General features: G+C 38.3%; 1 protein-coding gene across 3 annotated transcripts; it reads right to left on the reverse strand.

Annotated features, from left to right (window-relative positions):
* Positions 1-12,774: 12,774 nt before the first annotated feature.
* On the reverse strand, positions 12,775-58,145 carry MTCL3 (MTCL family member 3). Of its 3 annotated transcripts, none has more exons than XM_072643269.1 (7): positions 57,981-58,145; positions 53,249-54,530; positions 52,533-52,757; positions 51,090-51,248; positions 25,089-25,160; positions 14,530-15,705; positions 12,775-13,039 (listed from the first exon to the last, which is right to left on the reverse strand). In XM_072643269.1, exons 2-7 carry the CDS (start codon positions 54,413-54,415, stop codon positions 12,929-12,931), a joined length of 2,910 nt encoding a protein of 969 aa, XP_072499370.1. In that variant the 5' UTR covers positions 54,416-54,530; positions 57,981-58,145; the 3' UTR covers positions 12,775-12,928. The 3 variants fall into 3 exon arrangements, with proteins under 3 accessions (XP_072499370.1, XP_072499371.1, XP_072499372.1); XM_072643270.1 differs by having other exon boundaries at positions 12,826-13,039; positions 14,530-15,702; XM_072643271.1 differs by lacking the exon at positions 12,775-13,039 and having other exon boundaries at positions 14,233-15,702.
* Between the last annotated feature and the right edge of the window lie 13,944 nt (positions 58,146-72,089).

Below are 72,089 nucleotides of genomic sequence, written 5' to 3' on the forward strand. Positions count from 1 at the left end.
TCTGGATTCCTTTCCCAATACAGAGAGCTGTTTCTTCTGCTTTGGGATTTTAAGAGCAGTTATAGCACTTTGTACAATGCCTCATATAAAGCAAGCATTCAAAATTATTTGCTGATTGATCTTTTAAAACTTTTAAGACAAATGAATTTCCTGTTGGAATATATAAATACTTCTAAATCTGCTGGTCTGTTACAGTCAGATCTTCCATCTGCAAGTTGGAGAACTGGCCTGAATATTGTGTAGCATTTTTTACACCGTTTTTTCCACACTGCTATAACTTTGAACATAAATTACTTTCAGGAACTGACTCTGGCAATTCACTATGAGTTATACTTATATTTATCACAATAGTGACATACAAGGATCCAGTTCCATTTCTGAGAATTGGAGCAATCAATTCTATATGAACCCAAGGGATGTAAGCGGTAGTATCATTTAAATGACTCTATCTTTTCTCTCTAGGATTCAGTGCCCAAAGAGGCAACTAAATTTGTCTGTGAAGGCGTGTACATACTCTATAATCTAAACAAAGGAGAGCTACTCTAGTAAAAAAAAAATTTGAAAAAAAGGATGTGCACTTATGCTATGACCTCCAAAATGGTTAGCTTTGCTTGAAATTGGTAAGCTTCAGAATATCACGGAATTATTGACCTTTAGAGCTGAGAGGGAACTTAGAGTTCACTTAGTACAACTGTCTCACTTATTAAAATAGTATTATTAATGTCTTTCTTGAAATACCTGTCTTTAACTTCAAATGAACCCTCTCTTGAACACAGCAAAGGAACTAATAAAAAATCACATGCAACATTTTCCACCTGTAGGTCCTCCTTATCTCTACCCAAAGGATGGAAGTTTGTTTCATCTGTTCTTCCTTCCCACTTTATAGGTGAGGAAACTTTGACTTGTCCAAGGTCACACAACTAGCTGGTGGTAGAGTTGGGATAAAAACCCAGGTTTCCCTGATTCCCATTCCAATGTGCTTTTTAGGACACTCTACTGCTTCTCCCTAGAGGCCTAAATAAATAATTCTTTGTCATAATCAAAAAGCTCATTTTTTTCTGAACAATTTTCCATCAAATTAGTTTGTACAGATATCTTCTGATCTCTCTTTAAAAAGTATAAATAGTGGCAGGTAGATAAACTATTCTTCTTTATTAAGTCCTCCCTTAACAGTAGTATGAATTATTGTTAGAATATAGGAAATGGTTTAAAACTCAGAAATCTTTTAAAGAGCTAGTATTAGGGAGAAATGAGCATTACATGTGCTTTCTAACTGCCCCTACGCTATTGATTGGACAATTCAGTTGTTTCTTTCTTTCTTTCATCCATTTTTTAATGTTAGAATATACTATCTTTTAGGTTTCTCCCTAATGAAATATGATGAGAGAAACTGATAAAATGTTCACAAAATCATCCCAAATTATGAAAAATTTGGGAAAGCGTCCTAATTAAAACCAGAGCAAGGAGAAGCCTGAGTTGAATGCCAATACTTTAAATATGTGAAGGCCTGTGACTGAAAACATGCTGCTTATAATTGTTTTCAATGGAAAAAAAAAGAATATAATTAGATAAAAGGAAAGGGGACTCACTAATTTAAACTTTCTGACTATAACTGCTGTGAGACTGCACAATTCATTATAGATTATATGGTCTTCTCTGAAAAGTTCTGAAGAAAAGGTACAGCTGCTAACTCACTGGGATAGTTTGGGTTCAAGCATGGTGGATGGATTCCTCAAGATCCCTCACTTCTATTGTTCTATAATAACAAGACAGGCACATTTCACCATTAATTCAAAAGCCTATAACAACCCTATAAGGCAAATTTTTTGACTATGAAAGGAATGGTAGTTGGAGACAGTCAAGTGGTACATTGGATAGAGTGTTAAATTTGGAGGCTGGAAAACTTGAGTTTGAATATTGTCTCAGACACTTTACTAGTTGTGTGACTCTGGGCAAGTCACATTGCCCAGCCTCATCTGTAAATTGGGGATATGAATAGCACTTATCTCACAGGTTTGTCATGAAGATGAAAAAAACTTTATATATATGTATATACATACATATGTATATGCTTAACAAATGGCCTCTGCTCTCAGAGAACTCGTATTCTAATAGAGAAGTTCTAGTAATTTGCATGATATTGCATGCAGAGAATTCTATGGTCTCTTGCCCACCTTCAAGAAGAATAATTCTTTTACCCTTTAAGTCACTCCTACCCACACCCCAAGTTATCTGGAGAAGGCAATTCCACGGTTTCCTTAAGTCATCCAGCATTTAAGCTGTTTGTCAAGGAGAACATCCTTATCCAGAAATGATATGTCTTTCTGTATTCATACATCTTTCATTTTTGTGAGCCAAAGGACCCCAACTGATAAAAAAAAATCTATGAATATATTTTAGAGCTATAGAGCATTGCCACATTTATTACTATTGCTCAGGCATACAAACAGACCCAGGAAATGGGTTTATTTGCATACCATAAAGCCCTCTTCCAACAGAGACTTCTATTGGATACTTCGATCATACTTCTCCTCATGGGGCAGGGCCCATTTCTGTACCTATCATGGTACATGTCACTGAAGATGCTACTTAGGAAAAAGTGACTCAGATAGGGAATGCTAGTTTCATCATTTAGCCTCAATATGGATTTTTTTCTGAACTTATGTAACCCACCTTCCATTCTTCCTTCCTTCTCATAGAATTACAGATGGAAGAGATCACTTAGTCCAAACCCTTCAATCTCTTCTTCTTACAGATAGGGGAACTGAGGTACAATTAAACAATATGATAGAATCTGATCACTGGTCCTGTGGTTCAAAACCAAGTACTCTTTTCTATAACCTTATCCTGTTTTCTCCCTTCTTTCCCTCCCTCAAACACGTATTTACTACTTAAAAATTTATAATCTACTATATACATGACATTATTATGTATGATCAGAAGGGCATACAAAGATGAATAAGCAGTAATCCCTAAAATATTTTCCAGTAGAACCAGTAAGCTTATTGAGCCTTGAGTATTGGCAGCTATATTTATACAAAATCTGCCTTTTGTATTATTAACCTTTCAAAATGTCATTAGTATTCAAATTTTTTGATCTTTCCACCCAACTCCACTATTCCTTGTGCTTCTCCACCCAAAAACAAATACTAAAAGTTTTATGCCATATAATGAGGATATATAGTTGAAAGATTGAATCCAGAGTCTAAAGTGAGAAGTAATTTTGGGATCACATAGTTATAAACATTTTTTAAAATGTAGAGTTAAAGCTAAGCCCTATGCTGGCATGCCATTGTTTTCTGGCAGCTGCTTAAACAACCCCATCCCACTCCGCTCCTTGAATAAAAGTGAGGGCTAGGGACTGCCCGCCAACTCACATTCCAACTCCTGCTCTGAAGTTTTCTTTGTTTTATGAGTTTGAGTCAGTTAGGCTTAAAAATAACCAGCTGAATTCCTTTTATCTAAGCCAGATCACCAATCACCTGCATTCTGTACCAAAGTCCATGAGCGTATGATATGCTTCAGACAGGGGGATTTTCTCATTGGGATGCTATTTTTAAATGGCACAGTTTAAAGGGTGCTATATGATGGTTTTCTCCAGAAAGAGAAATGTTTTCAGGAATATTATTCTCCTAGTAGGAGGAAGCCTGGAAATTTTTCATATATGATTTTTTTGTAACATTATTTTCCAGATTCATGCATTTATCCAATAAGGACTGGGGGAGGTGTTTAGAAAGAATTTCCATATTATGGAGAGTCTTTTTCTTGGAAGGAAGAAAAGTATTGCTTTCCCTAAATCTGTTATGCGAGCTGAGGAAGAGATACATTCTAGAATGGTCACATGGGAGGAGCATGTAATTAAGTAGGAGGTAAAAACAGACGTTGAAAGGAAAGGGGGTGGTTAGAGAGGCAACTTCCTCCTCCCTGGCATGCTGTTGTCACCACCAGCAGCAAGTGGGAAGAGTTTGATGGGAACAGGTTTCTCTGGGTGATAGAGTCATGTGCTATCCACACGTGCTGTCACTGGAGATTCTGAGGAGTTGTGTTGGAAAAGTCATCTCTGAAAAAGAGTGAAGGAATAAATTCCCCACTGCTCTGAAGAATATCTCCAGAGACTCTTGACTACTTTGAAGCAGTTCCTTCCATGTCTCCAGTCAGTTAACAAACATTCATTAAGTGCCTACTATATGCCAGGCACTGTTCTAAAGACTGGGGATACAAAGAAAAGCAAAAGACCGTTTCAACATGCAAGGAGTTCACAGTTTAATGGGGTAAACCACTTGCAAATAACTATGGACAAAAAACTGAATACAGGAAAAATTGGGAGGGTGGGCATCAGACGTAAAAAGAATTGGTAAAGGTTTCCTGGGAAATGTGGTATTTTAGCCAGGACTTGAAGGAAGCCTAGGGATAGAGGTGAGGAAAGAGAACATTCTGGATATGAGAGATAGCCTGTGAAAATGTCTGAAGTAGAGATGGAGTGTTTTTTGTTCAAGGAATAGAAAGAAGACTAGTGTCACTCAATCACAGAGAATATGGAGGAATGCAATGTGTAAGAAGACTGGAAAGGTGGAGTGGGAGAGAGATTATGAAGTGCATTGAATGGCAAACAGTGGATTTTATATTTGGTTGTGGAAGTAATAGGGAGTCAGAGTGGGGTGGGTGGGGAGGGAAGGGAAATGGAAGATGTTCACACTTGTGCCTCTGAATACTGAGTGGAGAATGAACTTGAGTAAGGAGAGACTTGTGGCAACAAGATCAATTAGAAGGCTATTGGATAGTTGGTGAGTCAGTTCAGTTAGCATTCATTAAGTGCCTACTATTTGCCAGGCACTGTGCTAGGCACTGGGGATACAAAGAAAGGCACAAGACAGTCCCTACCTTCAAGGAACTCATAATCTAATGAGACTGGCAACAAAACACAAATTTATACAAATAAGCTATGTACAGGATAAATTAAAAATGATCAGTGGAGGGATCGTACTAAAATTAAGAGGGACTGGGAAAGCCTTCCTGTAGAAGATGGAACTTTAGATGAGATCTGAAGGAAGCCAGGGAAACCAGAAGATGTAGAAGATGGAATTTTAGATGAGATCTCAAGGAAGCCAGGGAAACCAGACGGCAGAAATGAGGAGGGAGAGCATTCCAGGCAGCGAGGACAGCCAGAAAATTCTCAAAGTTAAAAGATAGAATGTCTTATTCAAATAGCAAGCCTGGATCAAAGTGAGTGTGTGCATGTGTGCATGTGTATGGGTGTGTGTGCGCATGTGTGTGTGTGTGTGTGTGTGTGTGTGTGTGTGTGTGTGTGATGGTGGTATTGGTATAACAAGTAAGAAGACTGGAAAGATGGAGAAGAGGGGCTAGGATATAAAAGGCTCTGAACTCTACACCAAGGTGATTGTATTTGATTATAGAGGTGATAGGGAGCTGCCAGAGTTTACTGAATGTGGCGTGGAGGTAAAGTGATGTGGTCAGAACTATGTGTTAGGAAAATTATTTTGGTTGCTAAATGGAAAATAAACTGGAGTGGGGAGAGACTGTTGGCAAGCAGACCAACCAATAGACCATTTCAATAGTTTAGACCTGAGGTAATGAGGGCCCTTGGAGTAATATCAGTATGAAAGGAGAGAAGGGGGAGTATTCAAGAGATGTTGTAAAGATGAAATCAATCAAAGGTGAAACCAATCAATCAAATAGCAACAGGTTGGATATGGGAGGGGGGGGGGGTGAATCCAGGATGGTAATGAGGTTGTGAACTTAGAGGACCAGAAGGATGTTAGTGACTTGACATTAACAGAGAAATTTGGAATAGGCTAGGGTTTAGGGGGAAAGATAATGAGTTCAATTTTGGGCATGTTGAGTTTAAGATGTCTACTGGACATCCAGGTTGAGATGTGTAAAAGACAATTGGAGATGTGAGACTCCAAGAGCAACAAAGACATTAATGCTGAATATGTGGATTTGAGAATTATCAGCATTGAAGTGACGATGAAATTCACGGGAGCTGATGAGATCATCAAGTGAAGGAGGTTGGAGAAAAAGAAGAAAAACCAGGACAGCAATGAGAGACAGTCAGAGTTAGTGTATGTGACCTGAATGAAGATGCAGCACAAGACTCTGAGAAGGAATGGTCAAATAGGTAAGGAAGAGACCAGGAGACGGGAGTATTCTGAAAGTCTAGAGACAAGAGGGTATCAAGGAGAAGATGATCAACAATGTCTGAGGCTGCTGCAAGGTCAAGTATGAGGAGTGAGAAAAGGTCACTGGATTTGGAAATTAGGAGATCACTGGTAACTGAAGAGAGCAGTTTTGGTGGAATGATGAGTTTAGAAGCTGGATTGTAGGAGGTTAAGAAGAGAGTGAGGAGAGGAAGTAGAGGTATCCACTGTAAATGACCTTATCAAGAAATTTTGCCACAAAGGACAAAAAGATTCAGGGTGAAGGTAGGAATGGAAGAATTGAGGGATTTCTTTTGAGGATGGGGGAGATAGGGACATGTTTTTAAACAGTAGAAGAGCCATGAAATGGTAAAATGATTTCTTTTCCCCAGTGAGTATTGGCTATGGAGCCAGGAAGACGTAATACCATCCTGCCTTACATATTTATTAGCTTTGTGACTCTGGGCAAGTCATTTAACCACACTCCCTCAGTTTCCTCATCTGTAAAATGGAGATGATTGATTCAATAAGATAAGTGAGAAAGTGGGGATGCAGAGGGGGCAGTTTGTTAGAGGAGACAAGATAGAAGGGGATCACTTGTGCAAGTAGAGGGGTGTGACAAGGAGCAGGGCAGTCTCTTTTTATTAGATGGGATGAAGGAGGAGATAATGGCAGAAGGCATCTGAGAAATGGGAGATGAGGAAGAGAGGAGAAGAGGGAGTTCATAGCATGGAGCCTCTATTTTTTCTTTAAAATGTGAGGAAAAGCTTTCAGCTAAAAAGGTGGGGGAGACAGAGCCTTGTCTGGGAGGTTTGAGGATAGATGAAAAGGTTTGGAAGAGCTGCTGTGAAGAGTGGGGTAGAAAATTGAAAAGTTAGTTGTAGAATGATTGCCTAGCAGTAGTGAGGGCTCAGTTGAGGTTGTGTAATATGTATCTGTACAGGATGCAGCCAGAACAATGGCATGGTTTTCTCCACTTTCATCCAGCTGCAGGTGAGTAGGAGCAAAAACAGCAGATGGTGGGGGTGATCCAAGGCTGAGATTTGGTAGGGCACAGCAATATGTTAAGGGCATCAGGGATGCAAGGGGACAGTGTGGAACTGTTGAACTAGTTCATCAAAGGGTCACGATTAGGAGAAGAGGAGACAGTTGCTAGTGCAGGGATGATAGCCTCAGGGGGAACTCATCCAGGTGTAAAGCAATGCAAGCCTATACCATGGTGGTGGCAGGGTCAGAGGAAGTGGGGGTTTATTTAAGAGATGTCACCAAGGTAAAATCAACAAGCCTTGGCTTGGGATGGGAAGAGGGATGAGTGTGAGGTGTCAAGGAGGTCACCTCAATTAAGAACATGGGTGCCTGGGAAGACTATGGTAGCCTCAGTAGTCATAGAGAACTTATAAAGAGGGGATGGTTCTTTAGGGGGGAGGGAGATAATGATTTCCATTTTGAACATGCTAAGTTTAAGATGTCTACAGGACATCTTCTTGGAAATGTCCAACAGGCAGCTGAAAATGCAAAACTAGAGGTCAGAAAAGAGGTTAGAGCTAGATAAGCAGATCTGAGAATCATCAACACAGAACTGACCATTGCATCCATGGGAGCTAATGAGATCACTAAATGAAATACTATACAGGGAGAAAAGAAGAGGGCCCAAGGCGGAGTCCTGTGGGATAGCCACAGTTAACAGGCATGACTAATATGAATTTCCAGGAAAGAAGACTGAGAAGGAATGTTCAGATAGGTAGGAAGAGAACCAGGAAAGAGTGGTGTCCTGAAAAACCTAGGGAGAAGAGAATACCAAGAGAGGAGGGATTAATAGTGTGAAAGGCTGTAGACAGGTCAAGAAGGAGGAGGTTTGAGCCATTCGATTTGTCAATTCAGAGATACATAGTGACTTCAGAGACAGCAGCTTTGGTTGAATGGTGATGATGAAAGCCAGACTACAGAGAGTTAAGAAGAGGGTGTGAGGAAGGAAGTACAAGCATTTATTGTCCACAGCCTTCTCAATGATCTCAGCCACAAAAGGGAGATGATGGCTAGTACAGGATGAAGTGAGGGTTTTTTTGAAGACAGGAGAGACATGGGCATGTTCATAGGTAGCAGGGAAAGAATAGTAGATTCTACTGTATTAGCTCCACTGGTAGCAAGTAGGGAGAGGGAAGAAAGACGGATATAGGAACAGTTGAAAGCTTCTTGAAATATACTGAAGTTCTGGATTGAGGTCAAGATGCTAGCATGATTTAGTTAAATGAGAAAAGACTTGAAGTAGACAGTCAGCATAGTTCAATGTATTTTGTGTTGGAGGACCCTGGTTCAACTTCCACTCTGCCACTAGGTGGCCTGTGGCCTTGAGTAAACCCTTTAAATTCACTGAACCCTAGTTTGTTGGTCTATAAAATTATAGGGTTGGATTGTGTGACCTCTAAGGTCCCTTCCAATTCTAATCCCATGACTGTACGATCTCCAAAGTCTCTTCTAGGGCACTTAGGTGTTGCAGTGGATAGAGTGCTAGGCCTGAAGTCAAGAAGTCTCATCTTTTTGAGTTTAAATCTGGCCTCAGACAGTTACTAGCTGTGTGACCCTGTACAAATCACTTAACTCTTTGCCTCAGTTTTTTCATCTTAAGAAGGAGATGGCAAACCATTCCAGTATCTTTGCCAAAAACAGACAAAAAAAAAAAGCCCAAATAAGGTCATGAAGAGTCAGACACAACTGAATATGACTGAATAGCAAAGTCCCTCCTAGCTATAAATGTACGCTCCTATGAGCCTAATACATGTTTCCTTCTAGTGATCTCTAACATAAAGAGTGCTAGATTTATAATCAGAGTACCTGGATTCAAATGATGACTTTTCTCATTAATAGCACTCGTACTTACCTTTAACAAATCTATGCCAGCGGCTCTGTGTCTGCCTAGTCTGTGAATTTATGTTTAGATGGATATTTGCATTTGTATGACTATGTTCAAATTCCCTGTATATGATTAGATCCCAAGGGGAATGTCATTTTCCTTTTCTTCCTAGAGAATTATTTTGGTTTGCCATGTTTTGGTTATGACCTGTGATTTCATCATTGTGGGGAGTTGCTTATGTATAAATTCCTTCCACCAATGCCCACCTACTCACTGCCAGTGCATTAGTAATTTATAGTCTTCAGTAGGTACCCAAGACACTGACAAGCTAACTAAAACCCTGCAGCCAGTATGTGTCAGGAGAAGACCTTGAACTGCACCTTCCCAATTCTGTAAAAGCCAACCCTCTGTCTACTATGTAATGAGGTCTTTTGGGTTGAGCATTTATGTATTCTTTTACCATTTTCAAAAGATTCATCACCTCTTATTGCACAGTCATCTGGTGATGAAGCTCTTCATATGTTGCTAAGTTCATCTTCAGGCGTGCAGATTATTACTGGGCCTGGACTGAAAGCCCCTCCAGCCTTTTCTCACCATAATGAGTCAGTAGAGAAGGATTCTTTGTGGAGCCAATGATAATAACAGCTAACATCTATATAGTACTTTAAGACTAGCAAAGAACTTTGCACACAGATTATCTTACTTTGATCCTCACAGGAATCCTCGGAGGTAGGTACTATTATTATCCTCATTTTACATATAAAGAAACTGAGGCTGAGTTTTAGACACTTGCCCAGTATCATACAGCCAATGTCTGCAGCAGGCCTGAAACTCGCCCTCCTTTACTCCAATACTCTATCCACTACGCCATCTAGTTGCCTCTATCAGTCTTCATGATCCAAAAAAAATTTAAATAATTAAAAGGAAGAATGTGGCCAATTTCTGATTCCAAAAGATTCACGTGCAGTTGTAAGTGAACACCACATCCTCCAAGCCAAGCATTTCAGCATACACATGACAAAATTGCCTCTGAAATTCGCAACAGCATTCCATCAGCAGGTATGTACAAAAATGGGAAGAGTCAGATCTAATGATGTTTTTGAATTTTAAGCCAATTTTTGTCCTCATGAATTCTCTTTTTGAATCAAGGCCAAATGCTACTCTTGGAGAGATGATATTCTGAGGATATATCCAAGAATCCCCAAGCTAAAATTTGTTTTGGAGAGTAGATTATGACCTTGGTTTGGGATCAAGGAAAATGGAAAAAGAAATCTGAGTGATTCCATTTGAGTTATTATAGAAAGAGCTAGTCTCAGTTCAGCTGTACATTTTATAATCTCAGTTTGTGACCTTTGGTTCTCTGACTGAACGCACAGTCAAGACAAAGTGATGCTACCTTCTGACAACTTACAACTGCAACTAAGAACACCAAAAGTTCACACTGTTTGCAAGTTTGTAAACAGTTTCGGTTCGAGTAATGAAATGGGTATATATGTATACACATGCACACACAAGTCTTTGACAAAAAAATAAAATTCATGGAGAATATGCTTATAAATACCAGTGGTGCATACTTTTTGGGGACTGAAAATAGAAACTTCTGCATCTTTTAAGAGCAGGTGAGTCTGTTAAGACTCACAGTTAAGTGCTATTTGCTCTGGGGCCCAATACTTCCCTATACTTCACTAAGATTTTCCAGCCCCTACAAATCACCACTAGTTCTAATGAATTCATAACTTATATATCTGGAAACATTCCTGCAGATTACTGGATCTGCAAGTGCTGAAAATCAAATCACTAGACAGACACTAGCTCACTTGGTCCACAGAAGTTTATCCATATTGGTTAGAGCATGAGGAAATGTCAGAAAATGACTTCTATTTTTATGAAATAATGGAAATGCAAATACGCATTTAAAGACTTTTATTACTGAAACTATGCAATATTATATAGCATAGTCATTATATTATTGAAATATTATAAAGTTGTGACAGGACACCAGAAAGTGCCCACTTTGTTTGAGGAGATAAGTAGGATAATGAGTCAAAAACATGAGAATTTAGAGAAGTGTGTGGAGCTGATGGATGTATTGTTAACTGGACCAAGCTGAAAGCTAAGCTCCTGTAAATGGAAGTGGAAATGGTGGACAATTTAAGAAGAGATTTGAAACTGGAAAACAAAAATAATCCAATCTAATGACCACAACACAGAATTCTGAGTAAGGAAGATAACACTCCCCCTTACTTAACAGTCATGACCTCTTCCAGTTCTAACAATCTATGACTGGAAATAAACACCAGTGAAAGGTAGAGTCAGTTGAAGTTCACTGATAGGAAAGGGCCATTTATGGCGGTTGTTGGGAAGTATGTTCCAACTCCTGAGCTGAAGAGAGAAGGAAGAAAGACTCTGGGGAAGGGCTTGAGGGTTCAATTGCAGAAGCTGTTTCCAATCTCTTAGGGAGGGTATCTTCACACAGTACAATGAGTATTAAGTAGAATGTAAGCTCCTTGAGGAAAGGGACTATTTTTTTATTTTTGACATTGCATTCCCAGCATCCAGCTTAGTATCTATCACAGTGCTTAGTTAATGCTCATTGAATTCAACTGAAAATGTGGAATCAATCAGTGGCAAACCTTTTAGGGAAATCATAATCAAATAACTAAGGAGTTAGTTTTCCTTTTTCAGAGGAGGTTTGTTGTAGAGATCTGTTACAGAGAGCTAGACTCTAAATATAAAAGGAAAAAATATCTTACACACTAGACTAGGAACTGATGGCTCTAGATGTAATAGAAGACAGCAGTTGTTGGATTTGTCTGACCCAGTTCAATGAAGCAATGCAATACATAGCTACTTTTTTTGGGGGGGAAGGCAAGGCAATTGGGGTTAAGTGACTTGCCCAAGGTCGCACAGCTACTGAGTGTCAAGTGTCTGAGGCTAAATTTGAGTCAGTCAGATTCTCCTAACTCCAGGATCAGTGCTCTATTTACTGTGCCACCTAGCTGCCCTTACTTTTCTAAATGTACTAAATTACTACCCAGTTTTCTATTACAACAGTGCATCTATTCAGAGCATAATCTCCATTTATAGACAACACCACGGTCCAAACCATGTCTACTCATCCCATTTCCAAGAAGGCTTCCTTGAGTGGCTGTGGTTGTTGGACCCAGATTCAGAAAGAGATGGGTTTAAGTCATGCCTCTGATACTTGTGAGCTGTGTGACCATGGATAAATCACAAAACTTCTTAAAGTCTCATTTTTCTAATTGGTAAAAGTGGGGATAATACTTCATTCTTCATAAGAACTATTGTGAGGTTCAACGGACATAATATAAATAGAGGATTTTTTTCCCCATGTGCCTTGCACATAGTAGATTCTTAATAACAGGGTTAGACTGAATGTTCAAATGAACATTTCATTATTGGAAAATGTAAATAAAGTCATTTCACTTTCACAAATACACATTTTTATGACTATCTACATTTATATGGCCAGTTAGAACAATTGTCATATTAGTCTCCTCTTCTTCCTCCTCCCATACTTTCTTTTTAGATCTGTCATCTTAAAACATGGATCAAGTGAGGAATTCAAACAATTGCTCAGTCAAGATGGTGAGGATGATTACAGAAAAAATGACCTAAAAGAAGAAATCCAGAATTAAGGTGATTCACAGAAAGTTAGGCTGACTCTTTTCCTTACCTGAAATATTCTTGTAGACAGGATTCTTATATCAATCAGTTGCTTTGGCTGTGTGTGTATGTGTGTCTTTTTTTTTTTTTTTTTTAAGAAACAAGCAGTCTTCAGTGTTTTTATAGTATTGGCTACTACAGAAACTATACTTCTGTTACTTCTTATCTTGGAGGGTGGACAAAATAAACAAATGGAAAATAATACTACAATGAACGATAAATGACGAAAGGCTTACAGTACAAAAAACAGTGTAAAAAGAAAGACAAGTTTAAATATTGTTGTGTAAGAAAGTGATGAAAATAATACAAGAATCAGAATAAGTAAAATGATAGGCTGGAACATCTGGGAAGGTAAATATAGAGACAAACAGAAGAGTTAATTAGTGACCATCCAAAAACTATCATCAAATAACCAACAACCTAATACTGTATCTAGTAAAGGAGGGGAAAAATTCCATAGTTTTAGCCTATACTCCCAAAGAGTATCTAGTTGAAAACCATTCAAGTACATATTATTTTCTCTCACTCAGAAGTGAGAGGCACTTTCACATTTTTACCCCCCCAGGGGACATTTTTGTCAAACCATATGCTCACAGTACCTGTGATTTGTGCCACAAGGAAACCTCAAACCAAATGTTTGTTATGTTAAAAAGAAAGGGATATTTTCAAGCTTTCAATTTCAAATTTTGAGTTTCATCACTAAGTTAGTTATTCTTCAGTCCACTCCCCCTCCTTCCCCTCCTCCCCAGTTTGCCCTAGAAAGATCAGCAGAAAAGCTTTAAAATAACAGATAGGGTCATGTTGTTTCTAGCTATCACAGGAAACAATAAAATAATCCAGAGTTACATGTCTTGATATATCTCGATAAAAGCATATCAATCTCTCTTCTCTTTTCAACACTCAGCATGACTTAGGTGGAGAAAAGGACTTCACTAATGGAAGGATTTTATCATGTATAACTAGCCTCATGTAACAATGCCTGTCTTTCAGTTCCATACTCAATACTGATGTGTAGTTGATACAAATGGCATGTAGGCCTCTGTGTACAAGAGGTAGTTTTAAATGGCCAGTATTTTGAACTAAACAATACTTCATTGGCCTCTGTTCTGAAACAAGGAGAGAAGCAAGAAGCTAGTTTTTCCTTTTACAGAAAAAGTTATGCCATATCTTTTTTTTTTTTTTTTTGGATCCTGAAGCTTATTTGCTTATCTTTTGGCTTACTGTTGATACAAGCTACAAGGTAAACCTACTTGTTTCTCTCTTAGCACTACCTACTTCAGAGTTTGTCCTAGGACAGAGCTGTTCAAATGATGTTGAAATCCCTTCTTCATATTATTTCCCCCAACGTACTTTTTCATTTTTTCCATTTCATTTTCAGGTTCTACCTTTTAAGCAGGGTGAAATGACAAATCTATGTTCCTGGCTCTTGGTGAATGTATTTTAGCCTATGGTCAGGCATTTTGTATAATACCGCCTAGGAAAGCATGAGGAGGTAGGGGGAAAATAACCAATTCCAGGCTTTAAGATATCAAGAAATTTGGAGTTTAAAGTTTTATTCTTAAGTAAAATGTAAAGAAAACAGTTACTAAGAAAATAATCAAGTTCAAGCATGAGGAACATAAAATGATTGGGTGTGTTCTATGTACTTCAAAAGTAAACTCATTTGCTTTTATCCCAAAAGAGTAGGTGGACTTTATCAAACTTCACTTGGAAGCCAGTAAGCCAGTGAGTATATCATAATAACTAATCTGTAAATACAGACTAAATACAGAGATCTCACCTATGTGGGAGTGACTTTTTCATCAACTTAGGGTGCAATAGGAGGAACTGTACCTGACTAACAGACAATGGCTCATCTGCACTTCTGTCATCTGATGACTTTGGAACTTCTAGCCTGTCGATGAAAGTCTGGAGTTCTTTCCGAAATGCCTTCATCTGTGCATTTATCCGGTAAAGCAGTTCATGCTCCCGGATCCTGCTGCCATCATCTTCCTCATCCATCAGTCCAAACAGATCCCCATTGGCCACATAAATTCTTGCCTCAGTGATGATGGTACTAGTGTCTGAGATCAGCCGGTCTATCGTCTTTCCCAGACGCTCTGCTTCTGAGCGGATGTCCTTCATTTGCTGCCGGTCTGTGAAGTTTTTTTGCCAGGTGGTTGGAGTTGGGTAGAAGGATCTGGTTGGGGTGAGGCATCGAATATTACGGACCTCCTCTGAGTCGCTCTCTCCACCAATGGGCCCTTCCCTTTTGCGATGTGGTGGACGGGAGTCATCATCACTTTCTTTCTTTCCAGCATCACTTTCAGCATCGCTATCCCTAGGGCTACCCCGAATCCCCAGGTGGGAGGCCAAGTCGTAACGCTGCATGTTGGACATAAGGACTCGGTTCTCGTACTGCAGCTGCATGACCTTGCCACTGAGTTCGTTGATCTGCATTCGGGCAGCCTTCAGCTCCTCCTGGAGGGCTTCAGTCTTGGCATTGTCATGGTGCCTTGAGCTCTCATGGGCCCCAGACTTGTACTTGTACTTATTCAGCTCTGTTGTGATTCTTTTGTTTTGTTCCTCGAGGTCAGCCAAGTTCCTTCTGAGCAATTCTGTCTCATCTTCCACCAACTGCAGGTGTTGCCTTAACTCAGAGAGAGATTCACTCTGCTCCCTCATGAGGGGATTAGCTGTCCCATTGAAGTCATCTCCTCTTAAATCATCAAGCTCAGCTTTCAGGCCTCTGTTCTCTACCTCCAGTTCCACTATTTTCCTCCCCAGGATGTTGGCTTCTTCTTCTACCAGCCTCAGACGAAGTTTGAGCTCAGCCTCCCTCGTTGTGGGAGGTCCTCCAGCTTCCCCTTTGGGTAATGGACTGTCCAGATCTCCATAAAATGACCTGTATTTCTGGAGCTCGTGCTCAAACCTGTCCTTCTCTTTATCAATCTTTGCCATTTTCTTTCGCATGAGGGCAGCTTCTTCTTTGACAAATTGCAGCTGGCATTTCAGATCTTCACTATCCTCCTCATTTTAAAAAAGAGAGAAAGGAACAGGAATCATTTTTATGTAAATCATGAAAATGACCACCAAAAAAAAAAGACACCTGCAAAACTAATTTCCTTTGCTTCATAGCTAGGCTCTGATTCAAGAGACATGGAAGGAGTGGGGGAGGGAAAGGTGAAGGAAAATGTTGTTCGTGTGCCAAGGAAGTCTGTGCAATTACTTGGCAAATAAATGTTTGGGAAGCTATAGTTCTGAACATGAAGTGAGGGAAAGGCCTATGAAGAACAGAAATTGTAGGTACTCACATGAACTAATCATTTTTTGTCGTAACTGCGTACAATTAAAATGTGGTGGAGGAGCTTACAATAGGTAAATATTAAAGTCAATTAATATCATCAATCAATAGGCATTTATCAAGTGCTTACATGTGCCAGACACTGTGCTTGTCACAGAATATATCAAAAGTAAGAGAGTCCTGCTCTCAGGAAAATTATTCTATTAGGGGATGCAACATGTCCCATATGAACAAGTATAAGATACATTTTCCTTAATACACAGTGATGGGAGGCATTAACAACTGGGGAAACCAAGAAAGGTTTTTAAACGTAATGGCACTTTGCTGAATCTTGAAGGGAATGAGGGGCTCCAATAGGCAGAGATGAGGAGGAAGGGAATTTCTGGTATGGGAAACAGCCTGTGTGAAGGCAAAGTGGGAGATGGGATATCACATACAGGAAGGTGTGCTCAATTTAGCTAGACTGCAAAGTGATATATAATTATCCAGGAAAGACAGAATGGCATCAAACTATCATGTGGCTTAGATGTCAAACAAAGGAGTTTGTATTTTAATCTAAAGGCAATGGGGAGCCACTGAAACTTCTTAAGTAGACGAGTGACATTCATATATCTGTTTTGGGAATATCACTTTTGCAGCGGGATGAAGGATGGATGTGAGAAGGGAAAGACTGAATGCAGGGAGCAAAATTCAGATGGTAGTGTAATCCCACATACAAGAAGTGATGGGAGGCTAAACTAGGGTGGTTGTGGTATAAGTGGAAAGAATGGGGAAGATGTGAGAGAGATGGAATGGAAGAGATAACTGATCACATGAGATGGAGAACGAGAGTGAAAAATCAAGGATGATTCCTAGGTTAATATGCTGGATAATGAGAAGAAGGGTGATGCATTCAACAGAAAAGGGAAATTAGGTGAAAGTGTATATGTTTAAGGGGAAATATAATGAGTTCTGTTTTGGGAATGTTGAGTTTGAGATACCAAAGGGACATTCAGGTGGATATACACCTGCAAATATGGGACTAGAGAGTTCAAGAGATAAAAAGGTGTTGGGGTGGGGCAAGGAAGTATAGATCTCACCTTGCAAGACATCACAGACTTACTAAGGGGAAAACCTCTCTAGACTTTTGAAGAAAAAAGCTTTCTTTAAAGTACTTGTTGCTGTGACTGTGAGCAGTATTTGAACCATCAAGTTCATGATGTTGTTTTGAAGGAAAAGTTTGGTAAGCTGTGAAACATCATATACATACATATGTATATGAATATATATATATGTACATATACATGCAAGCAAGCTATTTAAATTGTGTAATGTTGGTTTTTATGCTAAAAAGATGAACTGGATGGCAACCAGCATGGTGAGGGGCCTCAGATTCATGCCACAGGAGAAGTGGTTTAAGGAATTCGGTATTTTAAGACTAAAAGAAAAGAAATCATCGCATGAGAATATGATAGCTGTCTTCAAGAACTTCAAGCATTTTCTTGTAGAAGAAGTATGAGATTTTTTTTTTGTTTGACCGTAGCAGGTAGAAGTGGGAGCAATGCATAGAGATTTCTGAGACAAATTTGTTGGGAAAAATTTCCTAACAATTAAAGTTATTCCAAAGTGGAATGGGCTGAGTTGACAGGGCATGGCTTTCCCATCATTGGAGACTTTCATACCAAATTTGGATAAGGATTTGTTGGACATATTAAAGTGAATGTTTGTTTGCTTTTATTTTTCTCCCAAGTGTGCAATGGACTAGATGGCCATTAAAATCCCTACCAGCTCTGAATACATCCTTTTCCCACTTTCCTTTTTTTTTTAATAGAGTTCAGATACAAATGGCCCTGGCACAGAGAGTTCTAGTATTATTATGGTTGGTTAAATTTTATGTTCTACAGACTATTGCTCAGGCAATAAAAGTTGTACAATAATCAGTTTCCTCATCTAGAAAATGGAAATATAAGGTTGGTTTTCACAACCTGCTTGTCTTTTTTTGTGAATATCAAATGGGCTTTGAGAGGTAGTATGCCATAATAGACAAAGAGTAGAGCTTGGAGTGAGGAAGACCTGAGTTCAGTTCCTGCCCTTTTTCATACACAAATTCTGTATCTCTTAGTAAACCACTTAATCCCAGACAGAGGTATGCTTGATCCAGTTTGTATGGGCTCTTGAGAGCTGATAGATTTACAGTGTGAGCATTTATGCCTCAGAAATCAGCACATGCTACAAACCAGAGTTTAATTTATTGTTTCATTGATTGTCTAGACCTAAGAAAGTAATAAAGAAAATGCCAATAAAGGAGATTAAACATGATAGTGTGTTGTGCTTACATTTCCTCCCCTCCCCCAGAAAGCCAGTAGTTAAATATTTACCAGTGCACCCTTGTATCTCGTACGAGGCTACTTTCTAGAATGACAAATAGTAGGGCATTTCTAGAACTGGTAGAGGGTGTTTTCTCACCAGGAATTCCCAAAGTAGATAAAATTTCAGGCCCAGTACAAAGCCAAAAAAAAATAGGTTTCACCTATGGGAGTGGGTAGTGTATGTAGCATATAATGGTAAGGGGGCAGCATATGCTACATATGGCAAACCACTGTAAGGTAACTGAGAAGCTACAGTAAAATAGAGAAACTTAGAGGCTAAGAAAGAAGAAGGGAGCAAGGACATAAGATACAGAGTCAGATGGAGAAAAGAGACCTACTAGAGCAAACATTACAGGAAAGAGAAGAATTGAAAGGAAATGATGACAGGAGGAAGCTCGTGATTGGGAACAATATTGTGAGACTGAAGCAAAAAATAAAGGAGAGGAAGAAAAGGAAAGGAGATACAGGGAAGGGCAGCTTCTTTATTTTGTTATCTGTAAAGAACACAGAAGGAGATGGGAATAGACAAAAGGAAATAAGAGAACCAATATAGTCTTTTTATGGGGAATAGGACAACTCAAGGACTATTTCTGAAGATGAATTATTGTGGAAACCATTTTGTGAGGCATGAGAACCACTTCTCACCAAAAATTCATGGGATGGAGGCCATGGTTATCAATTTGATTGGACTGAAACAAATCTGTACTAGTTCAAACCTCCAGAAGAAAGAAGCTTGACAGAAACTACAGAGCAGCAGAGAAACCATATTTCTTTTGAAGAATATTGCACCAGAAAATAGAAGGTCCAAACTTTTGAAATAAATCTGTAGTTATTCCATTTGGCAAGTTTGGATAAAGAATTTGTTTATTATCTTCAGGATTGAAACCATGTCTAGAAGACATGGTTTTAGTTTAAGAGATATTGTGACGTATTTATAGTCTCAAGAAAAGCATCAGATTAATCTAGATTTCCAACAGTATAATATAAATGTGAAATCAGACTCTGGAAAGAAGAGTGAAATAAAGGCATTTTTCTTTAAATAGATAAAGAAGGATCATAACCAGAAAGGGAGACAGTAAAAGTCTCACCATATGCTCAAGAAATCATGTGAATCTAATAGTAAAGCTAAATCTAAAATAAAACTAAATCTGAAGTAAAATCTAAAAGAAAAAAAGTCAGGGAAGCTTTCCATAAAAACAGAATTATAAACAATCTTTGTGGGAAATAAGGATACTGAGTATTTATACAAACTGTCTCAAAGGATATCATGATTAAAGAAATGTTGATATAACTTCACTAATAATAATTAACAATTCTAGAGCTTTAAGTTTACAAAGTATTTTATTGCCCAATTTGATCTTCATAAAACCATGAAATAGGCATTATTATTATTATGATCATTTTATAGATGAGGAAACTAAGGCTAAGGGAGGTTAAATGATTTCCCAAGTGGCACATGGCTATTAAATGTCAATAGTGGGATTTGAACTCAGATCCTATTGACTTGATATCCTTTCTACTACTCCGTGATAACTACCAAAAAGGTGAAACAAGGAGGGAACTGGAATCTTTTGCCCAAATTAATGTTGGGTTGAGAAAGTCAACTTCAAAGATAAGGGCAGTGTTAGCTTTAGGAAGCAGCTAAAGAAGTTGGTTTAATTTACTAACTTCTAATACTAGAGCCTTGAGATCTCCAAGAAAGGGTCTAAATTAGTTGAAATGAGATTTTTATAAGCCTGAAACCCATAGGGAAAATCTTAGAATAAAGGAGGAAGGATCCAGGGATTGAGTAAATGAACATAGAGCTCATTACCAAGTCATGGTCAGTCATTATATCTCTGAGGAGATGATAGAAAAGGAAGTGCTTTTCAAAGTAAAAGGCTTCTGTAAGTGGAAAGAAGGATTAGGGGACCAGATTCTAAAAGGGATGAGATACCTGTACTTTTTAAAGACCTAATTCATTGGATAAAGACTAAGCTATATGAACATAACTCTTTTATTTAGCCAAAGCAGTGAGGACAAGATGTCAGATAACTAAGAGGTAAATCAGATGAAGAAAAGATCACAGAATCATTGGTTCTAGACCTGACAGAGGCCTTAGGACTGGAAAGGACTTCAGTGGAGGGCACTGGGAGTTTAGATAAAATGATGTCTAAGAGATCAAAATATGACATTACAGTATCAAGTCCAACTTCATTTTACAGATGAAGAAACCAAGGACTGGAGACCTGAAGTGACTTGCCCCAAGTTACATGGGTATTAAGTGGCAAGTCTAAGGTAAGAAACCAGGTTCTCTGACTTGAAACTCAGTGTTCTTTCTACTGTACTTCATTCTCAGGTTTTTTATTTTGTTTTTGTTTTTATTTTTTGCCCTGTAAAGGAGTTAGGAAAAATTCTCTGTAAGTGTACATGATAGACTACTTCAAAATTTTGGTTGAGGACCTATATCTAGCCTGGACTATGAGGAAAAAAAAGCAAAGGTCTTTTCTTTCTACTGCTTCCTAAAGTAGAATATACTCTTTCTTTTTTATGTGTTAATACTAAGCACTAGAGGAAAACACAATGGGGTTACAATAATATCTTCCTATCTGACTTTATCCTTTCTTATAGGCTAGTCTGGGTATATACACTTAACAGATAGGCTAGAGGACTGAGAAACTGAAAATATTGTTGAGGCTGAGGAAAGTAGGATGAGGACTCTGCAGGGATCCCATGTGGAATGGTTTGCCTAAAATGCTGATTAAAACCAACATAAAGTTCTAGGGAAAATAAGATAGCACTAGCATTGGTCTTTCACTGTATGAGACTGAAAGACATTTGGAGCTAGTTAACTAAAATTATGAGGCAAAAAAGAGTAGGTAAAGTACGCTATCAAAGAAAGAGCTCTATACGGTCTCATAAAAGGAAAGGGTAAAGTGAAGATGATCTTGGAAATAAAGACTCTCAGGGTCAGAAAAAATAAGGACTGTATCAGTCAGAAAAACTTTTTGCCATAAGAATAAAGTAAATTATGGTAAAGAAGGTATAGAAATAAGAGAATGGAAAACAACATTATTTGAACCACTTACATGAAATCAGTTTAATTTTGTGGAAATTTTACTCAGTAATGGCAAAAGAATTCTACTTTCGTATATCTGCTCAATTTTTTTTTTTTTACAATAAGAAAGCTGTGAAAATCCAATGAGTCTTCTTAGCATATAAAATAAATTTAAAGTATTTTAAATAATAAGGACTGGCAAAAATTTATATATACATATGTGTGTATATGTACATACACATATATAGAGATAAAGATATACATATATAATATACATATACATATATGGACATATGGATCCTTATAAATCTAATCAAAAAAAGTTTTCAGTAAAGAGCAGAGGGGAGATGGGAAAATTGCCTATATATATCTACTAAAGTAGATATTACTGAGGAAAGGTACAGTGTAGGAGAAGAACGAGCAGTTGAGACACCCAGAAATTCCTAGTAAAAAATCAAAGGAACCAGAAGTAAAAACCTGTGGCCTCAGATCAAAAGAGATAATATATGTGAAATGTTTCGAAAATCTTAAAATGCATCATATTATTGTTATGTCCAACTAATTTTCTTTCTTTTTTTTTTTTTTGTAAAATTAGTAGGTTGTTAGATCATCTGGGCTCTGTAGAGAGTCTCCTTAGATTTCTGCAAGCATTTGTCAGTCTTTCATGCTATTTCTATGGGCAAAATGAAGAAATATGGGCTAGATAATAGTTTTAGGGAGGTAGATTCAGAACTGATTGAATGGCTAGACTCAAACAATAGTCATTAGAAGGCCAATACCACTAGGAGGAAAATTCCTAGTAGAAGTTCTTCAAGGATATTCTTTTCATTCTGCACTTTAGCATTTTAATCAATGACTTGGGTAAAGGCAAAAATGGAATTCTTATACATTATGCGATGATACAATGGGATGGAGAATTGGTTGGATGACAGAGTCAGGATTCTAAAAATTCTTGACAGATCTGATGATTACTTTAGCAATGAGGCAATGAGATGGAAATTTGATAGAGATAAATGTAAAGATCTATTTGGGTTCAATAAATAACCTAACAAGATGGCGTGATGTATAAAACAAGGTGGAGGACTAAACATTCTCTCTGATCCCTATACACTCTCAAATTTTTCCAAAATAGAAAGCATGTGCCAGAGATAAAGCTATTTCAGCTGTCTCCCTAGTCTAGGACAACAAGAATCCAAAGGTAAAGATTCCATGAACCATAACACTTATTTCACCCTCACTCAGCACCCTGTCCCCTACCATTCACCAGGCTTCAGGCAATAAGGTTTCACTAGCCAATCCAACCTCCTGCACTTGCAAAAGGATGCAACTTCTTTCTTGTCAGTATCAGGAGATCCAGACTCTAAGGCAGAAACTTGAGCAGGTGTTGATAGCAGCAATGTAGTACAGCTCTGTAATTCTGATCCAAAGAACTGGAACAGAGGGAACCTGGCAGGACATTGTGTTTTGGGGGAGCTGTGAGGCACTGTCTAAGCCTGAAGGAAAGAGCTCAGCATCCAGATGGAACCAGTTCTGTCTCCCCAAAAGTCAGTAAGGGCAGAGATCTAGGTCAGGGAACTGTGAATTGCCCAGCATGGAAGGAGGCTGAGACTCAGAAATCCAGCTCCCAGGAAAACCACCAGAAGTCAATTAGAGGGTAACATAATGATAAAAAGACTGAAATTGCTAAAGATCTCTCAAAGAAAAAAACATAAAGATCTTGCACATAAGCATATAACCCAACAGGGAAGACATTAATAGCAGAAAGAAATATGGCCTTCAGATCTAGTAAACAAGTTCAGGTATCTATAAAAAAAACTGCAAAACAAAGGAAAATGATTCAACATCTAATGAGGCAGAGGATACTGTGGATTTGGTGAGTACAGAACCACAACATGCTGTTCCTACGAGGTTTAAAAGAGAAATGAGAATTACGAGAATTGAACTTATGGGCCTGCACAGCAGAAATAACTGGCAGAATAGAAAAATGTGAATATACAATGGCAAGTCTCACTGAAGACACACAAAAAAAGACAAATTATTGAGAATGCAAATACAAAGTGAAGGATAGGATAATCTGGAAGAAGAGAAGCAAAAATCAATAATGTTTAAAGCAAACACACCATCCATGCAAGTACAGGATGCTCCAGAGAGGTGTGGATACCCATCAGCTTGTGTGATAAGATCTGAGTCTCCAACTGAGCTGATTTCAGATCCACGAATAAGAAGCCTCCTGTTGTCTCCCCACCCCGGACAGCTTTCCAGCCTCCTTTCCTGTGTTATTTTCTCCCATTAGATTGTAAGCTCCTTGAGAGCAGGGATTTTCTTTTTCCTATTTGTATCCTCATCATTTAGGACAGTGCCTGGCACATAATAGGAGCTTAATAAAATGTTTATTGAATTGGATTAGATGTAAACTAATTATAAATTAGCTATGATTTATGGCAGCTACAAAAGGGTTGATGTAATTTTAACCTGATTTAAAAGAGGCTTAGAGGCTAGTGTGAGGAAGGTAACAGTCCATATCTGGAGTATTGCATTCAGTTCTAACAGGTGTATTTTAGAAAATACTTTGATTAGAGCATCTAGAGGAGGTGAACCAAGATGGAAAGTCTTCAACCCATGGGAAGATCAGCTGAAGGAAATGGAGATAATTAGCCTGGAGAAGAAAGTACTTAGGAATGCGATAGCTGTCTTAAAGTGTTATGTAAAAGAGAAACCAGATTTCTCCTAGGGTTACAGGACAGAATTATGAATGAGTGCAAATTGCAAAAAGACAGATTTACAGTTGATATAATGAAAAACTCTCAAATAATCAGTATTCATAAACAGAATGGAATGCCTTGGGGTGAAATATTTTCACCCCAAGGGTGGGATCTTCAAAGTTTAAACAATGGCTAGGTGACTGTCTATGGATGATAAAAGAGATTCTAGATCTCATGATCTCTGGATCTCATCATCTCTAAGCTCTTTTCGAACTACGTGATTCAATGAATGCATTAAACCAGTAATATATGTATTCAAGTATACACTAATTAAATATTTCTGTTATGGACACATACATGATACCCTACATTTATGTCTACAAATAACATATAGCACCAATAGCTTCAATAGCCTCTCATGGATACTATTACTGTTTCTTTAAGAGGTAACTGAATCTTGGGAATGATAGATGAAGTCTCATTCTGAGAGACTGAATGAAGTACAATAAGAAAGGACTAAGATAGCTTCTTTTCTGAGAGAACTTTTATTTTACTCTTATTTTGTAAAGAAAAAAAGGGAAGAGAATTCTTGAGAAAAGAATTCAATTGGTTTTCTGAGAAATTTGAATATGGGCTTGTATTTCCAGAATTAAGAAGTTAGCAGTAACAGTGATAGAAGTGACTCAGGGTGCTTGCTTTCTTATAGCTGATACACAACAAATCATTATTTTTATATTATTTTTATTATCTGTTTCTATTTATATGTTCTGTAGCCAGTTAATTGTGAAGTTTATTTAAGTCTAGGAGATTTTGGAGCTTGATATAAAGAGGGAGAAATGAGAAAAAGCTGATGAGAAAAGATTTCTTCAGTTTATTTAACAAGTATATTTTAAAAAGCAGAGCTAACTGATTAACTTATGGAGCTGTTGAAATTTTAGTAATTAATGAGGAAGCATCAGAACATGTCTCTTGATTGTGTTACCAGATAGGATTTGTGATAGTTGTGTTTTGTATCAACTTACCTCTGTGGGAGTCTGCTGTGACTTTTTATCTGATTTTTGCAAGTCTTTACTTCCTCTTCTTTTCAGTGATAACTGCAACAAAGAGCAGGTATATTCATAGTTGGTTTAGTGTAAAATCTAAATCAGTTTTATTTTTTGAAAGGTATTCATCAAAATAGTACGGTAATCATGACACAACCTATCTAATTGAATAATATCAGTCATTCTACAAAAAAAATTAACATTAAGGATAAAAAAATTGATAAAATACAAATAGCTTCATTTAGGAAGACTGCAAAACACAGAAAATGATTAGCGAATTTGGGTAGTCTCTAGGCAAACTATACTGATAATAAAGAATTAAAGCTGAATTCAGGACATCTGGATTTTTTAGTTTTCTATATCTATGAACTTATTAGATATTATTCATCCATCCATCCATCCATCTATCTATCTATCTATCTATCAGCCAAAAAGCTTTCTCGTTATCTTAGGACAGAAGGGCATTACAGGTAGATTATGAGGTGAACATTGGTCCTGTCCCAAATTCTAGCTTTAAACAATATACAATATAGTTTCCACAACAGTAGAAGTTGGGCAAAGAAATGTGATATATATCAAATTTAATTATGTCAGCCCATTAATCCCTAGACTCTAAAGAACATTTAACGGTAGTGGAGGCAGGGAAACTGTAAAGTTTGTTTCAACCTCGTTAAATGCAATGCAAAATTGGTACTATAGGGTCAAATGAACATCCCAGGTCTTTATTCACATCCTCCATACTTCTTATAAACATGTTACAGTAAAAAGCTATGATGATGATGATGATGATGTTTGATATTTGAATAATAACTTGAAGTTACAAAGTGCTATCATGTAGCTTCCTTCCCCTCCCCCACATGGGTTTGGCAATCCCCTGAAAGCCTGTCCTATGATAGAGCATACAAACAGATCAATCATCCATCCTTGCATTCACATAGAATATCTTGTAACACCTTCAGAACAACCCCAGGAAATTTGAAAGACAGACATAATTATTACTTGAGGATAATGAAGCTTAGACTTGTTTATGCTAGTATATCTAAAATAGGACACAGCAACTCAAACTCAGGTCTTCTGATTAAAAGTTCAATGCTGTTTTCACTGTACTGTTCAGTACCTAATACGGCCTATATTAACCATTTGGAGTTCTGGGCCTAGAGTCAAGAAGACTCACCTTCCTGAGTTCAAATCTGGCCTCAGACACCTACCAGCTGTATGACCACGGGCAAATCACTTAACCCAGTTTGCTTCAGTTTCCTTATCTGAAAAATGATCTGGAGAAGGAAATGGTAAACCACCCTAGTATCTTTGCCAAGAAGAAACCCAAAATGGGATCATGAAGACTTGGACATAATTGAAACAACTGAGCAACAGCAACCACAAACAATTGCCACTAACCTCTATTTAGAAACAACAAGACAACAACTGGCATTTACATAGCACCTACTGTGTGCTGGGCACTGGGCTAAGGACTTTACAAATATTAACTCATTTAAACCCTGCAACAATCCTAGGAGGTAAGTGCTATTATTATACTCATTTTACAGTGAAGGAAACTGAGGCAAAAAGAGGTTAAGTGAGTTATCTAATGTCAAAGAGCTAGCAAATATCAGAGTCAGGATTTGAACTCACGTTCACAGGGAAGAAAGTGAGCAAATATTTAAGAGTGTGTTTGCGTTTCTATTTTTCTAAATAAGTCCCAAGAAGACGAATGTGGTCAGTTAAATAAAGTGAGCTGCATTATAATATGTGTATATATATGTATATATTATGTATATGTATGTATGTATATATGTATGTATGTATGTATCTTCCAGGAATAAATTGATGATAGGACCTCTCTTCTCTGCAGTAGTGTTCAGCATTTTTAATTGTTTTCATAAACTCATTGATGTTTTTAAAAACTTGTTGTTGTTTTTAAAAATTCATTGAAAACCCAGAAAGCATTGAGTGGGGAAAAAAATTGGATGATGACGGAAGGGCCTTACATGTCATATGAGGACAAACAGAAGGAAGTGGGGATGTTATCCTGAAAAAGAGATGACTGGGATAAGGGTAAGGAGCAGGTACGTGAGAGCTATGCTCAAGCACATAGAAGGGCTGTCATGTGACACAGTAAGCATTAGATTTGTTTTGTTTGGTCCCAGAGAGCAGAACCAGGAGCAATGAGGGGAAGCTGCAAAAAGGAAATTTTATTAGGCTTAAATAAAGTCAGTAAAACTTTCTAACAATGAGAATTTTCTAAAAAGGAAATGGTAGGCTCCTCTTCATTGAAAGTCTTAAAGCAGATCATTTCCCAGTTATGTTATATAATAGGGATTCCTTCTGGTTATTGGTTGGCCTAGACAACAGCTGACATCCCTTCCAATTCTAGGACTTCTGGGGTTCTGTAATTCTGTGGAAGTCCATGATATCTCAGAGAAAGGAGTCATCAAGACATGATAGATACTATACTGCCCAGGAGGCAGTAGATGGATACTAGCACTAGCTTTGCCACTAAGTCTTTTCACCTCTCTTAGGATTCTAGGCTTTTTATTGGTGAATATTTACCATACCTAGCCTAGACTCACACACACCATATTGTTCTTCAACCATATTCATGCTACTTTGCATATATCCTTCTCTAAATAGCAACTTCTCCTTCCTTTTGCCCCATCATCCTCTCGATTTCCAACTCTAGTTCTGAACAGGAGAATCTAATCAGTACTATCAAAACACTGGCCACCATTCCTTTATACTTGCTGTCTTCCCTCCATTTGAATTTAAGCTCCTTGAGGAATGGGATCGTGTTCACTTGTACAGTGTCTCATGTATAGTTTTAAGCTATTAAAACTTAAAGCTGAACCAAAACTGCATTTATAATACCTAGCACTAAGCACAGTATAGTAAGTACTTAATAAATGTTTTATCATCCATTTATTCACTCTCTTAGCCTCAGTTAATTCAGGGAGCTGGACTTGAAAATCCTGAAAGATTTTCACAGCTCTGAAACTGATTCTACAGTCCTGAGCTGCCAAAGGGGAATCTTGCATAACTACATGGTTAGGGTTTGATATTCTGCACAAGGACAAAGGAAAATGTGTTTTCCCCGAGAAGCCTCCCGTAATGGCATTGCAAGAAGAACATTCTAAAAACCATTTAGGCAAAATGCTGAGGGATAAAGCAAAGCAATCACAACCACAAAACAATGAAATATTAAAAAGCTATAAGACCATTGATTCAGAGATAGAAAGGACCTTAGAGGCATTTAGTCCAACTTCTTTATTTTACAGATGAGCAATTGAATCCTAGAGGAATTAAGTGTTTCCCCCAAGGTCACATGGAGAGCAAATGGATGAGTTGGGCTTTGAACTCAAGCCCTCTAACTCGCAATTCAGACTCCATATTTTTCTTTATCATGGGTGGCACAGTTTAATTTTTCATAGCACCATAAGTTTAAGCTCTAGAGAAGGAGTGCTTAGCTTTTTTTTGTGTCATGGATGCCTCTAGCAGTCTGGTAAAGCCTATGGACCCCTTCTCAGAATAATGTTTTAAATACCTAAAACAAAGGAAATTATATGGAAATATAGTAATTAAGATTTTTTTAAGTTCCTGGATTCCAAGTTAAGAACTATTGCTTAAAGGTGGATTTCAGAAGAACCTGGAAAGACTTACATGAACTGAAGTTCAGTTAAGTGAGCAGAAGCAGTAGAACACTGTACCCAGTATCAGCAACATTGTGTGATGATCAACTATGATAGACTTAGCTCTTCTCAGCAATACAAAGAGCTAAAACATACTATTTTCTCTCTTTTTTTTCTTTTTCATTGTTCTTCCCTTTTGTTCTGATTCTTCTTCCACAATATGGCTAATGTAGAAATATATGTAATATAATTGTATATGTACAGTCTATATCAGATTGCAGACCATCTTGGGAAAGGGGGAGGGGGAAATTTCAGAATTCAAAATTTTATTAAAGTGAATGCTGAAAATTAAAACTAACTAAATAAAAATAAAATAATTCTTAAATTTTAAAAAAAAGAACTCCTGCTTAAAACTGACCTGCACCCCTTCCTTGCTCAAAGCAAAGCTTTGCAAAAACGACTGCCTAATGCCTCCCACACCACCCTATCATGTACTCTGGGCCTCTTCTGCTTAAGAATCTTCAGTGGCCCCTTACTGCCTATAGTACAAAACATAAAATTCTATATGTTCCAACATTTTTCAGTAGTATTTGACTCTTCATTATTCCATTTTGGATTTTCTTGGGAAACAAACTAGAGAGGTTGACCATTTTCTTTTCTAACTCATTTTACAGATGAGGAAACTGAGGCAAACAGGGTTAAGTAATTTCCCAGGATCACACAGCTAGTAAGTAGCTAAGGCTAGGTTTGAACTCAGGAGGAAGAATCTTCCTGACTCCAGGCCTGGCACTCTATCCACTGTACCACCTAGCTGCCAATATAAAGATCCTTAACTTGGCATTAATAACCCTTCAAAATCCATTTCCAGCCTATCTTTCTCAGTTCATTTTCAACCATAATGGTCTAGTTAGCATTCTCTGAACCTGACATTATTCTGTCTTTATCCTTTTGGTCCTTATATCCAGCCTTGCTTGGGAGGCAGTGGAAGACAAGACGAATACTTATGCAAAGATACATATACTGGGATCCTTCCCTGTTTGTCTTGTATCAAGTCCTGCTTAGAGCTTCAGGTTGTTACCCATGTTTGGAATGCACTTACTTCATCTGGCCTCTTAGAATCACGAACTGCTCTTAAAGACTCATGGGCCACTTCCTTTGGGGAGATTTTCCAGATACCCTGAATTATTAATGCTCTCCATTGCTTCACATTATTATGTAAACTTGCCTGTTTACATGGTATCTTCTCTCCCTCCCCCATATAGAATATAAGCTCCCTGAGGACAAAGGCTATTTTTTTGTTGTTTTTTTGTCTTATCTTTGTACATCCATGAATACAAAATTAGATCCCTTTGGGTGGTACAATATTGGCATTTTGAGCTCTGCCCATTCCTCCTTGGAATGGCTAGGTGGTACCACAGTGCTGGAGCCTGGACTCAGGAAGACCCGTGTTCAAAACCAGCCTCAGACTCTTACTAGCTGTGTGACCCTGGGCAAGTCACTTAAACAGTTTGCTTCAGTTTTCTCATCTGTAAAATGAGCTGGAGGAGTTCAGCATCTTTTCCAAGAAAACACCAAATGGGGTCATGAAGAGTTGGATACAACTGAACAACAGCCAGCCCTTTCCCCCTGCCAGGATGGCAGACCCTGCCTGGGTTATAGTTACCCTTGTGTTCTCTGAGTAACAGGTGGGTAGAGAGCACAACAGAGTTGTTTCAGGGAAGGTGACCTTGAAATAGAACACCTTGTTCTCAGAGTTCTCCTCCTCACACACTTCTATCACAGAGTGAAAGAGATTTCTAGCCCAAGACAGCATGGAAGGCTGAAAGGAAAGGTCTATTGCACAGGGCTTGGAGAGGAGTGCAGCACACAGAGAGCAGTCCAGCCTTGGCTGCACAACACTGGCAGGAATAGAACTGGAGCAGGCCTCAGGGGGCGGAATCCCTGACAGCAGCTGCGGTTACCAGACTGCTCAGCCCACAAACGCCAAAGACAGCTTCAAAGATCAGTGACAAAGCTCTTTTACCTGGGTGAGAAGGGAATGCAATCTGACCCCGCTGGCAGTAGCACCTGCAGCGGCAGCCTCCATTTTTGGAACCCTCAGCCTAAAGCCCCTGGGGGAATCAATGGGCTGATCTGGATCTCAGCCCTGAGTGGCAGCTGTAGGATGAGGAACAGCGATGGCATTGGAGCTAGTGGAGGCTCTGGAGAGGGAACCCTACTGGCAGATCCAGGGTAGAACAGATTGTCTGTGGTTGCTCACAGACAAGAGTGCAGGCTAAGAGAGGAGTAACTCCTTTCCCTTGATTGTGCCACCTTGGAGGAACTGAGAATTTACAGGTCCCCAGACTATACCTTCCTCTTGACAAAGGACTCAAAATTCAAGTAATTGGCAGGGAAAATGTTCCAAAAAGAGGAAAAAATATGAGTATAGAAGGCTACTTTCTTGCTGAACAGGTATTTTCTTCCATCCTTTTGGTTGAGGAAGAGCAATGCATACCATCAGAGGAAGACATAAAAGTCAAGGCTTCTACATCCAAAACTTCCAAAATAAATATGCAATGGTCTAGGCCAGGGAAGAGCTCAAAAAGGATTTTGAAAATCAAGTAAGAGAGGTGGAGGAAAAATAAGGAAAAGAAATGACAGCGATGCAAGGAAATCATGAAAAGCGAGTCAACAGCTTGATAAAGGAGATCCAAAAATATGCTGAAGAAAATAATACCTTTAAAAAATAGACTAACCCAAATGGCAAAAGAGATCCAAAAAGCCAATGAGGAGAAGAATGCTTTAAAAAGCAGAATTAGCCAAATGGAAAAGGAGGTTCAAAGGTTCACTGAAGAAAATAGTTCTTTAAAAATTAGAACAGAGCAGATGGAAGCTAATGACTTTATGAGAAACCAAGAAATTACAAAACAAAACCAAAAGAATAAAAAAATAAAAGATAATGTGAAATATCTCATTGGAAAAACAACTGACCTGGAAAATAGATCCAGGAGAGACAATTTAAAAATTATGGGACTACTTGAAAGCCATGATCAAAAAAAGAGCCTAGACATCGTCTTTAATGAAATTATCAAGGAAAACTGTCCTGAAATTCTAGAATCAGAGGGCAAAATAAATATTGAAAGAATCTCCTGATCACCTCCAGAAAGAGATCCAAAAAAGAGAAACTCCTAGGAATATTGTAGACAAATTCCAGAGTTCCCGGGTCAAAGAGAAAATATTGCAAGCAGCTAGAAAGAAACAATTTGAGTATTGTGGAAATACAATCAGGATAACACAAGACCTAGCAGCTTCTACATTAAGAGACTGAAGGGCTTGGAACGGGATATTCCAGAAATCAAGGGAACTAGGATTAAAACTAAGAATCACCCACCCAGCAAAACTGAGTATAATACTTCAAGGAAAAAAATGGTAATTCAATGAAATAGAGGATTTTCAAGCATTCCTGATGAAAAGATCAGAGCCGAATAGAAAATCTGAATTTCAAACACAAGAATCAAGAGAAGCATGAAAGGTAAACAGGAAAGAAAAATCACAAGAGACTTACTGAAGTTGAACTGTTTATATTCCTACAGGAAAAGATAATATTCGTAACTCTTGAAATGTTTTTCAGTATTTGGGTACCTGGAGGGATTATACACACACACATACACACACACACACACACACACACACACATAGACAGAGAGCATAGGGTGAGTTGAATAGGAAGGGATGTTACCTAAAAAAATAAAATTAAGGGGTGAGAGAAGAATATATTGGGAGGAGAAAGAGAGAAATGGAATGGGGCAAATTATCTCTCATAAAAGAGGAAAGAAAAAGCTTTTTTAATGGAGGGGAAAATGGGGGAGGTGAGAGGGGAAAAAAGTGAAGCTTACTCTCATCATATTAGGCTTAAGGAGGCAATAACAAGCACACTCAATTTGGTATGAAAATCTATCTTACGCTACAGGAAAGTAGGGGACAAGGGGATAAGTGGGGTGGGGGAGATGATAAAAGAGAGGGCAAATGGGAGGAGATAGTAATTAGAAGTAAACACTTTTGGGGAGGGACAAGGTCAAAAGGGAGAACAGAATAAATGAGAGGCAGGATAGGATGGAGGGAAATATAGTTAGTCTTACACAACATGACTATTATGGAAGTCTTGCAAAACTACACATATATAGCCTATATTGAATTGCTTGCCTTCTCGGTGGGGATGGGTGGGTAGGGAGGAAGGGAGAGAAGTTGGAACTCAAAGTTTTAGGAACTAATGTTGACAACTGTTTGTGCACACAACTAGGAAATAAGAAATACAGGTAATAGGGTATAGAAAGCTATCTTGCCCTACAAGAAAAGAGAGAAGATGGGGATAAGGGAAGGGAGGGGTATAATAGAAGGGAGGGAAGATTGGGGGAAGGGATAATCAAAATACATGACGTTTTGGGTGGGAGGAGGGGAGAGATGGGGGAAAATTTGGAATCAAAATTTTGTGGAAATGAATGTTGAAAACTAAAAACAAATAAATAAATAAATAAGAAGTGATCTTAGGGGTGGGGAGGAGCACAGAGAAATGGATCCAGAGGAATGAATGGCATCTAATGACTGCATCTAATTCCCATGCTTCTCTTTTGGGAAGCATCTTGAAAGAAGAAACTGTGGGGTGAGTTGGGAGTGGTAGATAAAAAGCCCAAGGGAAAAGGATTGTTTTAGAATTCCACTCTCCAAGAACAAATGCAATTGCTTTCAATATTAAAAATTTAAAAAGGAAAACTGCAAGAAAGAATAGTTAAAGTGGGGTCGACTTTGTTTTGCTTAATATTATTTTTCTTTATTCTTAAGGCCCACTTATTTTTTTTATACTTTCACCAATTTTTTGTTCCCATTGGAGCAAATTAAATTTCTAGATCTCCAAAACAGCTTACTAAGGGATTCCTGTTATAACCTTTCTTCCACTGCCAGCTCTTCTTCCCCTACCTCCATCTGTACCTTTGTTCCTTGCAAATCTATCCTCTGTTACCTTCCTCTCACCACAAAATCCCCTGTGACCTTTCTGGTCCCTCTGCCCAAGGGACCAGGCACCACAGCATGGGTCACCATATGCCTGTTTACTAAGTTGTTTTTGGAGTTGTGTTTCTTTGTGGGCTACAGAGGCCTTAGTGAGGCAGTGGGACTTGGAATCAAGAATATCTGGGTTTGAATTCTGCCCCAGGAATTTCATGGTTCTGTCACAGTAGGCAAGTCAATTCAAACCTAAATCTTATGTAGATTAAGTGGCTTAGCCAGAGTCAAGGACAACATATCCTTATCTAGAACATAAAGGGGGTTGGCATCAGAGACCTTCTCTAAAGTTTTATCAGCTCTAAATCTATGATCCTATATAGGAAAGACTGTTTAGGAAGAGTACATGCTAGTCATTCTGCCCCCAGAGTCCCAGTGCTTCAGGTTCCCAGCCTTTCTTTTAGAAGATAGGAATGCAAGAAAAAAGACATGAACGCAGAGCAATGTAGGCAGTTGGGTGGCTCAGTGGACAGAGTGCTGGGCCTGGAGTTAGGAAGATCTTCATTCAAATCCAACCTCTAACACTTACTTTCAGTGTGACCTTGGGCAAGTCACCTAAACCAGTTTGCCTCAGTTTCTTTATCTGTAAAATGAGCTGGAGAAGGAAATAGCAAACCACACCAGTATCTTTTCCAAGGAAACTTCAAATGAGACCACAGAGTCAGATAACTGAACAACAAAAACCACTGAGTAAAAACCCAAATATTCAACTAATACCAAAGGTGCAATAAGTTTAAGACAAATAAAGTCTTCTGTGCAATTCAGGTTTATTCTAGAATATAATTCAGTACAATGTCAATCTCCTACTTGAATCTTAGGTATCATCTTCTTCACGGAAGAAAGTACTGAATACTCCATGGTGGCCACACTAGCAGACTCTTCTAAATTACTCTCTAAATCTAGAAAAATTTGAGGTTTTCATTGCTCACTCCTTCCACAATTTTCTAGACATGTTCAGGAATATATGTTTTAAAAGTGCATTTATTAATGATTAATGGCCTTGAATTTCAACTTTTCTCTTCAATCAAGACAATTTTACAGAGTGGAAATAAGGAGAAGTGGAATGCCTAGGGATTATGCTAGTTGGATTTTAGAAGATAATGGATTTCTTTTCTTAAACCCCCTTTTAAGTGTCAGGAGAAAATGCACGAGCTTAGAAAGGAGGAGATCGGGAATGAATAAGAGAAAGGAAATAGGCATTAGTCCATTCACTCTCTCAAACAGTAGGAATAAATGATCAGGTATCCTAGAAAGGTATGGGAAAGTGAGATCAATAATTTATTTCCTAAGAGATAATCATAAGTAAAGAACTTTGTATTGTCAAGCAGAATGAAGAATAATTCTAAGGGCAGTATGCCACACAACAGGAGACCCAATATCTGAAGGCAATAAACCAGCTCTACACCTCCCTACTGTCCCCACCATGGGGGAAAAAAACCCCAGGATCTCAGTCTTCCCTTTCCTTGTTTCCCATCCCCAATACTACCCCTTCCCTTCTTTGCTGGCACACTTCCTCTCACCATTATGAGGCTGCCCAACTTTCCCACAAGTCTCCAGGTATTTTTTTGGAGGGGGAAGGGAACAAATAAAGAAAAGAACCTTTCAAATTAGTAAACTACCTTTTCTTTTTTGACAAGAAATAATTACTAATGGAGCTGCTGCAATCACAGGCATTAAAAACACCTGAAAAGGCTGATTGAATTTCTCTTCTTTAGTGGTTCTTTCTTCCTTCTCTTTAGGTTGAAATGGGTGTCTATAGCACTAACCAGGTTGCATATTTAGGACTTTAATTGCTAATATTAAAAATATCCTATATTGGGACACATACATGTTTTTTTTAAAGCTCTTCAGAGCAGTTGATGGAGTTAGCCTCAAAGCATGACACATTACATTAAATACTGAAAAAAAAATACCTCCTATATGTAAGGAGGGTTTTGTTATCCTTTTTAGTTTAGTTTCTCAGGATCCAAGGCCATGAGAATGTCTAGTTTCCAGGTGTTTGATAACTTCCAGAATAGTTCCAAGGATCCTAGATAGTAGTTTCCAAAGTCATAGTGACAGACAGTCCTAGTGAGGCTGCACTGTGAGATAAAGGGTGATATAATGCATTATTTACTATGCTTTCACAGTATGACAATATTGCTAAAGTTAATCTGTGAGCTTAATGTTGACAAGATGTCTTCTTTGTTTGTTGCCCTATAAAAGCAAGTGGGCATTGATCAGTGAGGGGAGAAATCCATGGGGAACTCATAGGGGAATCTGTGTGCCTCAATCAGCCCCCCATTGAGGTTTGAGGAGATTTAAGGGAGTGGACAAGTGTTCCTGTCTTGATTGACCCTATCGAGATGTAGGGGTAGTTGGCTCCCTGCCCCCCACCCCCACCCCCGTCTCACAGACCCCTTTGGGAAGGGTGATTAGGGAATGCTGTAGGAGATGGTTCTCTCAGCAACCACTTGAGAAGACTAGATTGAAATAAAGTAAGATTTAACCCTTCCAAAGCTGTCTGTCTGACCAGATCAAGAGTAAACATGCTAGAGGCTAGAGATGGAAAACTCTAGTGCCTTTTGTGTGTCATCTGTGAAACACCTCCCTAGCATAAAAATACTAAAATGTGCATGTCATAAATGCCCACTTACAAAGTGGGCATCCAGTCATTTAGAAATAAGATTTATGAACAAGAAAGTGCCAGGGTAATATGTTAATTTTTTAAAATCTGGAACCCTAGAGTATTTGAAAGAATCTAATCAAAAATTCCTTTCAGCCATAACCACTACCTACTGGTTTCTTCTCTCCTCTCTTTAAATATGATGAAGTCTTCTCTGCCTTTTAGAAAACCTTCACAAGACCCTCTTACTCCTTCAAATTATCATCCCACCCTCACTTTTTCAGACAAATACTTTTTGAAATTGTTTTCTGTACTCTGTCTCCACTTCTCATTTCACATCTCAGTCCTTCACAATCTGACTTTCAATACTATCACTCAAATGAACTTGTCTCTCCAGTTATCAACAATCTCTTAATGGCCAAGCCTGTTAGTCTTCTAACTGACCTCACCCTTCTAGATTTATCAGCTGTGTTTGATACTGTTGACTCTTCACTCTTCCTGATACTCTCTTCTCTCCGGGATTTTGTGACATTGTCTCTCTTGGTATTCCTCCTATCTAACTGATAACCTCTCAGTCTTCTTTTGCTCCATCATTATTCATATTGTCCTCCCTAACTGTGGCTGCCCACAAGACTCAATCATAGGTCCTCTTCTCTCTTCTCTCTACACTTCTCTTGATGATCTCACCAATTCCACTGGGTTTAGTTATTATCTCAATACAGGAGACTACAGATCTACACATATCTTGCCTAAGTCTCTCTTGAGGTGGCACAGTAGATAAGAAGCTGGGCCAAGAATCAGAAAGACTCATCTTCTAGAGTTCAAATCTGGCCTCAGACTCTTCCTAGCTGTGTGACCCAGGGCAAATCACTTAACCCTGTTTGCCTCAGTTTCCTTATCTGTAAAATGAGCTGGAAAAGAAAATGGAAAACCATTCCAGTACCTTTGACAAGAAAACCCCAAATGAGGTCACAAGGAGTCAGATACGACTTCAAAGTGACAGAACAACAGGTCCCTAGGTTCAGCTTCAGCCCTACATCACCAATTGCTTGTTAGACATTTCAAATTGTATGTCCCAGTGACACCTCAAACTAAACAAGACCAAACAGAAGGCACTTTTTCTGCCTAAAGCCACCTCTCTTCCAAACTTCTCTCTTCCCACCTCCCAGGCTCATAATTTCAACATTATCCTAGATTCCTCACCCCACATATAAGATCACTTGCCAAATCTTGTCTTTTCTCTTTATACACAAAATGTTTTCCATCTGACCACCCCCCTTGCATTCATTTATATTTCTTCAGTATTTATTTATAATTATACTTGTCCCCTTATTAGAACATGATCTCCTTTTAAAGTAAAGATTGTTTTATTCATTGTCTTTGTATTTCCCTAGTACCTAGCTGGGATGAAGGAACTTGGGATGTGTATTTATCCTGATGAAGAGATGGGGTGGCATGGTATCCTTTTAATGATAGAAGGATAAAATGCTTCAGTCATCATTCACTACTTAAAATGATTAAATGGCTTCCTTTTAACACCTAGTGAATTTGTCCTCTCTTTCAATGGTTACAGCAACTCTGAATGAATCTAGCTCATGTGTGTCATACTAGACTTAGAATCCTGACAAAAACTGTCAATTAAATGTGACAATGTGATAGAAACTGCCATTTAATTTTGCATATCTCAAATTCCTACAGTACAACAAAAGAGTAGTAAGATGAAGCAGCTTGCTTTTCCACTTCCCTTAAGTTCCTAAAGTATAAAATCATGCAACCTTAGAGTTCTAAGGGACTTTCCAATTAATCTAGTCCAATCTCCCAGTTTCTGTCCTGTGACAGCTCATTCTTTAGGTGAGATAATGTGTACAAAGGGCTTTGAAAGTGACAAAGTACTATACCAGTATATAGGAATTATCATTTTTGATATCTAATTATTTTCCTCACAAGATGAAATCTGCCTTCCTCTAATATCTTTCCTTTGACATTGTTCTGCTTCCTGGAGCAATGAGAATAAATCTGCTTCCCCAGGAATAGCCCTCTAAATATCTGGAGATATTTACCACACTTCCTTCCCTGAACATATTTGTTCAAGATAAATGCGCATCCCAAGTTCCTTCAACTATTCCTCATTTGACAAGACATGTATATACTTCACTATCCTTGTTGGCCTTTCTCAGACATGTTCTAGTTTGCTAATGTATCTTTTAAAATATGGTGCTCAGAACTGAACATAATACTTGAGATTTGGTCTGGCACATCAAAGATAAATGGGAGCTCCAGTACTCTTGCTCTGGACCTTGTACTTCTATTAACATAGTCTAAGACAGTGATGCTTGTCAAATATTCATGTTGATTCACATTAAGTTTGTAGTCAAATACTGCTCTTCCCCATACCTTTTTTCAAAAAAAATTGTTAACAGGATGCTTTGTTGTATAAATGGGTATTAAAAAAAAAAAAAAAGAAGTTATATTTGCATTTATCCCATAGAAACTTTTCTTGATGGTTTCAGTGTAGAATGTTAAGATCATTTTGATCTTGTTTCCCATTATATATGTCATTTCCTGTTTTAAAGATGTGATTTGTATGTTGTGTTCCTCCAGTAGATTGTAAGACCCTTGAGGACAGGGATGATCTTTTTCTTATCTTCATCCTCAGCACCTAGCACAGTGCTTGCCACATTGCAGGCACCTAATAAATGTTAATTTTATTGTATTGTATTAGAAAGACAACTCAGCTTAACTACACAGTGATTGGAGGATGGTAGGCATTTACTAGTGATAAAATAAAAACAGTTATCAAATGAAGATACTGGTTACTGGTTACAGATTAAGGAAAATTCATACATAGTATTTATACAGAATTTTCTTGAGCAAAGTCAGGGTGTTTAATCAATACCATCCCTTCCTGACCCAAGATTTTATAATTAGCTGATATTCCTCAGGAAAGCAATGTTATCTCTGTCTTAAAGATAAGGGAACTAAAATCAAGTATATGGGATTACTTAGTTTTAAAGAGAGTTTTTAAAGGTCAAGAATTAAATTGAGTTTTTTTTTAAGCTCCAAATCTTACATTTGGATTAAATGTTTAAGGTACTGATCTTCAGTGTGTACGTAGGGAGCACTACAATACAGTGCCTATGAATGTCAGACACACCTTTAATAATGGTTCCGGGAACTTATTCTAGACAATCACTGTATATCTGTAACTTCTACCTTTATCAAGATACTCTGGAATTCATAAAAAAATTAAAGAAGATATAATAATTAAAAATATCAGTTGCTGTTAGGCTTTGCAATACCAATATCTAAATGAATTAAATTTAAAAGTATACTTTGGAGGGCAGAACCAAGATGGTGGAGTAGAAGGACACACAAATGCAGGCTCTTCCCACAAGCCCATAAAATACCTGTAGAGAGGGACTCTCAACAAATTTTGGAGCAGTAGAAGTGGAGAACAACAGAGTGGAGGAGATTTCCAGCCCAGGGTGACCTGAAAGGCCCATGGGAAACATCTGCTGCACCTGATGCGGGGCGTAGCCCAGCCCAGCCCAGCCTTGGCCGGGAGGCGCAGCCCAGATCTGGGAGGACACCTTAGGGATGGAATCTCCAGTCGCAGGAGCAGCAGCATGTTCGCAGATTCCTCAACCCACAGGCGCAGAAGGTCAGTGATGGAATTTTTCAGCTAGCCAGGAAGGGAGAAGGGCCTTCCCATAGCTCCGGCCACAGGCAGTGGCCACAGAGGCCACACAGGGCAGGTAGCAGCAGTTCCCACCACAGCCCCTATAGCAGCCGCATCCATTGTTGGATTGTAAAAACTCTGGGGGCACTGAGAGCTGACTTTTACCTGTGTAGAGGCTCTGAGGGAACTGATCTTTATCTCACACTGAATGGTGGTGAAACTGGAGGCCAGGTGACTGTGGAGAGGAAACTGCTAAGATTCTGGGCACAAAAATCTACATCTGCTCCCAGACCAGTGTACACTCTTGATTGTGCCACCTTGGAGGAACTGAGATCTTACAGATTCCCAGAGTATACCCTACTCTTGACAAAGGACCCAAAAGTCAAGTAACTAGTTGGGAAAATGCCCAAAAAAGGGAAATAAAATAAGACTATAGAAGGTTACTTTCTTGGTGAACAGATATCTTCTCCCATCCCTTCAGACGAGAAAGAACAATGCTTACCATCTGGGAAAGACATAAAAGTCAAGGCTTCTGTATCCCAAACATCCAAAATAAATATTCAATGTTCTCAGGCCATGGAAGAGGTCAAAAAGGATTTTGAAAATCAAGTAAGAGAGGTGGAGGAAAAATTGGGAAGAGAAATGAGATGCAAGAAAATCATGAAAAGTGGGTCAACACCTTGCTAAAAGAGACCCAAAAAAATGCTGAAGAAAATAACACCTTTAAAAATATGCTAACTCACAACTGGCAAAAGAGGTTCAAAAGCCCAATGAGGAGAAGAATGCTTTAAAAAGCAGAATCAGCCAAATGGAAAAGGAGGTTCAAAAGCTCACTGAAGAAAATAGTTCTTTCAAAGTTAGAATGGAACAGATGGAGGCTAATGACTTTATGAGAAACCAAGAAATCACAAAACAAAAACAAAAGAATGAAAAAATGGAAGATAATGTGAAAAATCTCATTGGAAAAATAACTGACCTGGAAAATAGATCCAGGAGAGACAATTTAAAAATTATGGGACTACCTGAAAACCATGATCAAAAAAAGAGCCTAGACATCATGTGGCATGAAATTATCAAGGAAAACTGCCCTGATATTCTAGAACCAGGGGGCAAAATAAATATTGAAAGAATCCACCGATCATTTCCTGAAAGAGATCCAAAAAGAGAAACTCCTAGGAACATTGTGGCCAAATTCCAGAGTTCCCAGGTCAAGGAGAAAATATTTCAAGCAGCTAGAAAGAAACAATTGAAGTATTGTGGAAATACAATCAGGATAACACAAGATCTAGCAGCTTCTACATTAAGGGATCAAAGGGCATGGAGCATGATATTCCAGAAGTCAAAGGAACTAGAACTAAAACCAAGAATCACCTATCCAGCAAAACTGAGTATAATACTTCAGGGGAAAAATTGGTCTTTCAATGAAATAGAGGACTTTAAAGCATTCTAGATGAAAAAACCAGAGCTGAAAAGAAAATTTGACTTTCAAACACAAGAATGAAGAGAAACATGAAAAGGTAAACAGCAAAGAGAAATCATGAGGGACTTACTAAAGTTAAACTGTCTACATTCCTACATGGAAAGACAATATTTGTAACTCTTGAAACTTTTTTCAATATCTGGGTAGTTGGTGGATTACACACCCACACACCCACCCCCCACCCCATCCCCCCCCACACAGAGCACAGGGTGAACTGAATAGGATGGGGTCATATCTTCAAATAATGAAATTAAGCAGTGAGAGAGAAATATATTGGGAGGAGAAAGGGAGAAACAGAATGGGGCAAATTATCTCTCATAAAAGAGGCAAGTAAAAGACTTTTCAGTGGAGGGAAATAGGGGGGAGGTGAGAGAAAAAACATGAAGCTTACTCTCATCACATTTGACTAAAGGATGGAATAAAATGCACACTCATTTTGGTATGAAAACCTATCTTACAATACAGGAAAGTGAGGGAGAAGGGGATAAGCAGGGTGGGGGGGATGATGGAAGGAAAGGCAGTGGGAGGAGGAAGCAATTAGAAGTCAGCACTCTTGGGAAGGGACAGGGTCAAAAGAGAGAGCAGAAGAAATGGAGGGCAGGATAGGATGGAGGAAAAAATATGAGTCTTACACAACATGACTATTATGGAAGTCATTTCCAAAACTACACAGATGTGGCCTATATTGAATTGTTTGCCTTCCCAAAGGGAATGGGTGGGGAAGGAGGGATGAAGAGAAGTTGGAAGTCAAAGTTTTAGGAACAACTGTTGAGTATTGTTCTTGCAACTATGAAATAAGAAACACACGTATTGGGGTATAGAAATTTATCTTGCCCTACAGGACAAAAGAGAAGATGAGGATAAGGGAAGGGAGAGATGTTAGAAGGGAGGACAGATTGGTGATAGGGGTAATTAGAATGCTTGGTGTTTTGGGGTGGTGGGAGGGGATAAATGGGGAGAAAATTTGGAACCCAATATTTTGTAGAAATCAATGTTGAAAACTTAAATAAATTTAAAGAAAAAAGTATACTTTGATAATTTTTTGTACTATATTTGTTCAGAGTTAGACAACTCCTATGAAATCCATTGTGGGAAAAACAGACAAACATGACATGCTGAATGGTCGATATGAAACAAAGACTTCATTTAATCTGGTCAATAAAGGATGCTGTACCTTTTCATTTTAACATAGCTCTAATGGATTTTTGGAAATCATGTTTTTCAACAATCTCTTCCTTATCAATGGAGTATAATGCAGGAGCTATGTCCACAGCTGTGAGTTAATAAATAATTGATGAAAGATAGAGCACAAGGCATGATTTTATAAAAGATATGAATAAGAAAAATATTCCATATCCTATGAAATTTGCTCAAAGCAAAAGAAGGTAAATTGGCACAAATTCCTACACTTTGAAAAAAAATCAGAGGGCATTTGTCCCAGTGGTATGATTTTTCAAATTGAAATTCCTACACTTTGAAAAAAAATCAGAGGACATTTGTCCCAGTGGTATGATTTTTCAAATTGAAATTTAGAGCTTTAAGGAAAATGACCCTCACAATTGCAGTTTAAGTCTACCCTGAAAAAGACAGAACCTTCCAAATTGGCAAATCCTCTGATACCATAGTGACAGCTGTCACTTGATGAAGCTTTTTCAAAATCTATCCATGAAAATGAATCTGTGATGAGCAGGGAGGCAGTGCATTTATCGACATACCAACATGTCATTTGTTCATTATTCACTTGAACAAATAGTAAATTGAGCTTTCTAATTATTTTCACTGTTATTCAAGACTCTTGGCCAACAAGATGGTATGAAATCTTACTTTGTCAAGCACAGAAAAACAACGGCAACTAATTTCATTAAAACATTTACTTCTGTGTTTAATTGGCTATGATAATGAAAACAAATTGCGTAAACAATTGATTTAGTCAGAAGATTAATAAGGCATAGTTGGAATTTTTTTTGGTCATAAAGGCTTTCTGCACTGAATCTCCATGAGAACAAATAATAGAACTTTTCCCTTTCCAAAGTTAAGCAGGCAGGTAAAGAAATGAAAAATTAAAGAGAGAGGCTAAATGACAGGCCGAAATGTCATTCATCTTTTGACTAAAGATGTTTTCTTACCATGAGTAGTCACATCCAAAACAGCAATAAAATAATAGCAGTGATATCAGACACATTATTTTACTTCCTCTACAGCTACATTCAAGTATAAAAGTCTAAAAGGATAAAATGAGCTGCAGTATGGGCAATACTTTCTGTCATATACTGATTTGTTTAACTAACTATTCATTTAAACTTACTCTAAAAACCAAATGAATATTGAAAGCATATGAACTAGTTCAAGTACATGTAGCAATTATCCTTTTTCTTCACTTTCTCCTTTTTTTCATCTTTTTCTTTCTTCCTTTTCTTTCCATAAACATTTATTGAGAAAAAAAATGTATGTTATTATATCAGGTATCATAGTAGTAGAGGGGGCAGTTAGGTGGCACAGTAGATAGGGGGACTCCTCTTTCTGAGTTCAAATCTGGCCTCAGACACTTCCTAGCTGTGATCCTGGACAAGTCACTTAACTTTGCCTCAGTTTTCTCCTCTGCATAATGAGCTGGAGAACGAAATTGCAAACCCCTCCAGTATCTTTGCCAAGAAAACCCCAAATGGGGTCACTAAAAGTTGGACATGACTGAAACCACCAAACAACAACAAGAAACAACAGTAGGAGAGGGAAATGAGTGGAAAGAGGAGAGAATCTGGTATTGAAAGAATGATTCAAAAGAAATAGAAGTTGAAATCTTCAAATTCCTTGAGATATTCCTAAGAGAACAAAAGGAAGAGGTCCAGCAAGGTGGTTAGGACCTCTATGGATATGTTATTATTATTAGCCCACTTTACAGGTCAGGAAATTGAGATTAATTGGCTTTTCTTGGTCATGCATCAGAGAGAGTTAGAATTCAAGTTTTTCTCACTCCAAGTCCAGTTCTTTATCCACTACTCTATAATAAATGGAATAAGAAGTTGTGAAGAGGTAGTAATCTTCATCAGTTTAGGGAGTAAAATCATTGATTCATCAAAGATCAAAATGAAATCTCAATTATCTGATGTCAAACAATGAAAGTATATTGCAGAAAAATTATATAATCACAGGGTTCTAGGAGTTTCAAGAGTGCTGACTTGGTCCCAGGGGATCTTCTGCTCTAGAGGGCTCACACTCAGGAAGCTGACCTGATTCCACAGTGGAAGATTTTTAAAACAGGGAAGCAATGTATTTAAAAGCGTCTAAGGCAAATTAGTCTGGCCATCATCTGGATAGAGTGAAATGTCAAGAAGGGCTAGAGTCAAGCTGACGAGATTCTGCTAAATTAAGTTGTGTGGAATGTCCAAGGTTTTACGCTGGGATTGTGTCAGCAAGAATAGAGAGAATGAAATACTTATGGAAGATATTTTGAAGGAATAATAATATACAATATTTATATAGTGCTTTAAGGTTTGCAAAGTCTTTTCATAAGAAATATCTCATTTGATCCTCACAACAACCCTAGGAAGCAAGAGCTATTATTGCTCCTATCCTACAAAAAACTGAGGCAGATAGAGGTTAAGTGACTTGGTCAGTTAAGTAAGTTAGTAAGTGACTGAGGCAGAATTTGAAGTCAGGTGTTACTGACTCTAAAACCAATAGAACATTATGTTGGAGTATATGTATCAACAATTCATGATTCTGTCAATTTGGTAACTCCCTGCCCTAATGCATTAATTTAGGAGTTAAATGTTGCTTCCTGGAGTTCAGAGAGGTTAAATGATTTGTTCATAGTCACACAGTAAGTGACTATGGTAAGGATTGAGCCTGGTCTTCCTGACTCCAAATCCACAATTCTGTCTACCAAGCCATACTTCCTTTCTAGGTATGGGTGATAAAGGTCAGAGAATTAAAGATGCTAAGGTTGTAAGCATGGATGGCTAAAGATGAGGGATATGACTGATGAAGACAGGGAAGTTTGCCGCTAGAAATTGTTTGGAGATAGAGACAGGTTTGGTTTTGAACATGTTGACATTTAAGGTGACGTGTGTGTGTATATATGTGTGTGTATGTGTACATATAGGTATATGTGCATATGTATATGTCTGGCTGTAACTGTTGGTGATTTGAGACAGGGGCTTGGATAGAAGGAGAAGGCAGAACTAGAGAGGTAGACGTTTAGGAGGCCTCAACGTACAGAGGTAGTAGTTCAGGTGAGAAGAATGAATGAATTCTCTGAGATAATAGAGAGAAGAAGGTAAAAGGCTTTGAGGATTAGATAAGTCTTGTGGAAAATTCAAAGAAACAATATTTCCAACTTCTAACGAAGTTGAACATAATTTAATGAAAATCTAAGAAAAACTTTAATTCTTGCATTGAAAAACATTTAAAATTAATTATATAAACAGTACCCTTTGTAGTGATTTTGTTATTTCTATTTTTGTCTACCACATTTTTCAAGAAAATATTGACTAGCATGCATGCATTGTTGTGGAAGGTGTCAAATAGTCCAGTCATTTTGGAAAGAAATTTGGAAGGAGGCCCAGAAAGTTTCCAAACTGTAGGCCTATATTCCTCCAGAAAATCAAAGAAAAAGGAAAAAGGATTTATAGGTACAAAAATATTTATAGAAGTTATTTTTCCTGTAATCAAATTGGAAACTAAGGAAGTATATACTCTTAGTGGCCAACTGCTAAACAAATTTTGGTATTTGAGTATAATGGAATATTATTGTACCATAATAAATGATGAAATGGAAAATTTTGTAAGAAACTAGGAAGACCTTTATTGATATAGAGTGACATGAAGACTAGGGGAATAATTTATACAGTAACAGCTATTTACATATATAAAAAATTATATACAGTTATATAATAATGTTATAGAGAAAAGACAACTTTGACTTTATAACTAATCAGTGCAACGACAGACTACAGGTCCAAAAAATGAAGGTAATGTGCACCATTCACCTCTTAACAGGTGATGAACTTAAAATGCAGAAAGTGACACATTTTAAAACATGGTTAATGAGGAAATTTGTTTCGTCAAACAATATAGAAATATATTGAGGGATTTACTTTTTTAAATTTGTTTAATAGAGTGAGGGTAGTGGGTAGGACAGATTAATTTTTAAAATGCTTGTTATCTGAAAAACAAAAAAAAATGATGAATACTAACACCAGTCTATTTTCTTTAAGATGCCCATGTGTCTGTTCCTTATTGAAATTAAAAAACAATAAAACTACTAAGAAAAAATGCTCTGCCATCCCTTGAAAAACCAAACAATTTCAAAGAAACACACAGGCAGTGTTTTCACTAACCTATCACTTAACTGTCAGAATTTAGGAAAATATGCCATATAGAATCTAATAGCATTTGGTGGTGGTGGGGAATACTTTAGCTTATTTGAGGGGAAAAAAGTAATTATGTAGATATCCATTTATTAAATAATTTTGTCTATAAATATAGGGTGAGGAGTAGGGATGCAGTCTTGACCTGGTATCAGACTACATATAATAATCCAGTCACTCTTCAAGTTTCAAATACCAATTATTTTTTAAAAATACATTTCAATAGAAAGCTGGCAGAAATACAAAAAGATGTCTCAAGATGGATGCTGCTACATGAAGCCAGAATAGTTAGGAGCCCTCTAGAGCAAGAAATGGGAAAAGTTGAGAAAACAACTGACAGTGACAATGCAAAAGGTGAAGACGCTAAAAGGGAAGTAGTTCTTTTGGACAGGTAGAGTAGTGAAGTAAAGAAGGAGAGAGGGAGAGGGAATGAGGGAGAAGGAAAGAGAGGGAGAAAGAAAGAGAGAGAGAGGGAGAGGGAGAGAAGGAGAGAGAAGGAGAGAAGGAAAGAGAAGGAAACTGAAATCTACTAATTTAGATAAGATAGCACATACAAATACTTTATTTTAGCAATCTATGACACTATTATTTTCTATGCTATTCTTCCATTTTCTCTCTTATAGATCTTTTTTTGTGCACAGCATTTCCTTAGTGAGAAGGAATGCTAACTAACTAACAGAAATGATTTGTCATCTGGAGTTCAAAGGTCCCAAAGTCTACAAAAAGGTCCCACAGGCTTTCAGTTGGATGAATGCTGGATAGCTATCTTCCTGGGAGCATACAGTTGCACTGAAAAAAAACTGAATTACTGTATAACAACTTGATATCTTATAGACACTTTCCATCCCCTTCACTTCCCTTGCTCCCAGTTCCCAAGGCAGGAGATAGATAGATATGTACGATCTGGTACATGCAGGAACTGAGGTATAAGGTTACTCTGAGAGCAACTGGTCAACATTCCTGAAGCCAGTTAAACCCTAAGCACCACAACCCTCCAGTCTCTAGCAGATGACTCATTGGTCTCTGTTGTACTGTGCAACATCTGCAGATCTATTACAGCAGCCAGAGACTAGAAGTTGGAGGTTGGTTTCTCACTGTTCTATTGTAGTTTATATTTCATGATAATATGAAATTAACTTCTTCCACTCCATAATGGAATATTATGGTTGGTTCCAAGGACTTGCATATGATGCTGTTTTATGATCAAGGAAACAGATGGCTAACTGAAGTTATCTAAAGTCAAACAGGTATAAAATCAGGCTTTTAATTCATGGTATTTAGACACCCAAGGCTGTTTCCAGCCTAATACCCTCCTATGTAATCCCAAGTGTGTACACGTATGTACAAATGTAGCTTAGACTTATGTGGGACTTTACATTTTGCAAAGTATGGCATGACAAAGTTAATATGTTTTATTACTCTGAAACTCGGAAAACTTAAGTGGTTATATGGCTAGTGTGAGAGTCAAGATTCAAATTTTCATAATCTGACTCCAAAATCAATAAACCAATACATTTTCTACTATATTGTTGCCTTGCTTAACTTGTCTCAGGTCTTCTAGTCTATGTCTCACCCCTACTCAGTTTCTAGTTCCCTCTATTCCTACCCCCTAAAGTACATTCTGCTTCCCTGTGTACAAGTGTTTTTTTTTTTATTTGACTTGGTATCGATCATAAAACTACTATATCTGAAACTATAGCTGATTCCAACATGTGTCTAAATATTCTTCCTTGTTCCCATCACTGTTCCGAATATAATCAGCATATTTAAAGCAGAAGGCTCTGGAACAAATTCTGCCAAGACTTAAAACAAACCAACAACACTTTTCCCCAATATTGGATTTAAAACATTCAAATCTCTTTCTCTCTCTCTCTTTCTCTCCCTCTCTCTCTTTCTATGCAAAGGAAGCATCTATTCTTTTACTTTGTGGACACTGAGAATTACTTCCTGTCAGTTGTTGGTCATCCCCTCCCCACTCCCAAGAGAACAACGACAAAAAAACACAAACCTTTATCCCCAGCTTTAATTCCCATCTAAGCTCTTATTTCCATGACATCAAAAGCAGTCTATGTAAATGACTTGATTTTTAGTTTTCATTTTAGTAAACAATTGGATTCTTCAATTTCTATTCATATGTTTGGCAGAATATAAACATGGCCTAAATGAAATACTGGAAATAGAGTCTGAATAGGAAACAGAATAATCAGGTTGGTTTTTTGTACTGGCCTTTTAAATGGCTTCCTATTTTGATTTTTCTTGGAAATCAAATCACATGAGGAGATGATCAATACTGTATTATATGAGCCATACAAATTTCGTAGTACTGTTGGGCTCCAAACTGACTTTTGTCCATTTCTCATCCCTTTCCTTTTTAAATAGTATGTGACATGTACTGTAAATTCTCTTGCATTTATTAAAATTAGTTTTTCAATATTTGATCATCACCCAAATAAATGTCTATTACCCCTTTTGCACTGGTTAAAAACTGCAAAGTCATTACAGACATCAATTTTAAGGAAGAAATAAAAAAAGAAAAAAAAAGACCACCTTATTGCTAACATGAAAATTAACAAGCAGAAGCATCAATTATAGAATTTTATGTTCCTTATTCCTTTCCACCCCTCCCAAAAACCATTTGCTACAAAGAGCTTCAAAATGTAGACTGTTGACAAAGTGTTAGAGACATGAAGCACAGTGCAATTAAGTAATTTTTCTTAGGTTACAATGTACAAAGCAGTAGGAGGTAAGGGAAAGGATCTAGGTCTTTTGGATCCAGTGGTCTCCATTAAGATTCTCCTGAGAATTTCACATCCAGATACTTGAAATGACCAGGAAAGCCACAAGAACATCAGCCAACTACCAAGGCAGTCAGCACAGCCTGTACTATGTATTCTCAGGCAATTTTTTTCGAGGTAAAGTAGCAATGTACATCAAGTAATAAAGTAATTAAGACAGTAATTCTTGACTCATCCATTCTTCTAGAATCTAGATCCAGATGCCCTATTCTTGATACCAAAAGACTAAATTATTCCATCTCCCATTATAAAATCATCCATTCATTCATCCATCTATCTTTCTTGACACATTTATATTGTTAGAGCGGTGAGTGAAATTACTTTTATTAAAATTATTTTTCAGATAACAGAATAGCAAAGTGCGCTCTAATGGTTTATATGCCAAGTCAATTTACAGGGTCAATACTAGACCCTTCTCAACTAATTCTTGATATTAGACTTTATTAACTAATCAATAATCATTTACTAAGTACCTACTATATACTAAGTACTGTGATACAAATACTATGAATGAAATAATTTCTACTTTCAAGATTTAAACATCTTACTTATCACCCCCAACATCAAGCACAGTACTTAAGTAAGCACTTTTAAAACATTTCTTGAATAAATGAAGGCATGAACTCTAGCATAATCTGGAAAGAGAGCTAGACTTGGAGCCAAGAGTAGGTTCAAATACCAATGCAAACACTTTCTGTCTATGTAACCATGGACAAGTCCTTGAAATTCTCAAAGCCTCTGCTTAATTGTCCGTAAAATGGGGATCATAACAGTTATAACTACTAACATATAATGTTTTAAGGTTAGAAATGTGTTTTACAAATGATATTGAATTTAATTAATGTATCTTGTACTACCTACCTCATAGGGTTGTTGAGAAAAGTACTTTGCAAGCTCTAAAGAACCACACAAATGTGAATTATCATAATTATTACTCTTAGTCTTCTGTCTAGGTTAGGCAAATATTTGATAATAATAATCATAGCAAATATTTACACATGCCAGGCACTGTGCTAAGCACTTCACCATTTGATCCTCAGAACAATCCTAGGATGTAAGTGCTACTATTATACCCATTTTACAGATGAAAAGACTGAGGCAAACAGAGGTTAAGTAACTTGTCCAGGGTCATGGAGCTAGAAAGTGTCTGAGGTCAGTTATGAATTCAGGTCTTTCTGATTCCAGACCCAGGGCTCTATCCATTGAGATACCTGGACGGTTGTAGCCTGTTTGCTGACCATACCATAAATGACAGAATCCCACAGGCAAACAACTCTTAATTACAGATTTCTTGGGGAAAATAATATTCAACAATAGTCATCCCAAATAAAATCCGGGTATTTTTTTAATGAGCTTAAAGTATACAACAGAAAATAATTCAATACTGACCTCTTTCATTTTTTCCAGTTCATTCTGTAAAGCCTGTTTGGCAATTTCAACTTCTATAAGCTGTTGCCTCAACTTCTCATTTTCATCTTCTGTTGTGGTACGTTTTTCTTCTACATTTTCTAATTCATGGTGAAGTCTCACTGAGACATCCTTTGCAACCTAAATTAAATTAAATTTTCAGAATCACTAAAAGTAATTATATCATTATTAGAGCTGACTAAATGTTTGCAGCAAATAGTAAAAAAAAAAAAATCAATACTTGATTTTAGTTTTCAGTGCTAAATTTGTGTGATGAAAGTCTTTCTTTATATTTCCTAGGGAAAAAATAGCAAACATTCTTGGTTACCAGGTTTTAATTATCCTTGTAAATTTGGCTTTGATTTCAGTTAATAGGGCAGAACCAAATAAATATTGAAATTCATTTAAAAATACCTCCTTGACTTCTTTCAAAATAAGAATAAATACTTTATCCATATTTCATTTTTATATTTTATGCAGTTGCAAAAAAAAATTGCAAGAAATCAGAGATCAATCTAATATGTGATTTTTGACTATGACAACACATTTTGTGGTTGAATTTTCAACTCAGATTTCAAAGTGGAGGAGCGGAGAAACTACTGTTGACTGATAACACCTGTTTGATCATTTCCAACATTTCAATGATGACATTTTCTCCCTTGGGAGAAGTTTTGAAAAACAGGTCATTTAACTGAAGTTCATAACTAACCCAATGACTTCATTTCTTTCCATTTCTTCAGCTTTTTGGGAAGCAGCAAATGGACTGAATTTGGTTTTGAGAGGGCATGAGAGGAGTGGTAAAAGGGAGGTATGGGGAAAGTTGGGGGAGAAGGAAGAAGTTTGGACTATCTTAGAGCTGAAAGGAACATTAGAGATCATCTAGTCCCATTTCCACATTTTACAGGTGAAAAAATTGAAGGCAAGAGATTTTGCTTAAGGTCACAAAACTAGTGAGAGACTGATCCTGTACAAGAACTCAGATCTCTTGAATCCTAGTTTCAGGATTTCTCCCTATTGTATCTATGTCCTTCAATATGGCCTCCCATGGAATAGGTTCCCATTCTGTTAAACCTGGGCATCTAACATCCTGATAAAGTTCAGATACTGAGCAGCTCGGATGAGATCTCCTGTAAGTCTTGTCATTGCCACTCCTTTGCCAATTTCCAGGGAATGGAAAAGCACCTCTTCTCCCTGAATGGGTCTGTTTTTATCTGGAGGATACTACAGAGAGTTCTATCTGGCAAGAAATCCCATATCTGGAGCTAATTCTTGATTCCTCTTTTGTACCTGATTATTTTGCTGCTTACTCCACCCAACTTCTAACGCTCTGCAGTGACCTGCCCACCCACCCCGACTTCCTCTAAATGCCCCACCCACTAGACTCTTCAAAGATTCCTGGCTACCCAACCCCTATTCTGCACAAACCTTGAGATCTTGCTCCATGCTTCTTAGTAGCTCCCCATCAATTTCCCCAGTCTGCGCATAGCGGAGTCGCTTGCGTTCAGCTTTGCGGAGGCGGTACTGCAGAATTCGGCAGTTTTTGTTGGCTCTTTCCAACTCGTGGCGCATTTCCTGAAGCTGACAGGCATCCTCCTCAAAGAAACTGTCCCTCATCTCATCCATTTCGGTCCTCAGTTCATCAATTTCATTCTGAAGAGAGGAAAGGGAGGATGTGGGAGTAGAGAATGGGGAAAGCAAGAGATTGAGCCTACCTTAACTTCCCTCTTAAAACCCCACCCAGTAACAACTCATCCCCTGTATACAGTAGTGGGAAAGGAGTGTCAGGGAAAAGGGGGGAAGTAGCAAATTAGGCCCTCCCTGGTCTTCTTTCTTCCTCCAGCTTTCTTTTCCAGAAAATATGGGACAAATTACCACCATTAAAGAATTAAAGGCCCCAAAAGTGGATTCTCGATATAATATAACATTATTGAACTCAAGCTTTATCATTTCCTTCCGAAACAAACACTTAGGAACTAGAAAAATGCCTTGTTGGAGTATAGGTCATAAAGGGAGGAATTGGTCTTTATATTTGGAATTTGCTTTGCCCTTTCCTCCCAGGGTTAGAAGCATCTCCCTTAACCCGACACACCCTATTTCTTTCAGGCCCACACCCTTCCTCTCCCGTTTCTCCACACCCTCACCTTGAGGGTTTCGTTCTCCTCTCGAAGCTTCTCCATTTCCTCTTGCATCTCTTCTTGTTCCTGTAGCTGCTGCTGTTGCTGCTGCGTCGAGGGCGGAGCACTCGCCTGCATCCCCCCGCTGCTCGGGCTGCCCCCTGCCCCCTGCTGTAGGCCCTCGGCTGCAGCCGCCATTGGGGAGGGGGAAGGGGTGGAAAGAGGCTCCGAGACGGCGGTGGCGACTGGGGAGCTGCTATTGCTATGGCTGCTGCTCTTGGTTTGCATTTGAGCCGCCGCTGCTGCCGCCGCCCGCTCCTTCTTGAGATGAAACTGGATGAGCTCAGACTGCAGACATCCCTCTTTCCAGTAGCCTCCACCGCCCCCAGCGACCACGCTCCCGGGGTTTCTACCGGTGGGGACTGGGGTTTTGCCAGGAGAAGCGGAGAAGGATGAAGAGGAAGCCTCTCCTCCGCCGCTGCCACCCCTCTGTGGCGTGCGCCCGGCTTTACCTCGCCAGCCTCTGGGCGGCGGCGGCTGCAGAGCGCCCCCCTCCCTTTCCCCAGAGCCTCCTCCTACTCCTCCCCCTCCCCCTCCCCCTCCTCCTAGCGGAGCCTTCTCCACTGGTTTGGGGGTCGCGGTTTCCCCATCCCGTTGCGGTTCCTCAGTGGGACAAGGTCTCCTGTTCCCCACCGTGGTTGGGGTACCGACTGGGGATGCTTCAGCACCTCCTGTTTGGACAGCTCCCAGCGGGGCGCCTTTGAGCGTAGCAGGCGGTGGCTGCTTTTCCCCTGCCCCTCCCCCTCCTTCTCCTCCCCCCACTCCTCCGGTTCCCCCTCCTCCTCCCCCTCCTCCTCCTCCTCCTCCTCCGCCAACACCACCACCGCCACCGCCGCCTCCCCGGATGCCAGCGGGAGTCACTAGGCGACTGCTATTGGATTTCGATCCTTGCTGTTGCTGCTGCTGCGGCCGGGCAGAGTTGAGTTTGGTGCCCGCCCCTACCGGGGACCTGGCGGCAGTGGCTGTCTGTCGGACTGTACTGTCCCGGGGTCTGGCTGGTGACTGAGCCCTCTGCTGCTTTCTGCTGCTGCCCTCAGGATGAAGGCGAGGCTCCGCGGTGGCGGCGGCGGCAGCAGCTGCAGCTGCAGCAGCAGAAGCAGCTGGGGCAGTGCCCCCGACAGGTAGCTGATTCATGGCGGGCCTCGTAAGGTTTATCTAGACTCACATTCCCAAAATGGACTGAACAACTTTCATCGCTCGGTGATCCTCCTGCTTAAAGATCTCCATCGCGACTGCCTTATCTTTAAAGCTGAAAGAGAAATAGGAGACAAACATGCTTGTCTTGATTGTTACAGGGCAAAGGGATACTCTCCTTTGGAGACACCATTGAGTGAAAAATGATGATGCTTGGGAAGTATTTAACACAAATATGCATTTCTCCTAATGGAGGAAGATGCCAAGTTTCTACTTCCGAGAATAATCTTGGGAGATTGGGAGCTTTCTTGGGAGAAAGCTGCCAACTCAGCTTTCATTTTAGGGACGTGCTGTCATTATTACTCTTCATACTAATATTAAGATTCAGAAACCTTCTAGGTAGGGTTCTATTTTGGATGCTATGGTTGTATTCGACATAATTAGACATATAATGTAGAAAATTATGTGTGATTATGTAAAGAGGGACTTGAGTTTGAAGGAGCAAGGGCAGGAGAAAGAAGAGAAAATAGAGAAAGAAATGGGAGGAAGGGAGAAGATGAAAGGGGGAGCATAAGGAGGCCCATGAGGAAAGGAAAGGGGAGAGGAAAAAGAAAAGGAGGAGAAAAAAGAAGTGTTATAAGAATAAAGATGATATATGGGCAAAACAATTCTAAACCTCTATGTTTTGGTTGATATAAGAATATTTATTCATTCCACATGTGACTTTAAAGCATAGTGGAGTGAACACTTGGAGTCATTAGAAAAGGAAGAAAAACCTTGGTGCAGCAGAAAAAAAACAATAAACTGGGTATCCAGATTTTGGTTCTAGTTCAGGTTCTGCCAATCACAAACTTCATAATCTTGAGCAAGATCCTTATTTTCTGTGTTTCTTGGTTTTCCCATTAGTAAAATGAGGTAGTTGAAGTAAATGATCTGCAAAGTCTCAGGAGTTACAACTGGAAGTATCCTCAAAAATCATCTACTTCAGCTCTCCCATTTTACAGATGAACCAAGGCCTAAAGAGTCTGAATGATTTGCACACAATCACACAGATAGTAAATGGAAAGATTATGAATTTGAACTTAGTTTTGCTGACTCCAAACAGAGTTCTTTCCAATTTACTATACTACCTACTGTCTAGATTAAAAAAAAACTCTACAAAATGAAATTATATGGCTTGTCAAAATACTAGGGAATTACTGATCCCATTTTTTTTCATAACTTGAGATTGCTATCTGAAATGCAGCCAATGTATTTTAAAAACTCATTATAAGGCTGACTCATTTAATTTGCAATCCTGATGTTTCCACTGTATCTGTAAGAGCTGCCACCTTAATTCAGACCATTGTTTTTTGGGTTTTTTTGGTTATTTTTGAGGAATAGAGTCTCAATATACAGTCTGTAACTGGTCTTTACAGGTTAAGATTTTTTCAACTTTGTAGAGCGTATCAACTTACATTCCACTAGAACAGGTTAAATTCTATACTACAATAATATATATTTGCAATAGCTTACATTTACATAGCATTTTGAGAGGCAGCATGGAGTCATAAACAGTGGCTAGAGTTCTGGATTTGGAGTCAAGAAGACCTACCTGGGTTTAATTCCACATTTGTCCTTTACTAGATATGACCATTGAAAATCACTTAACCTCTCTGATCCTCAGACCATAAATGATAGATGGGCTACAATCCTTGATCCACCTGTGAAATCTATGATTTATAAAATTGTTCCTCACAACAACTCTTTAAATTAGGTAACAATTTTTATAGGTGAAGAAACTAAGGCACAGAGGCAAAGTTACTTCATTTTAAATGAAACTCCAAAACAAATTCAGAAAATTATTGTATCTTACAAGACCAAGTCTCTCTCTTCTGGAAAATAAGGTCAGGAGAATGGTCATTATTATTATTATTATTATTATTATCACTCATTATTATCTCCAGTGACTATAATGGGAAATTTTAGCTTCTTCTGGATGACAATTACCACTTATTTTCAGTTCTTTATCCTACACAGAGATCATCAACCTGTCCCTTTTCCCTTCAGGAAAGAATAAATAACTCTTTGAGGTAGGGTTTATTGCCACTAAACATGAACATTCTAACATTTTACTGGTCGATTGAATCTTTATATTAATAATTTTGTCATTTCTATGAATATTTACATTTAGGTGTACTTGATATATTTAAAATTTGCATATAAATGAATGTGGGCATGTATTTGAAGTACCAAATCCCAAACTTCTTTCTTTCCCTTTAGTTACATTCTTTACATATGCTGATTCTAAGGTAAATTGAAATAAATTTTCTAGGGTTTTCCAAACAAAGGACTATATTTCCAAGAATGTTCATTATCCTGAACTAGCTGTATCCTAGAAGAGAATGACTCAGATGAACACACAGGAACAGTCCTGATTCAGCTTTGCAAGGTCAGAGTCCATTTTATATACTCTGTGAAAATTAGATTATGGAATATTCTCCACTGGAAAAGGTCAATTAGCAATATTAGGGCTACCAGCAAACTTGAGATTCCTCCACCCCCAAGGGAAAAAATCTAAAAAGGATGGCAGGAAAAGTGCATGACTTGGCAGAAAGTTCCCAAGTATTAACTGTTCCTAATAGAACTCTGGTTTCTGACTACTCTGGTGGCTGCATATAGTTCATATATTAATCCCTCTAGTATTCCACATATCATTTCATATATCATTTATCTTCCTCCAGTATTTTAAATATAATTTTTCCTCTGTCAATATTCAGTATTCACTGAATTAAATCCGTATTGCGCCTGGAGTTGGGAGATATTCACCGTCCTCCCAAAAAATGGAGAACAAAGAAAACCTTGAAGAAAGTTGCTTCTCAACTTGTTTTCTTCATCTCCTAGAATTCTATTTATTCACACGATATCTGCAAGCCTTCCTGAAATATCACTGCACCAAAGTCACTGGAAAGGGCCCAACAGACCTAAGTCGAGTTATAGTGCCAGTGGGCATCTAACTGGCAGGGACCACCTGCAATCCGGGGCACATTTGGCAGGTCATCATTAGACTGCAGTCTGCCCTGCTGCTTTCTGCCCAGAAACAAAGTCCCAGCCGGCTCTAAGTCAGCACCACACTCGGGCGACCAGTTGTGATCACGTGGTTGTCAGAAAGTGACAGAGTGTAGCCTCTCTTTCAAGCTTTTCTTATAGAAATCTCCTTCCAAGAAACCAAAAGAGCAGAAAGAAAAACGAAATGACTAACAGCTATAATAACAAAAGCTCCCAATCCTTCCCGCTGCCTCATTAGGCAACCAGAATTTCGTTTTAGAAGTGGTTATTTCATACACAATTGATGGGACTGGGTTGGAGAGGTCACAAGTCTCCAGAGTTTAAAAAAAACAAAAAACCTGGAAACACTAAGGGAAGGTTTGTAGTGGACCCGTTCTTTCAAAGTAAAGTTCAGTTTCGCGGCACAGATCCCTTCCCATGGCCCCTTTCCCACCCGAGCCTCAGAACAATGGCGTTAATGTTAGGCGGCGTGGGTGGTGGAAGCAAACGAGAGAGTGAGAAAGCATTCATTACTCACCCAGGATGCCAGCTGCCCGGCTGCTGTTCCCTAGACGCGAGGTACCAAGCGGAGCCAGGCTATTTTTAGGAAGTGCAATAGAATTCAGGAGCTGACCTCCCCGAGTCTGACCGAAGAGGGAAGCAAGAAGAAAGAAAAAAGCAAAGCAAAGAAGGAGAAAAAAAATGCTTCAGCGAGGCACTACGTCTAAGGAAGCCACGCCCAAGGCTGGACCAGCGAGATCCACTCCTAGCGCCCCGTCCTCGTTTACTCGCACGTGGCCACAGATAACAAAGCCAATAGAAAAAAAGAGCGTTTTGCTCATCGTTCTCAATGTGGAGGCGAAATTTTCTCTCTCATTTAGCCCGCCCCAGGGAGGTTCGATCTTCTCGATCAATTATTTATTTGCACTTTCCTAGGAAGGCGGACTCGAACCGCAAGTCGGGCTGTGACGTCTCCTGAAGCAAGCACTGTGCTTGCTAGCAGCAGGGGTGGGGGTGGGGGTGGGGGTGGGAGTTCTCTTTGTTTGCTCACTTTAATTTTCATCTGAGCTTTCCACTTTGTGTTCGCCACTACCCGGACAATTTCCCCAAGAAGAGAATGGTTGGCCTTATCCTACTGTCCCACAGACCTAGTATCTTTACAGAGTCACTGATAAATAAGGAATGAAAAAAATCCATGATGGAAATTCTCTCCCATTGGGTGTGCCCTTTTTACATTTCTTTGTCTCTTTATTTCTTAAGTGTCCTTCGCCCCTCCTCCCACCACCACCCCGAAACAAGGGACGGCAGCTTAGAAAAGAATTTTCTTTGAGATCCTTTATCTTAATTTTCATAAATGGAAAGAAGGGTCAGGAAACAGTTTACACAACATACTAAGAAAAAAGGGAATGGGTGGAAGCAGCATGGGACCTTTTCTTTGGCTATTTACATTGGTTCATGTAGTTCAAAACAATTTAAATGGTGAATTGTTTTCTTTTTCTTACTTTTTTTTCAGAGATTTTATTAAACGCTTTTGGTCAATGAAAAGCCTTCGTCGTGAGCCTGAAGGACTCAAAATTGAAAAGATCATCTCCCTGAAATTTTAATTCTCCTACAGACCGTATAATACCTTTGTAGGTAAAACTCCTGTAATTAGAAATGCTGCCTGGAATAATGGCTAGAGTCCTGGACTGTGAATCAGAAAGTGGAGAACTCCACTTGGAGTCAGGAAAACCTGAGCTTGAATTCTGACTCAGTTAATTGTGTGACTCAAGGAAAGTCACTTAACCTCAATCTTCCTCACTTTCCTCATTTGTAAAATGGTAATAATAGTACTTATCCCTCAGGGTTGTTTTGAGGATCAAATGATATAACTTCTGTAAAGCAATTTGAAAGGCTTAAAGATTATAGAAATGTTACCGTTTCCTGCTGCTACTATTGATGAATTCGACCAATTTGGATGAGTCTTTTAACCTCCTTGAGCCTCAGTTTCCTCCCCTAAATACCTTAAAAGCTTCTTGACAGAAAAGATTGATTTACAGCATAAAAGTGGAAAATCCATACTACTTAAAATTGTTTTCTTGAGACCCAATTCACTTCCTTCTTATTGCTTTATCTGGGGCACCCTCCCCTTAGTTTCATATGATTCAGTAGATGGTAAGATCTTTGAAGATAGAGGCTATTTTATTTCTTATACTTTAATCTGTCTAGCACAACATCTATCTATCTATTAAATGTTTAATAATCATCTTTCAGATTTATTTGCTGTTGAATATTAAAAACATGCAATATAGAAAAATTTTTATGAGTATTGTGCCCATAGATTGTAATCTAAACTCATTGGCAAACCCCTTTTGCAAAGACTTCAGCTAAATATCTGTAAAATAACAACAGAAGGTGATTAGGTGCCAGATTATTGCTTCAACATTTCAAACAGTATTTGATACAGAAATTCCATTATAAATCTTTCTGATTCATGACCCCATTTGGGGTTTTCTTAGCAAAGGTACTAGAGTGGTTTGCTGTTTCCTTCTCCAACTCATTTTACAGATGACAAGACTGAGACCAACAATGTTAAGTGACTTGTCCAGAGTCATGCAGCTAGTAAGTGTCTGAGGCTGGCTTTTGAGCCCAAGTTTTCCTGATTTTAGATGGAGTACTTTATCCACTGTGCCACTTAGATGCCCTCTTGATAACCATTTTTCATTATAATAGATTTCTTTTGTAATCTTAAGTATTTTATTTTGTATACTTAGAAACATTATTCTGAACAGGGCTCCATAGATTTCACTGAACTACCAAAAGGAGTCATGAAACAAACAGACAAAAAAGGTTAAGAACTGTTCAGATGCTTCCAGTTTATTGGGGTGTTCCACTTCCATGGCAACACATATCTCCTTACTGTAATACTAATAGTTTCAGTAGAATTAGTAGATCTTTAAAAAAAATTAATTTATTCACCAAGAATGAATTGTCAGCAGTTAATGTTACTAAATCCTTCACTTTACAATTTATTATAAGTATACTTTTCGCATATCTAGTAGGTTGCCAAACCTTGTCCATTTTCCTGCACAAAATCTTTTTCATGCATTCATTTCTCTCTACTCAAACAATGACCACGATAGTTCAGGCCCTCATTACCTCCCCCTTGAACTAGTCAACTAATTGGTCTCCCTGTGTTGTCTGTCCCTTCTCCAATTCGTTCTGCACAGAGTTGACCAAGTGTTCTTCCTTAAGTGAAGGTCTCATTGCATCCCTCTCCCACCCCCTACTCAGTACACTCCAGTGGCTCCCTATTGTATTTAAGATAAAATATAAATTCCTCATTTTTGTTTTTTTGTCTTTTTAAAACCCTTCACAGCCCTACCCCCAACCTAGTTTTCCAGCATCATTAAACACTCCTTCCCTTCACACACTCTACAATACAGATAACTGGCTTTCTTGGTGCCCTCCCCCCCATTCACGATATTCTGTCTTTTGTTAACAGGCCTTTGCACTGGCCATCCCCCATATTTGGAATACTCTCCCTCCACACCACTACCTTGTAGATTCTTTTTATTTTTATTTTTTAAACACTACAGCTCAAGCATCAAATTCTACATGAAGCCTTTCCTGATTATCTCATTTACTGGTGCCCTCTCTCCAAAAATGTTTTGTATATAGTTTGTATTTATTCTGTATATACTTATACATCTACATGTTGTTTTATCAATAGAATGAAAGCTCCTTGAGGGCAGGCACTGTTTCACTTTTGTCTTTATATTCCCTCAAGTTTATTTAACACAGTGCCTGACATACAGGCACTTAATAAATACTTGAATGATTAAGGGAGTAAACCTCAAAGGAGAAGAGGTTGCTATATTTCTGGCAGAGGAAGGGCTCTGGATTTTGAGGAGAAGCAAGGAATATATTGACTTCCTCTGTGGCATTGTCATCATCATCATCACCTCCACCACTATTATCATCATCATCATCATGATCCCTTCCCCCCCTTCATCTTATTTTTTAGTGCTTCAAGTCTAAATTTTTGTTCTGATCTCTAAAAGTCCCTTAGAATCTTATCTCATCCTGCCACCCAGCTTTAGTTCTTTCCTACTCTTCCTACTCCACTCCAATCAGGTTTGTCTAGTCACTGTCTCCAAGTACTGCCATGCTCATTCCAGGCTCTGTGACTTAGCTCAGCTTAATCCCCCCCTCCTGAAATATTCTTTGCCACCCTCATCTAAAACCTACCAAACCCAGGTCAATTTCTTATTCCTCTATGCTGAATGCTTCAGACCATTCCAATTCCTTCCTTTTCTGAACTTCTACTGTAATGTCCAGTTCTCAAATTATTTTCAGGGTATTATTTTTGTCTCCTCTAAGTAGATTGTAAACTAATAATATTTTTGTATCCTCCACCCCAGTGCCTAGAATTATGCTTCTTGCATTATAACTTCTCTGTCAGCATTAATTCTTTGTTTGATTGATTACAATAGGTCCCAACTTGAAAGAGACATGAAAGAAAAAAGTCCTTTGCTTTGACTTCCATCTACTGTTTTTGGAGTGCCAGTGAGCTTGGAGGTGTTCCATTGTCCTCATCTCTACTGTTCTAAATCTGCATTCACAACCCACACTTGTCTCTTGCTTATTCTTTAGGTGGTGATAAATGAATCATAGTCTCCTTGAGCTGGAAGTAGCATGATTCATCTTTTTATCACCAGGCAGAATTGTACTTACACAATAGTAAATTGTTGTTTGCTTGATCCTTCAGGTTCTCCTATAAGTTCTTTTGCTATTCAAGGATATTCTACAATATCCCTGCAGTAGGATAGGGACATGGGGGAACTACATGTATGGTTACACAAAAGATTCAAGACCCTTACTATGGATGTTCAGAAATATCTCCCTGGGCATGACATCTGATCTTTCTTGTCACAGGCTAGCTTTGCTTTGGACATAACATCTTCTCCCTTTTGGTACCCTCTTCATTTTCTGGACTTTCCTCCAGTCTTGAACCCTTCATGCTGGAAACTTCCATGCTCCAATGCAACCTCTCTGATTGGTGGCACCCTGGCCATGACATCAGATATGGGAAACTAATGAGGTACACTAGCTAGAGATCCTAGTCCTCAAGATTGATTTGCCCTGTTATGTGGCATGAGATCCACACTGAATGAGGAGGAATTATGAGAGCTGCGTAAAAATCTGTATGCCAGGTCAAGAGGGCCCTTCTTACAAGATCATTGATCCCCTTTGTCCTCCTGCTATGCCTCACCAAACATCTTAGTCAAGGCCAAAAGTCTCTTCTACTGGTTGAGCTATAGAAGTATCTAGACACCTCCAAATATGTTGTTAAGTCTTTGTGTCTCTGATAAAGTAGGGGTAGGAGTTCTTAAGCTTCCTGGTATTATGGACTCCTTCTGCATGCTGGTGAAAACTATGAACCTTTATTGGAACAATATTTTTAATATATAAAATACATAGGGTTCCAAAGGAAACCAATTATATTGAAATGTAATTTTGAAATATTATCAAATTAGTAATTAATCAGTAGTTGTCCAAATATTTTTTTGAAAATTCACAGGCTCCGGGTTAAAAGAATTTCTTCTGTAGATGTATTCTTTGACCTGAACCTTCTACCTATGCCTCCCTTGCTCATGATTCCTTGGTCTCAAGTTAAGACCTATGCATTCAACGTGCAGGTAAAGATGTTCCAAATAAAGACTTCTTGCTCTTTGCATTGATGATTGATTTGCTTATTTTGTGAAAACTTCTAAGTCTCAAAATTCTGTTGCAGTGGCCTGGGATAGATAGTCAGCAAAGGCTGTCTTATGAGCTGCGGTGATGGAGAATGATGCTTCTCAGAAAATGTTTTATCTGTATGTCATTTTGCTGACATGCAGTGACTCAGATGAAGTCAGTCTTTCAGTCTAGTAAAGTCTGTCCTTGCCCATCTAAATCTGTTCTTAGTCACTTGTTCTGGTGTCTACCTACTCTTTAAAGGAAGGAAAGGATTTTAGAGATAGAGCTTTTTACAGCAATTCTAATTTAAATGTGCTATCTCATCTTGTTATCAGTGAAGAAAAAAGGTTAAATGGCTATCATTTTCTGGAATCTTTCCTCAACCTTAAAATTACCACTAAGTTTTTCCTTAAGTCTCCTCCAGGCGTAATAGTCTGAGCCCCCAATCTTTCTCTGTCAGGTGCTTTATAATATCTGCTGCTTTCTCCTGGATCCTATTAAATTGCTCAGTAATGTAGACCTTGATCCAGCATAGTATTCTGATACAGGCATACCTTGTTTTATTATGCTTTGCTTTATTGTACTTTGGAGATATAGCATATCTTTTTTTTTTTTTTCACAAATTCACAAATTTCACAACTCTGTGTTGAGCAAGTATATTGGTGATGTTTTTCCAATAGCATGTGCTCATGCTGTGTCTTTGTGTCACATTTTGGTAATTCTTACAATATTTCAAACTTTTTCATTATCATTATATCAGTTAGGGTGATCTTTGATCAATGATCTTTGGTACACTATTGTACTTGTTTTGGGGTAACACAAACCACAACCATATGACATGGTGAACTTAATGAATGTGTGTATTCTGATTACTCCACCAAACCACTGTCCCTTCTCTGTCTCCTTGGTGTCCTTTTTCGTTGAGATGCAAAAATATTAAAATTAGGCCAGTTAGTAATCCTATAATGGCTTCTTAGTGTTCAAATGGAAGGCCAAGGCCATCGATGTGACTTACTTCCTTGTAGTCTTACTTTAAGAAATTGCCACAGCTACCCCAGCTTTCAGCAATCACACCCCCCCCCCCCCCCCCCCCCGATCACTCAGCCACCATCAGCATCAAGGTAAGACTCTCCACTAGCAAAAAGATTATGACGCTGAAGGCTCAGACGATGATTAGTATTTTTTTCATCAATAAAATATTTAAAAAATTGAGACGTACATTTTTGTAGACATAATACTCTTGGACAATTAGCAAACTATAGTATAATGTAAATATAACTTTCATATACACTGGGAAACAAAAAAATTCATGTGATTTGCTTTATTGTAACATTCACGTTATTGAGGTGATCTGGAACTAAACCCACAATATCTCCAAGGTATGCCTATGCTGTGGTCATGGCCAGGCATCCATAAAGTAAGTAGGGTACCTTCCCAAGGTGCTAGACTGTTACATATAGCAACAACTGTAGTTTATTTTCCATGCATTAGAAAAGTAGGAAATATGCAAATACTTCACATACTATTATGAAAATAACTAATGGTCCTTTGGGTTGATCTAACCCTATTAAAGCTATGCCAGTTCTAAAACAAATTAAGGCAATCCATAAATCCAGAATTCTATACTTTTCTTCCCTAGTTATTTTTCTCTTGACTTGACTTTTATTGCTATATTTTATTCTTACATTAAAAAGCACTTATAGATGACTCCTACTTCCAGAGAAGTTTCTTATAACAAAGGAAAACAATTCAATAAAATTAGTAATTCAGTGACCTTATATCAAAATACATTTAGCATTTCATATGCGTAGCACCATTCCCCCAATCACAAATTCTTACTAGTTTTTTCCTTTAAAAATGAATAACTGATCACAGCTCTACATTTTTAACACTACTGCTGCAATATCATGACATGCAATGTATTGGCCAGACACCAAAGTACACTTTTGATTTGAAAGGAAATTAGAGTAGTTTGACTTAAACCTTCTAGCTGAAAAGAACCATAGAGATCATCTAGTTTAACACCCACTTTTTAGAGATGAGTAAATGGAAAACTAGAGAAGTTAAATCATTGGTTACATAAGGAACAGGGAGTAAGTGGGAGAGTGGGGATTTAAATCCAGGACCACTGACTTCAAATCAAATGGTCCTTGTCTATAGTGCCATGTTCTTCCCATGGTTAATTCTTTTTGAAGTGATATATTATATTATAAATGAGAAATATATATATTATAAATGAGAAAAAGCATCAATATTACATATCACAAGATCTTTAAGACTTTTGATTCATCCATATGAAGATACTTTCTTTTATGATAATACTTTTACTGACTATTACAGAAAGGAATGAATGTACTTTGACTTATTTCCTTCCTCCCCCCCCTCCCAACCCTCCTGGGAGTGATAGATTTGTATTTAGTCGTTCATATAGGAATATAGGTCTGGAAATGGAAGCAATCTTAGTGACCCAGTCTAACTCCCTTGTTTTGCAAATTAGGGAACAGAAAGACCCAGAGAAGTTAAATTACTTGTCCAAGGTCACAAAGCTAATAAGTAGCATTTGAACCCAGGTCCTCTGATAGCAAATGAAATGCTCTTTATTTTATACCACACTGCCTCTCTCATCCAGTTTATCTTTTGACTACTGCTCTTGAAAAATGGCATATCCATGTTAGAAAATATGACAATAGAACAAGTGATAATTGATATCCAGATAGCACTTCACAGACCTTTTTTTATTTAATCTATACAACAATCTTGTGAAGTAGGTATTACAGGTATTATTTCCACTTTCTACATAAGGACACTGAGGGCCATAAAGATGAAATGATTTTCTAGTGGTTACACAGAACCATGGTTATTTAGACTCCAAGTCTAGAACTCTTTCCACTGTCCCATAATGCCTCTCTCAGTAAACAGTGCTAAATGGACCACACTAGCATCAAACACATGACCCTAGCTTCTGACAAAATGAACTGCCTGGTTACAAAATAATCACATATCAAAAGTTCAGAAGCAACATAGGAAAATATACTTTAGTTAATAGTATCTCATGGATCCAAGCAGGGGTATCTTGAGACTCATAAACTCTAACTAACTTGTGAAAGTCTTTTGTTTATTTTTCATTGTGAATGTTTGTACTTCAGAAATCCGTAATTGCTACTAATCAGGATTTGATTCATTATTTTGCTGATTGTCCAGCCTTATGAAAATGTTAATAATTCTCTCTCTCTCTCTCTCTCTCTCTCTCTCTCTCTCTCTCTCTCTCTCTCCATATGTGTGTGTATTTTTTTCATTGATCCTTGTTATTAATCTTTTACCATCACACCCCTGCATGCAAGCCAATCAATCCAATTAGTCAACAAGTATTTTTTAAGCTCTTAATATGTTCCAGGCACTGAAATACAGGTACAAAGAATGAAGCAATCTCTGTTTGCTAAGAACTTACATTCTAGTTGGAGAGATAATGATTACACATGAAGTATACATGTACACAATGAATACAAAGTTAACTAACACAAATATATACAAAGTTGTTAAGAGCAAGGTATTTTGGGAGGGTAAATACTAGCAGTTGGTATGGATCAAGAAAAGTTTCATGCAGAAGAAAGTAACAGCTACAAAAAGGAAGAAAGGGACTTTACAAAGTGGAGGTAGGGAGGGAATACATTTAAGGCATGGGGGAATGTCAATGTAAAGGCATGGAGATAGGAGATGGAGTGTTTTATGTGAGGAAGATCAATTTTGCTTGAATGGCAGGGTGGAAAGGGGAATAATATCCAGTGGGATTGGAAAGGTAGATTGGGGTCAGGTTGTGTAAAACTTGAAAAGCCAAAGAGAGGAATTTGTATTTTATTCCAGAAAGAATAGGAAGCCACTTGAGTTGGTTGAATAAGGGAGTCATATGATCATATTTGTGTTTAATGAAAGTAGTTTTATCAATATAGTTGTTTGTCTTTCCTTTTCCAAGAGGATCAATGATATCATACGGTAATGTTCTGACTTCTCTGTGAATTGGAATTAAGTGAAGCAGAGTTGCACAAAGTTGCCGTGTTCACTCTCTCTTCCAGAATCTTAGAAGTCCATTGGCAAAACAAAAGCCAAGATGACTAGCAATGGTCTGGGATGCAGTGGACAACTTTGGCATCCTCAGTGTCTAACCAAGCTCTATGCTCCATAGCATATGCTTCAGCTACCTTTGTGGTCCTTGGAACTAACTGTTCTAATCTACTCAGTCCTCCAGGGCAACTTTTCACATGCTTGGGGTAGACATTGCCTACTGGTTTGAGGCCTATCAGTTACTTTCAGCCTGGTTTAGTCTGTCTATGAGACATATATATTATATTATATGATATATATGAGATGTGTATATATATCATATATATCATATAATATAATATATGATATATATGAGATGTGTGTGTGTATATATATATATATATATATATATATATATATAAGACGTATATTATACTGAGATGTGGCTGCTGCCCAGGCTACAGCTTCATGGAGCCACAGATTAGAGCTGGGCAAAGGTGGACAGCAAAGGTGGATGAGCAGCCCTGAAAAGGGCTGGGCAAGCCCTCTTAGCAGAGGTACTAGTTTTCACTGAACACAGAAATTTGATGATTCAGGAAAGGCAAACACTAGTGAACACTTACTATGTGCCCAATACTGAGGAAACAAAAATGTAAAGTTTCTGCCTTCCAAAAATTTATATTCTCTTGGAGAGATACAATGATTACATGTATAAATTCATAGAAAATTATTTGAGGAGGAAGAAAGTACTAGCACCTGAGGGACACCGTGGGGATCACAAAAGACTTTCAACAGGAAGCAGCATCTGAACTAAGCCCTGAAGCATTCTAAAGAGTATATATGAGGAACGAGTGCATTCTATATCTGTATAAAGCTACAGGAATGAGAACTGGATATCAAGTGCAACAAAGGGCTAATGATGTTTTTTTACTGAACCAATGAGTGCATGAAAGAGAGCAAAGTGCAATAAGTCTGCAAAAGCATTCTTCAGCCTTTACTGAGTCTTTGCAGTTTGTCTGAGTTCAGCCCTGGGAAAGCCTGACTTCTCAGTAGGTGAAGCAGGCTTCCCATTTTCACATTCATTGATTCATTGCCCCCGTCTTCCATATCGCAAGGATATTTGCTGATTACCACAATAGTTAAAGCCTGGACATTTGAGGTTTCCCAGAAAAGGGGAAATAAAAGAAATACTCACTACCCAATAGAAATTAGGTATAAGATAGGTCATTTATTCCCACGTAGGAATAAATTGTAAGAATAAGAATTGCAGAATGAATTAACAGAATGATTTAGACAGGGCTCAGAATCTTAACTTGTGATTACTAGTACTGACAGATGTGAGGCTTATAGTCATGTTTTATTAGATCATAAAACAGATTTTGTAATACTGCTAAAAAGTCATGTTACATTGTCAGGTCAAACAGCTCAGTTGTCTGATGTCCTGTCTTTGATGGCAATTCTTTTTCTTGGCATCAGTCTACTTAAGCAGCTGCTTAGCCTTTCTCTTCCCTGTTCGGCAACCACTATGTAGGTTTTCATGTATAAATTTCACTTGGCCCAAAGCAGCTTTAATGTAGGGCAGATTTAACATAAGTTGTGAACATAGAACTGACAAGATCAGACAACAAATTGAATATTGGGATTGAGAGAGAAGTGGTGAATATGACACTCATATTGAAAACCTGCATGATTATAAAAATATTAGATCACTCAACATATATAGAAAAATTTAGAGGAAAAGTGAGAAAGAGGGGAAGATAATGAGTTATATTTTTAATATATTGTGACTGAAATGTCTATTGGGTGTCATGGTAGAGATGTCCAGTAGCAACAGTTGGCAATGTAGGACTAGAGTTCAGGAGGAGATTATGACTGGAGATATAGATTTGAGAATTAGCTACATAGAGATATTAATTGAACATGTAAGAGTTAAAGAGATCACCAAAAGTAGCATTACACAGAGAAAGGAAACTGGCCCAGTACAGAGACCTACAGTTACAGTATACCTGCACATAGAAGGGTAAGCTATGAATGATGATCCTGCAAAGATTTTCTAAGGACTGATAGGATAGGTAGGAGTTGAACCATGAGAGAACAATGTCATGGAAGCAAAGAGAGGAAAAGTATCCAGGAAGAGAGGGTGACAACAGTATCAAAAGCTGAAGAGAGATTTAGTGAGATGAAGATTGAGATAAGAGTTATTGGAATAATCTAGTAACTGCTAAATTTAGCAATTAGGAAAATTTTTGGTAACCTTGGATAGAGACATTTCAGTCAAGAGGTAGGGTCAGAAACTAGATTATAAGGGATTGAGAGTTAAGTGACAGGGCAGAAAGTAGAAGCAACGAGTATAGAAAACTTTTTGCTAGGATAAGGCTGTGAGGGAGGCAGGAGCATGATGGGTTGGAGATTAAGGGATGGTCCTTTAAAGATAATGCACAATTGGGCATATTGGTAGGCAGCAAAGAAGGAATCACAAGAGAAGGAGAGATCGAAAGTGAGAGAAGGAATTATTGATGGGATAAACTCCTGGAGTACTTAGAAGAGATTATAATCAAGGGCACAAGTAGAAAAGCCAAAGGTCATCCCTTCCACTGAGAATAAAGCAAAAGAAGAGAAAATGGGAAATGATGTAGAACAGCTTTGAGGTGTGAAGTAGGAGATGAGAAAATTCTAGGAAGATTATATTTTCTTTATAAAATGGGAAAAAAGGGGTAGCTAGTTGGCACAGTGGATAGTGCATCAGCCCTAGAGTCAGGAGGACCTGAGATTATATATGTGTATGTATATATGTATTGTGTGTATGTGTATACAGACATACACATATGTACATATGTATGTATACACAAATATATGTATCTAATCTCACACAAAAGGACTTCTACTGAGAGGCAGTAGGGTAGGAGTGTGGTTAATTAAAAGATTTTTAGACTTGAAGAGAGAAGACATTTAGAATCTTCCCTGTGGAGACAGTCAATCAGGGATGGATAAGAGAATTGCCACGAGGTAGGGAGAAGGCCAGAGATTAGATAGCATAAGCATGTGAAAAACCCCATTGATTTGTGTAGTTCCCTTCTCTTTCCTCAGCTCCTTCCCCCAGTATGTATAGGAGGAAAACATCCAATACCTGCTGACTGAGAAGGGAAGTGTGCAACAGGAAGTGATGAGACATACCAGTCATTCAAGAAGTATGTGTGCCAAGCACCATGCCAAGTTGTGGAGATACAAAGGCCCTTCCTACCCTTAGCAATTATACATTCTAATAGGGAAATTCAACATGCTAATAACTAGGTACACAAAAGATTTGAACACAGTAGCTGGAAGGCAGTAAGGGAGGGGGAGACATTGACAGCTAGATGGTGGAGAAGTTGGGGCTGAGTTTTGAAGAGAACCAGGGAAACCAAGAGGTAATGGAGGCAATGGTGGTATAGTCAGACCTATGGATTAGAAAAATTACCTTGGAAGCTCAGTGGAGAATAGATTGGAGAGCAGAGAGACTTGGGGTATGTAGACCAGTTAGGTAGACCAGTTAGAAGACTATAGAAATAGTACAGGTTAGAAGTGATGAAAATATAAACCAGGGTTATATGAGTGGAATGAAAGGGAAATATACCAGAGATGCCATGAAGGTAGAAATGACAAGATTTGGCAACAGACTGGATATGTAAGGAGAGAGAGAATGAAGCATTGCATATGACACCAAGGTTGTGAGCTGGGTGACTAGGAGGATGGTGATGTTCCTGTTAGTCATAAGTAAGAGAGGAAGATAATAGATTTCTTTTGGGGGTGGGGCTAAAGATAATGAATTCTGTTGAGTTTGAGATACCTAAGCAATTTGAGATGTCTAAAAAGCAAGTGGTGATGTTTGACTCAGAAGAGAGGCTAAGGTTTGGATATATAGAACTGAAAATCATTTGTAGGTGCTTAAACCACGATTTAAATAATGCTAATGAGCAGTACAGAGAGGTTCCATGGTCACAGTCAAGGAGAAGTAGTAGTCACAGTCAAGGCAATAGTAGCAGTAGACTTTCTTTGCTAGGGTTAGCAATTGAATCTACTCATTCTGCTCCATAAATTCTTATCTAGATGTTATGAGAAGTAGCTAGAGATTCTAGAGATTCCTGCCAGCAACAGGATACTGAAAGGAAAATCACCTGCTATCAGGAGTTCCAGTTTGTACTAGATGCTGAATCTGTGCCTTATCCCCTGAGAGGTCCTGAATTCAGAGTTCCCTAATCTTTCTCTAATAACCAGGCATGTGAATCGAACATCAGTTGCAAACTATGTTGTCCGTTGCTTTCAGGAGAAGTGGCCATGGAGTTAAGCAAAAAGGAAATTGGACTGTGCATTTCTTAAAACTCCCAAGGTTGGAGCTGCTTATGTACTATCTAGGAAATATTCAGGTCTAGAGAAGACTATGGGCCTGAAGTCATGTAATAGATTGTTTATTATGTATTATGCATTTATTTATTGCCTTTATCGATTACAAGTCTAGAGTAAAGCATTATATTTCCTGAAGGGATGTAACTCATTTAAATGACTAGGGTTCAGCTAAATGTTACATGGGGGAGGGGAAGGTACTTGAAAACTCATTCAAATTTGGTAAATCCTCTCTAATCCATACCTTCTAGGCAACAAGTCAGCATAGAGAACCAGAGAAAAGTAGAGATGGGAAGATGAAAGGTTACTATTCTTAGAGAATTAATGTGGAAAGTATAGCACTTCCCCAGCATTTCCAGTTTATGGTTACACATGCTTATATAAGTTTTCCAGCAGAGCTCTGCAGCATGTAGGAGGGAAAAGGACTGATGGTGGGAATAAACTAGAGTTGGACTTTGCCAAAGTTCAGGTGGTGGTAGGATAAGGGCACAGAAAGTTCAAGGGTAGG

Source organism: Notamacropus eugenii, chromosome 2, assembly GCF_028372415.1.
Source record: "Notamacropus eugenii isolate mMacEug1 chromosome 2, mMacEug1.pri_v2, whole genome shotgun sequence".
Lineage (NCBI taxonomy): Eukaryota > Metazoa > Chordata > Mammalia > Diprotodontia > Macropodidae > Notamacropus > Notamacropus eugenii.

What these genes read in the sequence shown, in the direction of transcription:
- MTCL3 (XM_072643269.1), bottom strand. Translation starts at nt 54,415, where the DNA reads ATGAATCAGCTACCTGTCGGGGGCACTGCCCCAGCTGCTTCTGCTGCT. An exon ending in AGGAGAACGAAACCCTCAAG is followed by an intron (nt 52,758 to 53,248) that starts GTGAGGGTGTGG and finishes TCCTCTCTTCAG; the next exon opens with AATGAAATTGATGAACTGAG. An exon ending in AGCCATTGTCTGTTAGTCAG is followed by an intron (nt 13,040 to 14,529) that starts GTACAGTTCCTC and finishes TTACCTTCCCAG; the next exon opens with ATGTTCCAGCCTATCATTTT.